The following is a 71317-nucleotide window of genomic DNA, read 5'->3' on the forward strand; positions in this document are numbered from 1 at the left end:
ATTCGAAAAGCCCTCGCAAATGGAGATTTGCACTTCAAATAGTTCTTTTGAGAAAACTGGATTATCTCTGAATAGACAATGCCATGCACATGGAAGCAGTATTTTGTAAGTACACAAATGTTTTATTATTAGTACTTTCTTGACCTTGAATTTTGACAGAAATATTGTTTCAAGAACCCCTAGAAAATATTTTTTCTGAAATGGGTTCAAATCAGAAACGGCATAATTGGGTTTTCATATATAACTAATAGGCAATTTTATGTCACTGATTATCACATAACTGCCCCTCTATAGCATAACACTCAATCCCTATCTTTATGTGGTTACAGGTCTTTTTGTGAATAAGGATGGGGTTTAGGTTGCATTATGTAGCAGTTTTGCAAAACTGATAAGGTTAAGTTTAATAGCTAGAATTTATAGGAATGTTTGTTGTTTTCAGTGCTTTCGTGTGGATACTTCTAGTGAAGACGCCTTGTTTACAAGGTACTTTTTAGCAATGAGAAATTGATTGTTTTGGAAAATCTTCAGACTGTAAAAGACAAGAGTTTCTTCATGTACTCATAAAGCATTATACATGACGAAGACACTGCCCACACATATCGAGTCTGAAGCGTACATAATCGTAGAAAATGTTGGGAGTACAGCACACTGGTTTTTCTGTACAGCTGATTACCTGATCAGACAGACGACTCTTCAGTCTCACAAACCGGTGTCTGTTTTACAGGTAGGCATCGAAGTGTATTCTGGAGTTTCTGACATGGTGAATCAGGCTTCCTTGAGAATTCAAAGAACATGATCTTGGACAGTGATGGCAGTGATGGGAGTTCGCCCTGTAGTGGGTGCCAGTTCGGATCCCCGCCTCGTCTGTCTTAGTTGTTGCATCCTTGGCCAAGACACTTCACCCGCCTGGCCTGGACTTGATAAAGCGCTATTCTAGTCCTGCCTGCTTTGCCCTTTCAAAAGTGAATTTGTTCAATCAAAAGCATGCAGTCCATGGTGATAAGTAATCTCGGGTGTCAGAACAACAGGTCTGTAGTTGGGACACATGGTAAAAGGTAGGTTAGATTTCATACCACTGGAACCTTCTCCAGTGGATCAGAACAGGGAGACAGAAGGAAGAAGGTGGAGATAATGGTTGTGTCCAACAGTGGATCATCACCAAGATACATAACTAAGATGAAAATAAGAAACCTGAAATGTGACAGGGATCGTTTTGGACTAATGGAGTGTGGAAGGCTTGTGTGGCTGGGCTGAGGAACAGAGGATGCAGATCTTGCACCTAAAATGAACCCACTGAAGAATGTGTTCAGTACATTGGCTCTGTCTGGACATCCATCTATCTGAATGTCCATTCACTTGAACCCTGTGAAATATTTTACCCTTGACCACAAAAGTCTAAAATTGTTTTGCTGAAGCTCGCTTTGGAGTTTTCTTATCTTGAGTTGAAGTTATTTTTGCACGCTCCTCATTAATTCCCTGTCTTCCTCCTCAATTGCTTGTTTTACTTGTTCACTAATACTTTCATTTTACTAATGATCCAAAGTTTGTATTGGGTGAAGTAAGTGTTCTGGTGAGGATTGGGCTGTCCACACAAAAGTTTAAATAGCTTGTCACGTACTCGGCTGTTGGCCTGTTATCTTCACATGCTTTCCAAGTACTCTCCAGTCTGTTGCCGCAAACCATCGTTGGAAAGCTTAGATTCTTTAAGCATCGCTTCTCGGCTTCCTGCATCTTCGTTCTCACAGTTCTTCTGGTCACGGTTAGTTGCAGATGGAAGGTTTACACACAGAACCGAGACAGGATCATGAGCTTCCCTGCCAAGCATAGGTTGACCATAAGGCCTGCATTGATCCCTAACATTTGTATAAAACAAATACGTTTAATTTTCTCTGATTGAGCAGTTGACAAACTCCTAAAATGCTAGAAGTGGAAAAAAATATGGTTGTAGATAAAAACTTTGGATATCACCACAATTGCATTGGGATGTTGTGTCTGTTGCTTAGCAACAGGTAAGTCAATTACATCACATGCAGAGGGGTACCAGCAAGCAATGGTGAAGTTATTTATTAGGTTACGTGGACGAAACCAAAAAAAGTTAACTGTTCAACAACTGGGCTGCAAAGACAATATTTCCCAATAGCATGTTCTGATTACACAATCTGTGGTTTCACTTTTACTACTCTTCTTGAAATCTTTGTCTGCGCTTACTGTCCGAACGTTGGGCAAAGAAAAAAATGTTCGAGTTGAATATATCGTTTGTAGACCCATACTAGTAAAATATGCAACAATACATTCCTAATCCTGTGGCTGGATCTTGTCACAGCCCCAAGCTCATCAGTATTTTTTATTTCCCATTGTCACTTTTATATCCAATAGCAGCCAGCTTTGGTTATCGTTTAAAATAGTTTCCTCGTAATAAGTCATTTGTCACCAACCAAACTAAATATAGACATTGATCCAAAGAGAATAATTTAAATAAGTGGTTCTCTGGAAGCTGTCGAGATGTGATTCATTCAATGTTTTGACTACTTAGGCAATGTGGAGCCATGACTCCGGTGACTTGATTTAAGAGATATACTTTTACAAATCAATTCATCACAAATCATTTGAACAACGCTCAACCTTTCAGTTAAAATCAAGGAGAACAATTATGAACAGGGCGGTCAATTACAAAGTTAGCATTTTACAGGGTCTTTTCTGATAGTTTTAACAAAAGAAAAGAATAGAATAGATCTAAATGCAAAGCTTACAGCAGACCAGGAGACTGAGCCAACAGCAGGGACCCATGGGATCTAAGCAGTGATGAGGGATGGCAACCAGAAACCCAGAGAGTCACATGGGTGTGCACAGCAACCCTCAGATACACAGCCACACAAATACACAAACTGGAAGGGTTGAAGCACACAAAGCAAGGCCTCACAAGTACCTGCGCTCGTCTGAAATCAGAGCGGACACCTGAAAAAATGTCTTCGTCTCACTGCGTATTGAGTGTATGCTCCTGCTAGTAATCATTAATCTTTTCTCATCTGTACGTCTCCTCTAATCTTTCTCTTTGGATTTCCTTCTACATCTGTGCCCCTCTTCTTCACCCCTCGCGTTTTATGTCTCAATCACAAGAGACATTGCCACAACCTACTGCTATCCAGAGGTCCACCGCTCTGACCAATTTACTGGTCTCACTCCGGAGTCCTGTCATGTGCCATAATTTAGCTCTCTCCAGAATGAGTTGCTTCCCATCTCACTGTCACATCTAATTTTTCACTATCATTCAACTCATTCAGGTCATTTGTCAGGAAAAAAAAAAAAACATTTCTGGCTAAGTGCGCAGAGGTGTCATCAGAATATTCTTTTAGTCTTCATTGTTTCATGACCCCACGCACATCAAATTTAACTCTAAATGACAGAAAGGGAAAGGCAGGTGGGATTACACAGGTTGAACTGAGAGAGAGCAGGACAAGCCAAAAAAGTTGGTATTTGTGAGGGGGGGAAAGATTGAAAAGAAAAGAGGAAGAATGAGCAAAAAAAAAGAAACAAAAGGCAAAGTGGGAGAGGAAAGAAGAGGCCAAAATCATCTGTACAGCTTTTTTTTTCTGTTGCTCCAATAGGACAAAAGGTTACAGCATGACGGGGTAGGTGCCAGGTGATGTGTGACAAGTCCAAATTAAAAATGACATAATGGTGGGGGCCTGGATGGGGTCCAAACTGGGGCTTGACTTAGAGCGAGGGTGGGGGGCAGGCCATGGCAACGAAGTCGAGATGGGCCACGCTAGGCTGGGCTGGGCTGCGACTGGGCAGCAGGGGGCTACCCTGCAGGCTCCTCCATATGGAACGTGTTAGCCTAGCAATTGCTAATGAAATGCAGGCTGACGTCAGGCAGGCACCCACCCATTGTTTTGCTGCTTAATTTGTTGTAATATTTGTCTTATAAATAAGGACTTTGCCAGAACAGACACAATAAGGAGTTGTGAGTGTACAGGGGCGGGTATAAGCAGAAGAAACCGTAAGTTAAGGCCATTGCAATCACTGTGTAAGTTAAGCAAAGCTAGGGGTTTGAGCATAATTGCCAACACGAGAAAAGCAAGAGGCCTAATAACTAAGTAGCATTTACAATGTACCTTTCTGTTGAATGTTTTTAGGATGAAGAAACAATTCTGTAATACTGCAACTCCATTAAAAAAATAAAGCCCGCAGTTGCTTGCTTGTTCATTGTGTTATTTATGCCTCTCCAATAGCTGTTATTTGCAGTACCTCTTGTTAATTATTTCTTTCCCCAACAGAGTAATCTACCAAAAATAGCCAAATAGCTGCACTTTTAAGAATGCTTTGGCTATTCCAAAGAGCTTTTCAGTAATTGATCACCACCTGGAAGTCTGGCAGAAGTTATTTAGCTCAAAAGGAAGGGAAATGAAGTGTAACAATGTAGGTGTAAAAGTAAAATAACAAGAGGAAAAACAAAATAAATGAACAAATCTGGACTGAAGAATTGCGGGGGGGAAAAAAAGATTAATAAAGAAAGGAGAAGAGCTATGGAAAAGTCCAAGCAGTGCTCTCGTTCATTCTCCTTTTTCTCTCTTTTTCACTGACATGTCAATTCTGTGGTGCTTTATTGGCATGAGTAATGATGGGAGGTGTTGCCAGGGTAATTACATAGCACATTAAAGGGTTTCATAAACATTACAGTTCCTCCTCTGCTCGGTGGCAAGGCTAAAGGGGCAGGAAGAGGGGGGAAAAAAAAGTGAATGGGAGAACCGGACACAGCGAGAGGGCGCAGAAGCAACACCAAGTGGAGCAGAAAGGAAGATGGAAGAGGAGAGGGCAGTCGGTAGGGAGGAGGAGGTGAAAAGGCAGGAGGAGTGTGGAAGAGATGAACAGAGGGGATGACAGTAGTGAAAGCTACCATGTGCAAGGATTCCATTGCGGAGCACTCGTACATGAAACGAGAAGAGAAAAAAAACAAGACAAACATGCCAGACCAGCGTCCAACACAAACCACAGCTGCAATTCACATCACAGCGCATTGAAAGTGACAGGATAACACTCTCACATACACACAAAACACAAAGCCCAACTGGGTAGACACCCCTGTTGACAAAAAAACCTGCATACGCCCAGGCAGCAACCATTCACGCTGGAGCCACAAATCCCACACTCAGCTGTACACAGTCTGTCACTGAGGGTCACGACACACACTCCCAACCAAACACACACAACCACAAGGACCATAATTAAACAAACATCCATCCACTTGCCGAACATTGCATATTTATGTACAACCTCATTGGTCAAAAGCAATTAACTTATACACACTCTCGGAGCTCCACAAATGGTTCCCACCAATCAGTGTCAAGCAGCATGCAGCGTCACGCCTGCTTTTAATCTACATCATGCAGGTTTAGCTGTGTTTACGCCGTAGTGTTGTTGCATCTGTCTTCAGTTTTGTACAGCTAAATGTCAGATGTATTACTCACTGTCCCTGTTGTTTATGAAATTCATGTCTGTGTCTGCTTTAACTCTGCAGGGATGTTCTTGAATAGTTGGCTCTGGTCGCACGGTCCTGTCATGAGTTCTTGAAGAGAATAATTTATGAACCAGGTGCACAAAGATGGTGCCTTCCAAGGTTGATGTCTTTATGATTTTAGCATACCGCTTCATCGATGCAAAATGTCCAAGCTTCCAACAAACAAGTCCTGCCAGATGGCCCAGAGGCAAAGATGAGACAGTGTTGCCGCTGGATTTTATGTATTATTGGATGTTTTCTGCGCATTGGTTTATATGAAAGGAGCAGATGTTTGGTATTATTGAGCATTTTATTAGACCTCGCCCACAACAGTGACAATAAGCGGCTTAAATCACAAAATAAATAACAGCTTCGAAACGTTTGCTACTAAAAAGGCAGGTGTAGACTGAAGGGGTTGACTGTAGGCATTATCTCCTCCAAATGACCAAAGTTTGGCACAAGTGAGATTGCCTGAATAATTACCCTGACTTGTTTCCAAAGCTGCATCAAATCCTCTAACCTAAAAGTGTCAAAGTAAAGTTATTCCAGTGCTTTAGTTGGGCTATGTATAGAGACAACAGCTGCAACGGATTCCAGGATGAAGCCGAGCAAACGTTCATATTCGCTGGATTAATCTTGCAAAGGGAGAGAGAAGGGAGCAGGCTGTGCACCACCAACATCGCCGCTAATAAAAACAATATTTTGCTTTTCTATTCATCTCAGCCGAGGCTCACTGTTGCTCTCTGCTAATTAATTCCTGGTCTCACTTGACTGCAGCTGTCGATTCTCTCATCTTGCAGACGCGAACAAGTGGCAAACAGGTTCTTATTTCAAAGCCAAGCACACTGTACACATTCCTTAACTTTGCATGGGCCCCTCTGTCATCAAAGGGCCTTTATTAAGTGTCTCATACATTTACACATTGGGGAACAGTTTAAACTTGGCCCATGATTAACGGAGCGGGGGATATCTATTCCAGATACCAATGTTAGGCTGACATCTCAACATCTGATGAGAAGTTTAGGGCCCATGTCTGCAGGTATTAATCAAAGCCACAAGATTCACTCACCCTCCACAGACCTTGCATATGCACAGGCCAACCCGCCCATCCAAGCATGCACGGCTCACGCCTCGTACACAAACCTAATTGGACACAATCAACTGCACTTGACACATCTGAAAGCTCCAAATCTGAACAGTGTGTTACCGACATGATGGATTGCATTCAGACTGTTTAAAGTTTTCAGCATTTCAAACACAGAGTTAACAGCAGGGGTGTAATTGTTGTCTGTTGGCCAGGTTGTGTACGAAAAAAAAAAATCCAAGCCAAGCCGTTTCTACACTTGACATCTTACGCACACCTCCACACTTGCGTGCACAACTGCATTAATGAATCAACAACTGGCCCCCGCAGTTCAGAAAACTCCGGGCTCTGCATTAGGTTGTACTCCAGTCACCCAGAACACAGAGTCATGCATGGTGACCTTTGGGTCAGGCCATAATGCCCTCGTTTAATGAGAGTGCCGTTTGGGGATTTGTTGAGCTCTAATAGAGAAAGAGTGCGCACACGCAGTGCACCCTGGGTCTTTGTCTGGGTGCTGACGATATTGACAAGAACTGATCGATGTTAATTGCTAAACAGAATGGTAATATTGACCCAGCTCCCAGGATGAAGAAGGCTGCAGGCTGAGTCAAACAGAAAGAAGTACGAAGAATGAGAAAAAGAGGACCCAGCCTAGACCTACGAGAGATGCTAACTGCTACAGACACACCCGGGTCTCTTTCACTTTAATGAGTCTAGCAAGAAACACAAAGGCACAATGTCCATCACTGCCAAGACTTGTCTACACACCAGGGGCATATGCTAAATAATCTACAGTATCCTGTCACTTTATGTGAGTTCACAAGGCAAGATAATTTATGAATCAATTGTGTGGCAAAGTTAAGAGTACCTGAAAGAAAGGCTGTGTTGGGAGAAATGGAAAAGGGGGAAATCATTGAATGCAAGGAGGTTTGTGCATGGCATGTGTGGGTGTGTGCCTCATTGCTGAGGATCAATAGGGAAGAGCTGCAGAGCAAAAGACATGAGCAATCGATATGCTCAATCTGAACGGGTGTGTGTGGGAGGGGGCAGATCTGGAAAGAGACAGATTAACAAGACAAAAGAACAGACAGAAAATAAATGAAAGAAAGGGAGATGTGTTGGCAAAACCAGAACGAGAGGCATTGATAGTTTTATATGGGTTAGATGCAAAATTTTTATTTAAAAAGGAAAGCATCTAGAACTACTTTAATGTAATTAGGTGATGTTCCATTCACCCACTCTGTTTTTTGCACCTTTCTAGTCTGTTATGTGGCTTCTGCTATAGTGTGCACCGGAAGCAGATCACATAGAGGTATGTTGATTCAGGGGTTAAAATCAGATTTCATAAAAGTAAATTGGGATTAGAACAACACTGATTGGCCGCTTTATTGGATACTTCTATTGCTCGTTAACATAAATAGCAAATCAGTCAATCACATGGCAGCAACTTAATGCATTTGATTATCTACAAGTGGTGAAGATAATTTCCTGAAGTTCAAACTGATGTGACATGGTCATTCGTGCCAGAATTCGGTTTACAGGACGTTTCACGCAACTGTTTCTTGGGCTCACATAGAATAAGCTGAAGGATAGAAAATATTCAATGAGCAGCAGCTGTGGCTACAACACCGTCTGGTCTGATGATTTCACCTTGCATTCAGATGGCAAGTTGAGAAGTTGATGTAAACACTATGAATAGCATGTATCCTTCCTTTTGTTAACTTTTCAGGCTGAGGGCGGTGTGATGGTGTGTAATGGCAGTTTTCTTGGGATAACCTTAGCACCAACTTAACACCACACAGTGCTGCTGCTGCTGCTGCTGACCATGTCAACTGCTTTGTGACTCTACAAGTAGCGACTTTCAACAGCATAATGTACCATGCCACAAGGAGCAAACCCTTTCAGACTGGCGTATGAACATTAGGAGTTCTCAGTACTCCAATGGCCTCCACAATCACCAAAAATCAATCCAAAAGGCCACCTTTGGGATGTGGTGGAACAGAAGATCTGCATTATGCATGGACACCCTGTACAAGCAGCATCAAATCTCATTCTGCAATGAGGGGGGGATGGGGAGTTGTCCAGTCCAATACTAGCAAGGTGTACATTCTAAGATGTCCAGTGATGCATAGAAAGTAGAAAATGGGGTGCACTGCAAAATATTGGGGGGGGGGGGGGGGTGCTCTTTCATTATGATGTTTACTGATGTGCAATTCCACCAGGTGTTTGGCAATTGCTGCTGCCACTAGTCTAATGGAGCTGAGTGGGAAAGGTGGAGACTGCTGCTCCACAGAGAAACTTTGTGGAAAAAGGCGCCGTTTTGTGAGAGCATGCATATAGGCACCCCCCGAATGGCTGCCACGGGGCAGTCAAGGTTTCTTCAACTATGCAAGAAAGAGTCAATGTAACATACAAAGTGGCAATGTGTGGGTATTAATAGGTGAAGGTGTGCGTGTGTAAATGTTCATCATCACTAAACACAGTTTGTTAGAAATGATTTTAAAAAAATCCACACATTTCTAGCAGTTTTGCAGCTACAGAGTCTCCAGTGAATATTGGTCAAACCAATGCCGTAAGTCAGTGGGATGAACCTTTCCGTCTTTAGAACACCAGACAGGCCCATACCTCATCACCAGAACGCAGTTCAAAACCCTCTCCACAACATTTACACTCATGTCCCTTTGCAGCATTGTGGTGAGCAGACGGAGAGAAAACAGCACTGGGACACAGGTGCAACGATGAAGGGAGCCAGTAGCATGAAGGGAGGCCAATGCCTTGTCTATAGTGCATGACTGGAAAGCTTTCAACCACAGCACCCCTACCCAGAGCCCTGCTCAACTTTGTCCAATTGCCGAAGTCTCTCTTTCTCTCTCTCTCTGTGCGTGTGTGTTATGGTTGTACATCTGACATTGTTGAAAAGCCTTCACTTAGTACTGATAATAGCTGTCGTTAATACGGGATGGGGGGGGGAGGGGGCAACATCCTCCCACCTCGATCATCCACACTCAGGCACTCACTCACAACGCAAATACATAGGGAAATAATAGAGAGCAACAGTGTGTGTGTGTGTGTGTGTGAATGAAAGGTATGGCAGGAGTGCTGTGTTGGCTTGGCTGACCGTCTGCGGTTGTGTGGCGGTGAGAGGGAGTTTTGGGAGCGCAGAGCGGGCGTTGCTGCCGAAATCTCTGAGAAATGTTCGTTTTGGATCGGTGTCCGTGCTTACATACCGCCCTCCCGACTGTCTTTCATTCCCCTTTTCATTTTATCCTCTTAAGGTTTAACTTAAAAGTTATGAAACGGGGAGTCAAAATACATCACTTGAAGGGTGGATGTGCGTGTGAGTGTGTGAGAGAGAGAAAGAGGGAGAGAGAAAGAAAGAAAGAAAGAGAGAGGAGAGAAAGGGGGCGCACTGCCTCTGCACTTTGAATTTTCATTCCTGATTCCGGGGCCAAACTTAGGGTGCGAGGGCGAGGTTATCTTTAGAGGAGATAACCAGGAACTTCGCTACGTTTCACTGCAAATGTTCACCTGACTGAACATCTTTACGTTTTTTTTTTTTCCAGGAAACATTTCCATCGTTTCTCTGTGGCTGAATTCACTTCAAAACCCATTAATGCCGAAACACAATTTGATTGGTTTTGTTGGGGTTTTTTTTGTTGTTGTTGTTTGTTTTGTTTTCTCTGGGACGTGAATAACTCTGAGAGCCATGACATCATCCTCATTGTTTCCAGCGCATTTTTGCTTGTTTGAAAAATGACCTCGAGCACACAAACACAGAAGTAAAGCAAACCCTTAAAGTTAGTTTTGCATCGAAATGGTGACTCTGTCTCTCCTTTATTAGCAGATGCGTTTCGTGCTGAGGCCAACTCTTCTTAAAACTGATATTTTTTTGCATTGGAAGTTTGGTCCGCATCGCGTAGCGACCAACTAATCCCATTTTGATCCAATAAGTGTGCGCTTGTGTGCATGTGAGTGAGAGAGAAGGAGAGATAGAGAGGGAGAAGGAGGGAGGAGAGGCGGGAAGGAGGGAGGATTGATCAGCGTCTGTTAAAATCTTGTTCTGGTTTTTCTTGGAGTGAGGTCTGTGCCTGCCGACGCGCCTCTCCTGTGCAGCCCCCCTTCAAGAGGAGCTATTTAAAAAAAAAAAAAAAAAAAAAAAAAAACAGAGAGGGAGAGAAAGGAAAGAAACCTTTTTTTTATTTTTGAAAAGAAGAAGGATCTGCATAATACCAGTGAAGTGGATAAAAGCGCACGGCTGGATTCTTTTTGCGTTCTCTCGCGTTTTTCCCCTCTGGTGTCTGAATGAAACGGGGAGGCAGAGACATGCGAGAGCAGCGGAGTGTAAGGTTTTGCTCTGTTCTGGGGGTGTCGGTCTGTCAGCATGACTGAGTAAACACCTTCTGCCTTTAACTTTTATTCTTCACAAGCTGGTGAGTTTCACTCCACCGCTTCTTTTTTTTGCAGCCCAGAGTTCCCTTTTCCCTTGGAACGCTGCAGAGACTTTGGTGTTTCACTACCCCCCACCCCCGGTCCTCCCCCCAACACACTGTCAGTGAAACTGCCCTAAACTTTTCTGCGTTTTTTTTTTTTTTTAAATAAATAAGAAGATCGTATTGCATTCCCCCCCTTCAAACATTTTGAAGGTGATGTCATCGTGCTGTGTTTTGGCAGGTATTGTGTTGAGAGGGCGCAGAGGGGACTGCTGCAGCCAAGTGGTAACCAGCGGCTGAGTAGAGCCGGGGGGTGGCGGGGGGAAAGAGTCCGGAAAAATCAGGTGCAAAGTGCGGCATGTCATTTCCTCGCCGTGTCGCGGGTGGCTGACTCTGCCACCCAGTCGCAGCTGCTCCCATCCTCTCCAGCCACCTCCTTCCTCCATCATCTTTCTTTCCCTTCTACTACCCCCCTATTTCAGGACTGCCCATATTCTTCCATCTGAGCTGGACCGCTCCGGGACCTTATCAACGTCTTCCTGGTACACCGTTAGAGGGGGTGTCACATGAGCTCCAGACCCGCAGCGTGGAGGCGCAGAGATGACCGCGATCGCATTGAATTACCCTGCGCCCTCAGAGCCCCATCATCCAGGTCGCAGTTTGCTCCAACCGCCAGCCCAGGAAACCCGCTTGCAAGAGCTCCAGAACCCGCACAGCTTGGATTAAACCTGCCTCTAACTCCCGTCTGTGGATCTCGGCGAGTTCGGCTTTTTTCCGCTTTTTTTCCCTTTTCTTTCCTCCTCCTAGCGCCGAAAACTTTTACGCACTGGATTACGCATCTGTTCCTGGGGGTCAGCTAGGTCGATCGGTGCAGGCAATTTGTAACACGTGAACGCGCTTTCACCTGTTTCGCTTTCTGTCGGGAACGCGCAGCCCATTTGCTGCCCCCGCCCATCTGTCCCACCACCGGTCAGGACGGCTGTTAAAGGTTGCCCGGCGGTCATCACTCACGCCGTCTCGTCTCCGCCATCCACACCGGGAGGACCGGAGCACGCCGCTGCCGCCGATGCCAACAGGAGTGACAACTGACTCTTTGACTCTGGACATCATCCATCAGGTTCACGGCGTGAAGGGAGAATCTCCGGACTGTCGGACTGGCTCAGACCGAGCGAGGAGACCGTCTCTGGGCCAAGTTCCATAGTGGAGGGGGGAAGCAATGTGGTCCCTTCTTTCCACGTTGACCGTCTTGTAAGTCACTTTTCATCTAATTTCTTTACTCGGATTCTATTGCTCTGGCTAAACGTCTTAGGAGGGTCAGGGCAGCAGATGAAGATGAGGGCTGTAATGTCTAAGGGTTACATTACTCCACAGAAGACATAGGAGTGCAAGGGTCTGTTTTGATTGGCTGACAGTTCAGGGCCATTGGGTCAGAGTCGGGGCCTTGTTGCTCATAAAACCTGCCATAAACATCTTCATCACCATCTGCACTCACTTTGGGGATGGCCAGGTTCGAAATGGATCAATTTTCCTTTTTGTTCAACAAGTGTGTTTTTTCTCCTGGTTTTGGAATATTTCAAATGTTCCATCAAAAAACACTGGCTTTATCTGTGGGACAGCTAAATTATAGAGCCAAGGAGCAAATATATGGAAGGAGGAGGATGCAGGACCAGGGAGGGTGTGTGGAGGGGTGCGCGTTTGAGATGTTCCTCCTCAAAAGTCAGGGGGTTTATTTTTCTTCCTTTGTGTCGGCTGTTCGTCTCCCAGATGGCAGTCATCTTTAGATACTTCTCATTCCTTACACAACCTGGACAGGGTGTGTGCTGCCGTTTGTGTCTCTGTGCCTTCCTCTCACCTAACTGGCTACATCTGTCTTCCTTTCTTGCCCATACCATTTCTGTTTTGTTTTTTTCCCCCACAGATACCTTCTTAGATTAAAAGAAGTATAAATTAATAACTGATGAATGACGGTGCCCCTGGCGGCATCCGAAGAGACACTTTCTGTGCTAATCTGCTGCTCTCCCAGTCATCTTTTTTTATTAATTTCCATCTCACTTACCGGTGTTACCACAGCCGCTTTTCATCCTCCAGATGCCGTTTAATCCTCTTGATCACAGGTTTTCAGTTTAGGGCTTTTGGTCTAAACAACCTGCTAATTTCTGTGACTTGTTCAGACTTCTGCTGCGTCATCAGCCTCGAATGCTGCTCATATCCCCCACAGGTCTAAGCAAAACTCTAAAGCGGGGTCTGCTTGCAGCACATTTAAAACTTTTGAACTTTGCTGAAGCCCACTGCTCCAACTTTGGCGTACCACGTAAACCACTGCTACACACAGTCTGAAACCGCCACTCTGTGCCGAGTCCCACAGGTCAACCACTCTTCTCCACGCTAGTGCCCAGTCTACAGCGCTGAGGCCTACTCTCCTAACCGCAGCCTCCATATGGTTGATCTGCTGGGATGTAGGTTTATGATGTCAGATGGCTGCTTATTTTGGCAGTGGGCCCGGGCACATTGGGCTTTCCCTCTTTCTCCCCTACCTCTTTCTGTCCTTATTCCTCTTGAATTTTTTACTCTGCACTCTCTTATTTTCTCGTTTTTCTCATCCCTCCCCCCACCGCCCGGCTGATCCCATCTCTCTCTTTCCTCTCCCCTTCTCCTTCTCTCTGTAGCTGGCATAATATGGAGTGTCTGTGGTTTTTGTGGGAGCGGGGGAATCCAGTGCAGAGGCACTTTTCCTACAGCGTCCTCGGCAGTGGTGCAGCCGTGGTGTTTTAACAGCTGAGAGTCCTCACAATGCACAGGCGCTCTGGTTTTTTCGGCTGCGCAGGCAAAAAAGTGAGGGCCAATGCTCCGCTGCATTTCCCAGGATGTCTGCATCTATTAGGACGACCTGGAGCAAGCCAACAACACCGGCTATGGAGTCTTATGAGACAGAAGAGGGAAAAATAGAGGGGAAACAAGATGGCCATGGGGGTGTATTTGTACGAGGCAGGGCACAGAGACATGTTACGCAACACTAAGCACATGTTGAACACCTTCCACTTCCACCGTTTGCCCTTTTGTCTTCTCGTCTCGCTTTGCACTTTGCGGTTTCGCCTCTGTCGTTAATTTGCTTTTTGTTTTCTCCCCTTTGCTTCGAGATGTGTAACCTCTGTGTTTTCTGACCCCATCTCCCCTGCCTCACGTTAGTACGTCTGCCTGTTCTTTCAGATGTTATCTCCACTCTCCCATCTCAGCCCTCTTCAGCTTCATCTCTCCTCTTTTTACTCTCACATTATCTTCCACAGCCCTTCTCCCGGCCTGGGCCGCTGCGTACCTCTCGGCCTACCTTTCCTCTTCTCTTTGCTATTTGCCTCTCTCAGCATGTCTTTGCTTAGGCCCAGCTGTCAGCTGTCTGCCCCTCCTGTATACACATATTCACCCTGCACACATCTGCACATCTGTGTGTGTACCCATGACAGTGTGGAGGAGTCACCCTTGCTAACCCTAAACATAAAGAAAGATTGGAGGCAGGGGGGATGATAGGAGAAAGGTAGAGCGGAGAGAAATGACGGGGAGGGAGAGATAAACTCGGCGAGCAACAGGGAGGACTGCGAGCCAGAGAGAAAAAGAGAGAGAGAGAGAGAAGAAGCATGCAGAGAGATAGCAAAAGATGAGGTGGGGAAAGACAAAATTCATAGAATTGCTTTTCAGCCCACACACTTGGTTTTGAACTCCATCAAGTGTTCAGCCACTAATTCAGAGCTGCTCAAGGACTGCCAAAGAAGATTTTGCAACACAATCACTCCCTTACAAAAGCTGTAAATAACGTGCGATGCATTCAAGGTCAAGGTCTACATGTCAATTAGGCAAGAAAGTGAGAAGAATTTTAATAAGCGCAACCAGCTGTTTCCCCTGTAATGATTAAAAACCTTTAGTTGGACAACTAATAGGCTTCATGTAGACAAAACAAAAAAATTTTGCACCGTGCCACCATAAATCATTTTTCCCCGTCTTAGCTCTTGTTCGCACATATTCCAAGCATCTCCAAATGTAACCACAATCCACCGCTCTCGAAAGCCACATCACAGCTGAATGAACACCTGTAGTCCAGCACAGCTGTCTACATACACAGGCGGCCAAATGAGCCAGCCCGTTTCCTTAGATGTGCGAACCAAAAACGTGTTCTACTCGTCTCGGCATGTTTGCCATGTCGGTGTTGGGTCCAGTCGGGTCATTTGCAGGCCAGATTTTTGGAAGGGCAAAAGTCACAGATGGGTCAGAAAGTGGGCTCGGACAGGAGGCTGGTAGCGTTACCGAAAACACTGCCCTGGGTGTTGTCTGTCTTTCGATTCCTGGACATCTGCCGGTCCGTATGTCAAGTCGTCGAGCCAGTCTCACGCCCAGGAGTGTGAGTAATCACCCGAGAAGGAAATGAGATGTCGGACGGAGAGAACAGAGGAAGAAAGAAATGGAAATGATGGTGTAATGCCCTAATCTTCCAAAATTTTATATTTCTTAACTCACTGTTTCTGCTTTTTCCAGATGTATCCAGATGTTACTGGTGATGTGCAATCCATTGCAGGTGAGAGACGGCATGCATGACAAAGGAGCGATTGTGTAGCGTGAAAGACGTCTTGTGTATTGATTTTATGCACGTTCCTTCAAGCATCTTCCCAATCCTCTGCCAAACTGCGGATGTGCTTGTGGGTGTTCCAGCAGGTACTTGGCGTGGATGGAGTCAACTTCAGTGTGCATGTGGAGAACCAGACGCAGGTGCGAGACACCATGAGTCGGAGACACCACCGAGTCTACCAGCTCTACAGCCGTACCAGCGGCAAGCACGTCCAGGTGTTGGGACGCAGGATCAGTGCCAAGGGAGAAGATGGAGACAAATATGGTAAGACACAAACACAAACGTACAGTGAAAAGCAGAGTAGTAGCACTTGACTACTAAATGTGCTCATGTCCTATTTGCACATGCGGACGGCCTTGCAAAGTATTCACACCTTTTGAATATTTTGCCATGTTGAAACCTAATTTATTTATTTTTTTTCTTTTACACATTTTTACTGACAGAACAACACCAAGTAGAAATCGGTTTTGATGTAAAACACTAGTGGACGTTCAGTTTTCTTTCCTCTTCCCTGAGGTCCGTAGTAAACAATGAACGCGCAGCATCATAAAGACTAAGGAGCGCTGCAGACAGGCTACAGATCGTTTTAAAGCGGAGTTAGGAATATAAAACAATATCGTCACATTTAAGCGTCTCACAGAACACTGCTGAGTCCATCATTCAAAACCGGAAGCTAAACACAAGACAACCTTGGAACAAATAAACTTGTTGGAGGCTGTAGGAGACTTTAGATAGATAGGGCTAGAGATTGAATCTCCCATGTTAGCCTGAGTTGATTCAGATCAAATCGTATCCATATGTCAGATTAGCCCAGTCATAATAAAGGCTTGGGAATTGCTGTTTGCAATTTGGCAGAGACATTCCCCAAAATATTTGATATTAAATAAAAGGTGATTTTACAAAGTACAGACTTAAGAAAGATGCTGAATACACATGCATGCCGCACATTATGCTGATTTATATCGGCAAATTTTAATTTTCCTTATACTTTGCGAAGATGCACCACTTTGTGTTAGTCTACCACATAAAATCTCATGAAAAAATACATTGAAGGTTTTGTTTGTAATGTGACAAAACGTGGAAAAAGTTCAAGGGCTGTGCATACTTTAGTGAGTCACTGTAAGAAGAACAAAGACTTGAAAGTTGACCAGATCCATGCATCATTGGAGATGCACATAAAAGCACACATACAGGCCTTCCGTTCTGTGGCTTTGACAAAGGGGCAGCGAAGCTTGTCTTGGGAGCACAAAGACCACATTGACTGGCTGCAGACTCAGTGATTCACAAGAGAGAAGACACAGAGAGAAAAGGTGTCACGAAAGAAAAAAAAAAGTGTGAGATAAAGGAAGGAGCCTAGCATCGATGCTCGGATAGAGCATCGGACCGAGTGTTAGAAACTCATCTCTTTCATTGATCCAACCATTGATTTTTCATCCTTCCTGTTGTCTCCTCTGGATTTTAAACAGCAGGCTTCCTTTCCCTCCCTCCATCTATCGTCTGACACTTTCTCCGTCCATCCCCCAACATCCTTCATCCCTCCTGCTAGATGTGTAATGATGGCTAAGCCATTCTTAAACAGCACAGAATCAATTAAGCCTTCCCATAGAGCTTCATAATTCTGTATGTTGGCACATCCTTTCTATTCATTTCAGGTCACATGTCTGTCCGTTTAGCCCCGGGTACAACACATGCAGAGATGCACCTGTTTTTATATGAGCATTTAAAATATGACTTGACTCAAAAAAAAAAACAACAACAAAAAAAACAACCAACAATTAGACCGGTGGTTTCTGCGTCCGAACTACAGGCACAGAGAATAAATCTGGAAAAAAAAAACGTGTATGACAGTACAAAGATGAAGAGTAAGAGCAGAAGGGAGATGAGAAGACAGTTGGGGGAAGAGACATGAAGGGGACAAGAGGGAGGGAGGCATTGATTTCTGCTGACCCCTTTGTTGACTAAGGTCATGTAGGAACCATTTTAGGATTTATTTTTAAACAGGCACAAACACTCTCTAAAGGTGTGTAGTTAGTGAAGCAGCAGCCCTGCTGCCTGGAAGGTTGAACACACATTGTGCGCCTACACGCAAAAACACAAAAGGGCACAGGAGCACACGCACACGCCTTAAAACAACAGGATCACAGGCACTCAGACTGAGTGTTCTTCGGCTCCCCTCGGCTGCCTTTTTTTTTTTCTCGGCTGTTATCTTTTTATTTTTCCTCAAGGCCCGTGTGCAGTCAGAGTTCTCACATCCATGTGTGTGATCAACCTGCTCTAATAGCCATCTGTCCTGCCAGAGACATTCACATCTGCCTGTGATTTATTACTCAGGTAATAGGGGCTATATGAATCACCATACTGCGACCCAGACAAAATGCTTCGACTGGTTTAAATTTAATGTCAGCTGATTAAAACCCATCTTTTTGTCCAAGCTGTTGACACCATGTGAGATGTTGAACAAATTATTTATTTTCATTATCTTTTTTTATTGTTCTTAATTCTTTCCCTCACGTGGCTGCTTTATGTATTTTCGATCATCGTTTGTATTTTACTCTATTTTTTGTTTTTCTGTGCAGCACTTTGGTGCGCTGTGGTTTTCAAAGTGCTTTATGGATGAAGTTGGAGTGGATCATTTGAATGTCTTTCACGTGAAGACAACATTTCTGATATTTCAGTGAGATTTTATGAGGTAGACCAGTGCAAAGCAGCACCTATTTGTAAATGAAAGCATACAGGATTTTCAAAATTTTGCAAATCGGTATTTATAAATGGATGTGCATAAGTATTCAACTCACCGCTAAATAAAATCCGGTGTAAGCATTTTGCTTCAGAAGTCACCTAATCCATTTACACCGTTCACCTGAATGCATGTAAAAATCACACTCCAGATAATGAGAGCATTAATCAGAAAAGCCCAGGAGGTCCATAGTGACTCTTGAGAATCGGCAGAGATCCACAGCTCAGGTGAGAAAATCTGTTGTTAGGGCAACTACAAGTTGTGAACTCCCCCAATCTAGTCCTTACGGGTGAGTTGCAAGACATAGCGATTGTTGAAAAGCCGTTAGAAGTCCAAATGAATGTTTTTCATCTTAAGAGGATACAGCAAACACACTGAAGGGGGCACTCTGGCCAGATGTACCCATAATAAAGATTTGACCTTTGTGGAAAACCTCATCTGTGGCGGAAAATTAACAATGCGTGTCACCCTTAACACACCATTCCAGTCTGTGGTTGTAATGAGACAAATGTTCCAGTTTACATGGAGACACTCAAGACTTTGTTTTTGGGTGTGAACCTTTTTTACTTTGGATGTCAGTTAAGTTCAGATTTTTTTGCCATTGTAATAGATCACAGGAAGCCCTGAACAAAAGGAGATCAAAAGTTTTGGGGTTTCTCATATCTGTCGGATTAATAAATCAACAAACAGACACACATTCATCTCTAATGTCTGTCTGTTTCTCTGTCTGTCCCTTAATAAGCCCAGCTTGTAGTGGAGGCAGACACCTTTGGTAGCCAGGTGAGAATCCGAGGCAAAGAAACCAACTTCTACCTGTGCATGAATCGCCGCGGGAAGCTGGTGGGAAAGGTGAGCCGCTTTCTTATTCGGACGTGTTCATAAAACAATGTCTCCGAACTTCCTCACAGGCCTCACTTTAAGCCATTGTGTATATACCTGTGGTTTTTTTTTTTCCTGCTCTTTCTCAGAAGGCCAGCAACCGAAGCGCTGACTGCGTCTTTGTGGAAATGGTCCTGGAAAACCATTACACAGCTCTGATGTCTGCGCGCTACACGGGCTGGTATGTCGGCTTCACAAAAAGGGGGCGTCCTCGCCGGGGACCCCACACGCTCCCCAACCAGCAGGACGTACACTTTATGAAACGCTTTCCGCCCGGGGAACAGCCTGACCTCACCACACCCTTCCGCTTCACGACCATCAGCAAGCGGGTCAAAAGGGTCCGCACCACTGGGACACGCTAGCAGTGGCTGACGCTAGCACCCACAGTCTTGAGGAGCACAAGCCTCACCCTGAGCCTCCAAATGGCTAACCCAGTCATCTCTTCTGTTGCACTCGACTGATCGTCCATCCCTTTGATGGGACAAATATTGACCAGAAACCCGATGAATCATTAATGGGGTTCAGCTTTAAGAATCCTAATTCAACACTCATAGCACCTGGTTAGTCACAATTTCGCTAACCTTTTGTTCCCTTGGACCAACTGGACTGTATCTCCAGTAACGCTGGAAACTCGGAAAGAGTGACAGAGAGCCTTAAGGTCAGTCGGAGTCCAAGGCATAACAAAGGCCTGGAATCCAGAACCACATAAACCACATCCCAACCATAATCCTGTCTGGAGTCCAGGTGGACTGTGTCAAGCGTGGGATTGTAACTGGACCATACAGAGAAAGCATAGCTGGGGAAAGACTAGCTGAACAAGACAATGAGTGCTTAGGCTACAACAAAGGGAAAATTGGGACATGAAAATGTTCGAAAGGATACAGAGATGGTGATCCGCACGGACCCAGAGGACATATAATGAACTGTTGACATGTGACGCACTTACCTGTCTCACTACTAAACCGGTGGGAACCTGTGGGACTGTTGGGCGAAAGGCAGGAAAATTAAGGATGAATGAAGAAATATTAGAGTGAATGACACTGAATATATGCATGTTCTTGAGAGGCTGACAAGGAAATGTGTATTGCATGAGTGCTTGGAGATAATAATAAAAAAAAATAAAAAATCACAAGAGGTTCTGGAAATGGACCGTGCTGTCCCAGGACATGTCGATGCAGGGACCGAAGCTTTAAGAACTGGAATGTACTTAATAAACCAAGCTGCACCAAATTCTGCCAACAACTCACTGCAAACCAAACCAACTGCAACCAAAGACAACTGGAGACTTTCTTTACGATTCCTCCTCTTTCTTTGCTCCCCCCCCCCTCGAGGACGCTACATCCACAGCTTTAAGGTGCAGAAGGTGATGAGTGCTTGGCTAAGCCCAGTGGGGAGTGTGCCTTCTCTTATAGCATCGCTATAGAAACGACCCAGGGGGATGATGCTCCTGTGAGATACCGTGGATACAGAGTGCTGCTACCAGGACATTCAGTGGGATAGCCAAAGTCTCATGCATACACACAAGGGAAGAAAAATTAAAGGGAACAATTTATTGAAAGTATAAATATATATATATTATATATTAAAGAAAGACAGAAACGTAAATAAGCAATCTTACTATGATGGTTACTATAATTATTACGATAAAATTATTTCATTTATTTATTTCAGCTCTGTGTGCAGCAGTCTTTCTTGACTCAGTAAACCTTTCAGAAACATTTCAAACGTCTCCCAGTTTCTTTTAAGCAGCTTCATCACTTTCTTATTTCATGAATAATTTGAAGGTATCTTTTTTCAGCCAAGTTGCCACCCATTGTCTAGCTTCATTTATTAATTTATTGTTGGTGTGGTCGCTTTTCTAGGTGTTTTTTTAAGGAACGGGGGGGCGTGGTGACGTTGATCCAAACAATTCTTCCTCTTCTAGCCTTCCAGTCATAACTTTCAAAATTAAACATATAAAATGACAGTATAATAAACAAACTGGTTGTGTGATGCAAAACATCATTACTTTTTACCATTCTTGTCGGATCAAGTATGACCCAATCTAAAAATGTCTCATGTGCTCTGTGTAGCCTCAACTTTGGCTGACTGACTGTCATCGTATGGTTGAGGGAAGGCCCATTCAAGAAGCTTAAGGTTTTCCTATTGTATCCATTCCAAAACCAGTTATGAAGTGTTTGTGATCATCGTCTGGACAGCTGTGTCCATTTTTCCAAGGAGTTGAACTCGAATATTACCCCTAGTTTAAATGAAGTTGCTTAGGCCATTCGAAACAACCCAGGAACCACCAGGGCCATAATGAAATTTAATATCCTGAAGCTCGAGTTGACTGTCCACAGTGAGTTCTACATCATCATAGACTTTGAACGGGTCTGCCAAGAAAGAAACACCTGCTCCAAAATCAAAACCCTCAAATATGACTGAAATCAACAGCTGCTCACTTAGTGACAGTGAATCGTCTTCTGGAGAAAAGTTCAAAATTGAGCTGTTTGGTCATGATGATAAAAATGTATGTTTTAGAGAAATCGATGTAAGGCTTCCAAACCCAACAACAACGTATCCACCGTCGAGCATGGTGGTGGTAGCATCATGGAAATCATATGTTTCCCGTCCATGGGTACTTGTGCATGGCATGAAGTAGGTTGAATAACTAACAACGACCGCCACCAAATTCACCAACATCGCTTCCGATCAACTTTTAAATAGCTGAAAATTAGACACAACTCTGTGTTCCAGTAGGACAATACCAAACGTCACAAGTTGTCCCAGAACGGATTATGCATGTTTGCATTAATCTTCTGGAATTGCCCCCACTTCAGCACATTTATGGACTATTTTTAAAATCCGCGTCATCTGCCATTTCCTGTAAGATGGTCAAATATTTGGCCAGAATCATGCCAAGACCTTTGCCAAGGGACCCAAATGTTATTGGGGTAAATGTATATATTTGAGCTTGTGAGAAAGAGAAAATTCAGTATAAATGTTACTTAATATATATATATATATCTCGGGCATTAATGTCGATGAGAGCATGTAAACATCTGACTACAAGTTTATACATTTCCTACAGTCCACCCAATAATGTATTGATCTTGATTTTCTCCTTTTCGTTTAGATCTATGAGCAGAACCGCCTTATGACTGTGATGGCAGTGCTTGCATAAGACCTTTATGCCCTGATTTTTCTACTTCATTCCTGCTAATGAGAATCACTGCACAATAGATTCATGAAAGTTTTTAATGCCAGCAGTAGATAAAACCCAAGCAGTAGTAATATTCTTTTTTGCATGGAAAGGAGCAGTTTTGAGAAATTTGACAGGGATCTTGTCCTTAAAGCTGCTTTTAAATTGAAATCAAGATAAGTTTGAACAATTGAAAGCTAGTGTAAGATATGGTTTCTGCCAAGAAGCACACCAGCTAAGACTTTAAATGCTGTTGAAAATATTATGCCAACATCTACAAAAACTCTCAGAGCAACCAGTTTGCAAAAATGCACCTTGATTTGATTTATTTTTCAAATTATCAAAAAAGAAGAGCATGAAGAGTCCTCATAGTAGCGGAAGTTTTCTAGCCGTTTCTTCCCTCTCATCTCTCCTGCTCTTATCCTCCATCCCTTCCTTCCCAATCTTAGCAGGAGGTCACAGAAGAGATGTCACTGCCAAATGACCCAATCACTTCGGCAGACACAAACAGCTGACTCAGGGGGGAAAAAAAAGGTTGCACCAGAGGATTCCTATTGCAAGGCAACAGGAATCTGCACCGAGGGGGAGGTGGGGTTGGTATAAGGAGGAGACAGTGAGGTGGAAGAGAAAATGGGTGTGGGATAAAGAAGAGCGAGTAAGGGAGTAAAGAGGTGTGGGGGGGGGGGGAGAGAGAGGGGTTTGCTGGTGTAAGTTGTTCATTTCTGGAACGTTGCTTCAGTTCCACTCGGGAATGATGGAAATATTCCGCGTAGCCAAACCCAGAGTGGAAGGTGTATGGTAATCATGTCGGGGAAGGAATGCCAAATATGTGCGTGAGAACGGAGCTGTGACCTGAGAGCTGCAGGAATTATGGGCCAAAATCCCACAGACCCAGAGGAAGCACACACACCCATATCCAACACATACACACATCATATATTAACAGTGCTCCACCAAGTGCAAATGTATCCCACATAACTTATACTCTGAATCTTAAACATTCAGTTACACTGGCTGAAGCGGAGCAGTAGAGACAGTCCCCTCACAGCAGGCCRCCCCCTTGCACTGGAGGAGATGCGTTGAACGAGTGGGCTCACGTGTTGTGAAAGAAGAAAAGCTGAAGTGCATGCAGACGGCCGTAAAATGTACCGCATTTCAAATCTCTCTCTCAAACTGACAGCATTTACAAGATGTGGTATGTGATCCTCTGTAACAGGTTGTTTAGACTCCAAACTTGGCCACCCAACTGTCAGAGCTAAAGCCTTAAAAACAGGTTGTGCTCTAGCAGGAAAATGAGTAAATACTCCCATCTGGTGGTAAAGGTCAGAAAAATATTCTTTTACGTGGAAAAAAAAATAAATAAATGTTGCCCTGGGATTTGCAAAAGCACACAAACGTTTCCCATTCATTCGTGAGTCTAACCGGCCTGTAGGTTAGGTTTTGTTTCAGTTGGGACCAAACTGACGCAACCAGATTTCCCCACTTGGTAAAATGCCTGAAACAGAACAAAGTAATTATAAATGCACGATCGTTTGGGGTTTTTCCAAGCAAAACTTCCATCTGTCCATCCGTTTTCTTCTGCCTTTCAGAGATCTGCTTGTGCTGGTGTTACTAATCCAAGTAGGGAAAAGCAAACATCCCTCTGCCCAGTGGCCCTGCCCAGCTCATACTGGAAGATTTCAAAGCTCCCAGTGGAACTTGGCTGGAAGACCTTTAGAGGGAAGCATCCAGGACCAATCCTGATCAGATACAGATTTACCTCAACAGACTGCCATTCCTTTGATGTGTAGGACTTCACACAGGCTCGTTCAAAGGTCAAGTCCCGCCTCCTTTAGAATGCGGCTCCTTTCAGTCACTTGTATCTGGGATTTTAGCCTTCCAGTCATAATCCATGTGTTCATAGGTGAGGTTTGGAACGTCGACAGACTGGTAGTTTTGCTTTTTGCTGTAGCTCTTTCTTGACCACAACAGACTGGCACAGTGCTCATATTGCTGTTGAGACCACGATTAGTCTTTGGATTCCTCCATTGAGACAAAGACCAACCAACAACCTGGGAAGGGAATCCACTTTTTTTCTGGTTGAGAACCTTAGACACCGATTTGTAGGGGCTAAAGCTCAAAATAGCTGTTGTACACTGTAATGCACATTAAAGGTTATGGCTTGAAGACATACAGAACATTGTAATCCGCAAAAAGCAAAGTCCAAGAGGTTCCCAAACAAGACGTACTCCCCTTTACGCTTAAACCTTGAAATCTAGTCGATGAAAACCACCAGCAGGTTAAGGACTGTGAAGAAGTCCTCAGCATGTCAACACTTGAGCTAAGGTTAAGTCTTTCCCGATGCCTACTCCTGACTGGGGACATTTCCGAGTACGTCACATGAAGAGGAAGGATGACTGAAATCCACTCATAACACAAACACACACACTCTCACACAGGTGAGAACAGACAGACATTCGGACTTACAGTTGGCTCAACACTCCACCACTGTCAAGTACTTTATTCACAATAAGGTCATTTTCTTCTTTAAAAAATCATTTTAATATACAACACAATTTTTGACAAGACAACTCCGTTTACAGCTAAATTTTGAGCTCTTGAATTCCAGCTTCTCTCATTACCAAAGCAAGCACTTAGGATGATGGGAGAGAGAAAGATGGCGTGAGAAGGACAGAAAAACACAGTGGGGAGGGGGAGTAGGTAGAAAGAATGAGGAGAAGGGCCGGGAAAGAGTGGCAGGAGAAAGGACTATGCTTAGTATGATTTTCTTTGTACTAAGAACCAAAATACTCAAATAAAGTTAGAAAATAACAGTAATAAAAAACAGTAAGAAAGTAAGAATTAAAGAGGAAAAAAAGCAGAGGTGTACCAGGATGCTGTATCCAAGGCAACCTCACATGCATGTCTGACGCTTCTGCTCTGTTCTGCCATTTTCACAAGTCCAAATACACAAAAACACACGCGTTCAGAGGGTGTGTGTGTGTCTAGGTGTGTGTGTGTGTGTGTGTGTGCCCCCTTATTCCAAACGAATGTGCACCTTGTGGGAGGGGCTGTGAAAGGGAGGCTAAGTGGTGGGGTACAGGGAGAGTGGGGTGCAGAGAGAAAGAGAGAGACAAGGAGGAGCATAATTCTGGGAGAAGGCGCAGGGAAGCCTTCTCCAACATTTCTCCCTCTTTCAGTCGCTCGATCTCCCATCCTTCCCTTCTTGCTTAAGAGCCGAGTAAAGAGTCTCTGTCTCCCGTATCACAGCTCCAGTCATCTTCTGTCCAACTGTGCCACTTGTGTCTGCATTTGTCTGTGTAATATATAAATATATATCTATAAGCAATTCCATATCTGTGGAAACCTGTTTTTGGCAGGGGTTAAAATCTGAGGAGCGGAAGCTGCTTTAAGTTTGCTTCAAGGGGACCAAAAAACAAAACAAAAAAACTAAACAAAAAAAAAAAAAAAAAAAGAGCTTGTGGGTTTTTGCCAGGTTGACGTTAATACTGTCATTAGTGTACTTTACAAAATATAAATTAGTAGCAGAAGATGAACTTCTTGGGAGAGTTGCGTTGGTTCTGCAGTAGGGAATCCTCATTGGTGTTGGCCTGTATGTACGTTGCTGAACTGGCAGGCAATGAGCACAAGCTTAAGAGTCTGTCAGAACGGGCAGGAGGGGGGCTGAGTGGGAGATGGACAGAGAGATGACAAAGGGGAAAAAAAAAAAAAAAAGCGCTCCTTTTCGCAACAGATGCACCCATCAGCCAATCAGCCCTGGATTTCCTCCTATAAAGGGTGAGATGCATTGCGCCACCTAGGGGAGAGAGCACAAATAAAGGGATGCTTGTGAACACAGAAGTGCATCAGGAGAAATGAGAATACCATCGAAACGTTCAGTAAATTAACTATAAAACAACATATTTCGCAACTTAATTTAAACGTTAACAATGGGGCATTAAGTTTTTTTAGCAAACGAAAACCCAAAAGATGCAGTTTTTTGAAAATTTAACAGGAATCGGTTGACTTCTACAGGGGCAAACTGCCTTCTCGGGTCAATGGACGGATGTAGTGATGATGTATGATTTGTACAACCAGCCAAAAGCAGAATTTACAACCATGAACAAGATGCAGAAATCCTTTCTGACAAGAAGAGTAAGGAGGTTTGAATTCGGAGCGCCGGTCAGCCAACAACAGGATTACTACACCGAGTTCATCCCCCCCCACCCTCCTCCCAAGGTGGAGAGACTCTCGACGCAGATTTTATGCTCAGTGTTGACTTCAATGCTGGACAACCATCCCGTCATGCTGGCTTGTATTTTAAAAATAACAGATGTGCGGGATAACAACGTATCCACTTGTGATTAATGAATGGGCCAGAGGGAGCTCAGAGATGGCTCGTTTTCATGGGTTTATGACGGAAATGTGTTGTGAAAAAGGTTACAGCATCAATGCTGTGTGAAACCCAGGTTGCTTTAAAAGTGGCTGTAACTTCATTTCCACTTCTGGATCTGGTGTTCCATCTACCTCTTAAAGTCACGAGCGTTTAAACCGGCGCTCTGGCCAACCACAGTGACACCACTGCGAACGGACCAGATGGGCCTATCGCAAGGCTTGTACGAGTTCTGGACACATCTGGGTGTAGTGGGAGTCTTTTTGAATGGACTTTGCTTCACAGTCCTCTAACGGTTGCTTCCATTCCTTCTGTTTGTGGACAGTTTTTAATTTCTATCAAATTCCCATCGCTTTTTTTTACAATACATTGCTCTGAATAGTCAATTTCTTTAGCAATTACCATTTCTGGCTTATCCTGCTTCTGGAAGGTGAGAGATTTTTTTTGTTTTCATTTACTGTAAGGCAAAAATATCAAAGCTGACTAATTTAAGTTAGTAATTTATCACTTTGTGTGTAATAAAGATATAGGAAAAACATTAGATTTTTCTTAACACTGAAAAAGATATTGAAGATGACCTAATTTTTTGACACAGTAAGCCAATGACCTGAACAGTGATGCTTTTAGGATACCTGCTATCTAGAAATGTACGTGTAGGTACGGGACGGAGATCGTCCCTCTGACTGGCCATTAGGTGAGACGTTCAGGAAATCCCAGATCAGAATGGTGTCGTCGTGAGAACTGCTGATGATCTGAAACTCATCGAACTGCAGGCGGAAAACGCGGCCAGAGTGCTCCTGCAGAAAAACAAGGCGCGAGAACCGTTAGCTGAAATTTCCTCCTCGTTAGCTGTCAATATTTTTTCCATCTTCTTCTGCAAGTTTTATATAAACAAGTTTTACATTAGACCATGATATAATTTTTCTGGGTAACCATAATAAATGAAATCATTTTAAACAAGACCTTAAAAGTGGGATATTACAACTTAGCTTGGTGGCATGTGCAAACTAGCACTTAGAAAGCAATGCCAAATAAATCATCTTTTTTTTTTTTTAAACTTAACTTATGTTAACGATGCATTTAAAGACTTGCCTTTTGGCTCCATTTAGCAGGTTATTAGTTTAAAAAGTAACTTGAAAAAAACTGATTGGAACAGCTCACCACTAGAGTGCGCAGACATAATGTGCTAGCAGGGGCTCGTGGGTCAAGTGCTGCCTGCAGGTCCCACACTTTTATTTTGCTGCAGAAACAATGTGTCAGAAATGTCAGCAAACAATTCTCGTTTTAGCTAAAAAAAAAAAGAAAAAAAAAAGTGTCTTAATAAAACCTCACCCATCGTAGGCTCCGCTGACGATCCTTTTGTTGTCGAAGCGAATGCAGCGCACTAACTCCTCGTGACCTTCCAGCACTCGCAAACACGCCCCGCACTCGATGTCCCATAACCTGCAGAAAGAGAAGCCAATATTAACTTCAACAGCTTCCATTAAAAAGGCTCAGATATGAAAGAATGACACATAAAAGCATTTTTATATTGGTTCGGCTCTGTCCTCTGTAACAATGTAAATTTCCCCACTGCGGGATTAATAAAGGAATATCTTATCTCATCATTTAAATAATAAATAATAGCTTTAAGTTGCTCTTCTGATGTTATCTGTGTTCAGGTTGGAATGCTCAGGTAACCTGCTAGTACTAATACAAAGCTTATTAAAACGATGCCCAAACTGTAGAAGTATAAATCTGATATTAAATTACTTCAGTTGTCATTGTATTTAAAATGTTAGGACTTTCTAAAGAGACGTTTTCTGATTTAGATCATCTGTCCTCTTTATCGCTCCCTACATATGCTTGGATGACCTTAACAGGATTCCCCTAAATTTGCTTCAAACTTCATACTTTTCCAGAATCAAATTTCCCTCAAATTCTACACATTTGAGAAACATGATAACGCCAAAGTTGGCCTCCGGTTCAGCGTTGTGGTAAACGGCTACTGGATCAACAAAGGACAGCTACATTTCAATTTGATGAATTTTGACTCGAAACTGGACCAGTTTTTCTACACAAACTGAAAAGCTATGTTCCTTTGAATCAGCGATTTAAAATACAGACTAAACAAGGTCTAGAGGGTGAAGAAAAAAAAGCTGTGAAATGGCCCTTTTCTAATTGATGAACGAGTGTGCATTTGTGATATTATTTATTGTTTATTTTAAATTATTATGATCAAGTATGTCACAGTCTTATAAAAGGGATAATTCTGAGGATTTTTTTAATATATTGCAAATCAGACCAAAAGGATTTCTCACATTAGCATATTTGACAACTACTGAAAACAAAATAAGTACATTTCAGACAGCGGTGCTGGAACGCCAGACATACCGGATTGTGTTGTCAGATGAGCCGCTGACTACCAGACGATCTCTATACTGTAAACAGGCAATCCCCCGCTTGTGACCATTTAGAGTGCGCACAAACTCACAGGTGCTGGTGCTCCACACCTACGTTGGACAAAAAAAAAAAGCATCTTGAATTTATGAGCAGTAATGAAAGCGCGGAAGCACTGAAACGGAACAAAAGTATCAACAAAGCTTAGATTTTAAGACGACGAAATAACTCATTTTATTAGCCCACCTTGATGGTGCGGTCCCCTGAGGCGGACACAATATATTTGTCATCGAAGTCAACGACATTGACAGCAGCACGATGTCCCACAAGGACGCGCCGCAGGCTGATGTCAGTGGGCGAGGCCATGTCCCACACTGCAATCGAGCGGTCCTTGGAGCAGGTGACCATGAGACCGTTTGCGAATCGCAGGTGAAGAACGGCCTCGTTGTGATGGATCAGCGTGTTCAGTACCTCACCCGTCGTGACTTCCCAAACCCTGCAGAGACGTACAGAGAGAGAGGCAGACGGTGGTAAATGGACAGAGAAACACACACAAAAAAAATCTGAATATCCTTCCTTGGACAGTTATGTTTTTTTTGTTGTTTTTTTTTACTGATGATGTCCAAATTCTCATCAGGACCAAGACTGAAGCTTATTACATTAAGGCCTGCAACTAAAACCAAACTAAAGCATATGGTGATGATAGCTTCACCATTTCATTTCATTCCTTTTTGGTTGTTTTGCATTTCATTTCATGTGGAAACTTGTACCTGGCAGGTTGACAGGAGATGGTTTAAAAAAAAAAAAAAAGGTTTCTATATTTTAGTCCAATTTTACAGCAAGAATCTTTTTTCATGCCTGAAATAAACAACATGCACCAGCAGGAGGTTTCCTAGAGTATCCAAAAACTAGAAACGTTTTTGTTATATCTGATGATATACAGCTTTCATGAGAGGCAGAGCTGGATGGAATCAGAAAAAAAACAATGCAGTGTCTGTAGATTAGAATTAACCCACATTTTTCCCCATCTGCATCTTTCTAACAGTATGGCAAACCCACCACTCTCCCTGAGCTGGAGAAATTTAAAAAGTAAGATCAATATCTGGCCATATCATTGGTCCATCTAAGTGGTCCATTATTACTGAATGTAAAGCTTTATTGCACAGTACATTAAATAAAACCTGAAAAACAAGAGAAAAGAGGACCAAATAGAGATCAGAAGCTAATAAAAGGTAAATAAGATGCAGTGGTACAGTCTTCAAAAAATATTTGCAAAGATAAAATAAATGTATAAAATTAAAATGCAATTAATTAGGAAAGCATGCATTCCTTGTTTATCAAGTCTTGCAGCATTTATTTTTCATAAATAGGAGGCAAAATGAGGACAAAAACAAAAAAGTCAAGAAGTTCTTCCCAGTGTGGTTTTCCAGATATAAAAAACCCAACACAAATATTCAATAAGAGACCAGAGATGGTTTATTGAAAACTGCTGTCTTCTGATTACCATGTTTCTCTTCTTAGGAATAGTTTGTGAAGGAAGACGGCTAGTCTTCTTCTGAAAGACAAGCTAACGACATTACCGCCCCCTAATGTTAGCAGCAATACATTACAACCAAATACTTTTTAAAGACAATTTTATTTGAAAATCTGAAAATCAGTGGCCACCTATAAATGACAGGATAAAATGGAATAGGATAAGACAGAAAGCAAGAAGATGAGTGTGAAAAGATGTGAAAAAATTTAAAAGGGAAGAAATGAGAATGATGGGAGCAGGATTGAGAAGGAAAGAAAAATAAGATGAGACAGCAGGAAAGATGGTTGGGAGGAAAAAAATAAGAAACATGCAACAGGAAGACAAGAAACAGAAAAACAAGAATGTGTGTGAAAGAAACCTGTTTACCATTTCTACCAAGCAGAGAAGTGCTGATACCAAACAACTGTAAAGAATTTGCATGTGTGAACTCACAGCTGCTTGTTGCTAAACTGCACCGCTGGGCACCGAGAATCAAATGCAAAACACATTGGAAAACCTGACAACTAAACCTCCAAACAAAGTGCCTGTCAAGCTGTTGCTAAGGAAGTGAGGTCATATTTTCCCTGGATATCAGCCAGCAGGCACGGCTGAAGTGTGAAGTAACAAGAATTAAAATTGAGCTTCTGTGTGCAGCAGCCAAGCATATGTCAACATAAAAACCCACAAATAGCCTTTGAGTACCTGCAGTGAAACGTATACAAAAATCTTTAGCAACGGCTTTGAATTGGTGATGGATATATTCATATCCTGTTTCTCCTAATGCGGTTATTGCCAAGCTGTGTGTTAACAATTAGGAGTAAACGAAGAGTTTCGTAATGCGTCCAATTTTCGGGGAAAATTATATCATCATAAAAAAAAGCTATACGTTATTGCTTTTTTTTTTGTAATTTAACTACACTTTCCATTTGACTCTGTAGAAAGACTTCAGTGAATAATTTTCATGCAAATTTGTCGTGCAACACACCTCTGCTAGCACAGCAGAAAAGTTTCCCATTTGTGGCTTTTCAACAGCATTTGCTCTTTAAATGTAGTCATGTTGTCATACTCGCAGCAACCACAAGCATCCTGTCATCTAAACAGCTAGCAGCTTACCATTCAGCACACTGTGGACTTTCAGTTTGTTTAATCATTTTCCTGGAAGATAGGTTTGGATTGTATCCAGATGTGCAAAGAAATGTACATCTATACAATTGTTAAAGGTTGTCGTAAAAATGGGCGAGAAACAAGTGAAATGCAAAAATGCAGGTTCGGAACTTTGACTTTACTTTACCTGATTAATATATTGAGCTTTGCGACAAGAACAGGCATCACAAGTGGGCACGAAAAACATTTGAGTATTCACTGAGGTATTGCATATTTGACAGAATGGGTGGCTTAGTGATCATGGTCCTATGATTTTTTTTTTTTCCCTTGATTCAGAAGATGGGAGCAAATCAGTACATTTAAAAGGAATTCAATGCATAAGATGCAATAATGTTGAATAGGGTCTAACCGCGATGGGGTTTAAAAATATATATATTTTGCAGCTTTGCATTAATGCAGTGAAAGTCTGACCCCATCAGCCACTGGGGGCTCCCTGATGTCTGATGTGACGCTCTACATTCAGCCATGTGGGAGAGTCCTGGGCTCGGCGATGCGCGCTGCTGTAGCATTAGTCATCAACTATTACGTCGTTTAAAGCAGCACAACAAGTTTACGACGCAGGAAACAAGAAGCATTTAAAGTAAATAGGTTTGCAAATAAATAACTGGAACTGCCAAAAAATAAACATTCTAAAGCGGATTTTGTCAACTAAATGATCTCCTTACGAAATTACAAAAATAAATCAATTTAGAACAAAACTGGCAGGTAAAGTTTAAATACCTAAATAAAACCAAATGCCTATTAAACATGATTGATCCCAAATATATATATATGTTTTTTTACCTTCAGCTGTTAAAAGACTACCGGTAATTAAAAATAATTTTGGGGAAAACCGTATAAAGCTTTCCTTGGTGAGTGTGTCAGACACCGTCTCATCCTATTAGGATGTTGCCTTTAGGGAGTTTGGAAGCAAAGTGAACACCAAACAGGCTTCTGTTACTCCCAAGCACCAGTGACAATTTTTTTTTTGCAGATGGGGATCAGATCAGTGACAAATGTCTAATCTTAGTGGCAACACCAGATTAATCAATTGTCCTAATATTATGATGGATCAGTGTATAGACAAGTGATAGGGTGTGTCTATGAATTTAATAGAGTTGCTCAAAAGAGAAAAAATAATAATCGTTTTCAGGCTTATGAGTTATGGTGACTGATGGGAACTATACAATCAAACTGCCTTTGTTTTTGTATCACTGAGGTTATTATGAGTTTTAATACAAATTTGTAAAACAAAGAAATGTAGAAAGATAAAAATCTAAATTACCATGAATACATAGTTCTTACAGACCTTCCGCTACATACGAATAACCAGCAGACAAAGTCTTTGTTTTCGGTATTAAAAGCATTTCATAAAAATTTTATAAAGTATCAAGAAAATCTATGCAATTGATGCAGCTTGAAGTTCCTTCAATAAGATGCCAAAAATTAAAATTAAAATGTCGAGAAAAGAGAATTTTTTCCAGCTTTATGGAGCAAAGTTGCTGAATTTCCCCTCCTCACACATTTCTGCTTACTCCCAATTATTCTTACCCTTTCTCATTTATTTGTCTTTCCAAATGGACAAGTTCTGTTGTTTGAAAGCTTGTGGCATTCAAACTAAACAAGTGTCAGACACTTTTCTATTATGACAATATTCTTTTGAAACTAAACGTGTGAAAAGTGGAGTTTTTGGAAAGCAGCAGAATGTAGGCTAGCTACCCGAGCTGTTGTCCTGACCAATCATCTCACACAAGAACATATCAACAAAGGGCGATAATATTCTGTGCAATAAGGACATTTTGTTGCAATTTTTATGAACTACAACAAAATTTTCCTGGTATTTGTGGAAAAAATAAAATATTTTAAAGACTCCCACTGATTGATCTTAAATTCCCTGGTTGTGGTTGCAGTGGAGTTTAACCCTTGATTCTTAAAACTACCTGTATTTGAAAGAAACTTATCGAAATGATTGTCACCAGCAACTGTCAACACACTCACCTGTGTTTCCTCACTTACCATAAGCAAGTGTGTATCTGTGTACCAATATATAAATGATACTGTTCTTAAGTTACATTATCCACTCATGTTACAATTTTTAGTTCGAAGTCTTTGTGTGTTAGTGCGACAATCCCATTCAGTCCAATGCTTGCTTCTCTAATCAGAATCAAAAATACATGTTGTTCTTGGTGCAGCAGTAAGTTTGTCATACCTGACAGTCGAGTCAGAAGACCCAGTGACGATGACCCTCTCATCATACTGGAGACACAATACTGAGCCTGTGTGGCCGGTCAGTACCTTCAGACATTCCAGTGTTTGTTTATCCCAGATCTGTGGAGGGAAAGGAAGAGAATGAAGAAGATGAGTGTGTGAAGGGGAGATTCTGGCAGGGAAGGATGCTGTGAAAGAGAAAGAATATGTGGTTTTGCAAACGGTGCAGATTTGGGTCACGCCAAGAATGGCCTGTTCTTACAGCCATGTCCTTTCACCGTTTATGCTCCATTTCTCTACTGCCCTGCATGCAAATCAGAGCCATCGGGGTCTTCAACGGCCATGTGTCAGCCTCCTCTATAAAATTTAAGAGTCACTTCTCACCTCCTGCCATTAACCCCTTGCCGTCTCTTGGCTCAGGACAACGCCGGAGCAGAGTCTTTTTATCCCATAATTCACTGGTGCCTGGTCTAAGTACCTGGTGTTTCAGCTAGGCACCACAGAGAAGGAGGTGGTAAGCTGCTCCGCGCCAGAACGACATTTCATTTCTAAATACATAAACAATGGTTTGACTAAATCAACTGTGCTGAGAATGCTGAACTGCTTTGGGCAACACATTTGGCTCCCCTTTGCTGGTGGTACCAAACAAAGCCATCGGGATCAATGTTAATTACTTCAATGTGTCCATGCGGACCAGTGAGGCAGACAGAAACATGTCAACAATGTGTTTAATGGTCTCAGTTCAAGAAAACAGGTTGGGAAGCCTACAATTACTCTGTGAAACTATACAAGTTAAGTGTAGTGCTGAGCTTTAGCTGCTGATGCACTTTAATTTCCCTAGTGAGGGACAAACATTTACTCTATTTCTGACCAGCTGGTCTTATATTGGAAAGACGAATGAAATTAGAGATTGGGGACCACAACTGCCTGTGAATGGTTAAAATCTGTGAATACTTGAGACCCTCTCTAAAAGCAGTTATAGCTGCTTATTTTAACAGTTCAAACATAAAATGTACCTTAACATGCATCGATACGCACAGTGAGGACTGCCTTAGCACTGCCGCAGAAGCTAACATATACGGTCTTCCTTAACTCTGCTCTTGGGGGTTCAGCCAATGAGTATCAAGGAAAATGAATGGCACTCCTGGTTTGGCTGCTTTGCAAACACCAACCAGGAACATGTCAAGTAGTGTTGCACCTCTCATCTTCCTGAATTAGATTTTCTTTGAAATGTTCTAGATGTGTGCTATGAAAAGAATCCTAGGCAGATTTCACACAAATAATATAAAGTTGCATTCCATAGAAAAATCTGCAAATTGGAGTATAAAAAAAAACTGTGTTATACATTTTGGCTGCATGAATATTAGTCAAAGTATTAAACTTAATTGTGTTTTTAAAAAGCATATGCTGACAATCTTTTTTTTTTCCCCTCAAGCAACTTGAATGTGGTTCCATTTGTGATCTTTAAAAAAGTAGAATTATGTGGCATTCATATCAGTATGTGGGGGGAAAACAGGAAGGTTGGTGGGGATGGTGGGGGGATAGTTTTGCAAACTGACATACCTTGATGGAGTTGTCCCTAAGGCCACTGATGATCTTCTCATCATCATACTGGAGACAATAAACACCTTTACTGTTTTCTGAGCGACACTGAATCCTTTGCAAGTTGTGTCTGCCACATCGCCAATTAGCCTCAATTGTCTGCAAAGAGGAAGGAAACACAACAAAATAAACAAACATTCACAAAACAAAAACAAACAAACAAAAAAAACTGATACCATCACTAAAATATCACAAAAGTTAATTCCTGGAATGTCAAAGTTGTCGTTACTTTTAACAACACCACCTGCGCAAAATTCAGTATTTTGTTAATCCATCATAGCAACAGAGTTCATTTTAGTTTAGCATCAATATTAAAACATGTTCTTAAGTCACACAGAATAAGCAATCACAAAAAAGACATGATAACAACTAGAACCACTTTTTGCTAACTGATGAGAGCAAAAAATATTTATGGTCAATAATAAGCAGTTTATGACACTAGTAACTTATTCTGATGTACGCAACTTTTGATCCTCTGATTTATGCTGTACTTAACTTGGAACATTAGGTCTTTCTTGGCTGTGAGCTCTGCCAGCAAAGTGAAAAGAGCAAGAAACATGAATTGCTCTTAATATGTCGCACACCAGCCAAGATGAAGTCTTACTAGACAAAATTTACTTCTTGTAGATAACAGTTGCACAAGCTCCACAAAAAATATTTGTAGGAAGCCTCTATTACTCAACTGAGCAGCGAGTACAGATCAGGAGCCAGAGAGATCTTACTACAGAGTCTCATAGATGGTTACAATAAAGGGTTATATCTAAATACCCTAAATCAAAAATATGGGGTTATTACAAAAAATAACTCCAATAAACTCCTCAAACAGAAATATAAAAAAAATGAATGCAAGTAAATTACATACATTTCAAACTAACAATTAAATGTGTAGGTTTTTTTTTTTTTGGGTTAGGGTTAGGGGTTAGGGTTAGGGTTAGGGTTAGGGTTGGGGTTGGGGTTGGGGTTGGGGTAGGGGTGGGGGTAGGGGTAGGGGTTGGGGTGGGGGTGGGGGTGGGGGGGGGGGTGGGGGGTTTTTGGGGGGGGGGTGGGGGGGGTGCGCTCTGGACACTATTTATATAAAACTGTCATTTTTTTAATGACAGTGGATAAAATGTCATAAGCACAAAAAGAAACAGCATTTTACCATTTTAAATTAAAACAGAATAAATAGAATAAATTATTTTAAAATAATAATTTAAATTGCGCCTTACCTCTATGTCTTGAATGATCTTAGGATAAAGAGAGTGATAGTAGGAGTTGGGCGGGATTTCTGATGTGCGGTTCTTGAACAAATATTTCTCCCTGGGGTATGAAAAAATATATACAATGTAAGAAAGGCAAATACTGTTTTTAGTGGAATTTATTTTACCTTTCACAAACTAAAGACAAGAATAAATAATATATTACAGTAGTCTCGATGTTTCTTTTTCCTTACTCCATTGAAGACACAAGACTAACGACTAACATCCTTTTTTGCTATAAACAAAAAAGCTTTTGCTTTTATCCTCACCACTGGTGTCTTTCAGACAGGCCTTTCCAAAGCGGGTCGGTCCGGACCATTCGCTCAATGAGCTTCTTCCACAGCATGCCCTCAGAGATTACCCTCTGCCACTCTTTACATACCAGCTCTGCAGCGCAAAGCGAGCGTGCATCCAGAAAAGACAGGATGTTCTCTGCAATGTGATCCAAGCCTTGGGCTGGAGAGAGGGAACCGAGGTGAGTGTGAACAAGCCAAGGCAGCAAATTAATACAATTTTGTCAAGTCAATTTTTGGTCGCCAACGGCTGTTTTTGCTTTTTTTTTTTTTCAGCAGTTCTGCAAACGTATCGTTTAATTTTGCAGCACAAACTTACAATGTTCTTGTTATTTCCTGTTAAACAGCTTTCAGAATGTTTTCAATTCGCATGATTTAAAACTGAATTTACAGCGTAACGAACACCATGCTTATTAAAAGTTGTAACCGCGTTGGCATTATTGTACATTCGTACCTGGCAATGCAGTGATGAAATCCCTCTGCAGCATGGGTTTGAGGTAGGAGTTGATGTGGCCGTGCTGGTAGTGGCACATACGGGATATCAGCCGTTCTACAAACTCCACTTGGTCGGCCTCTGACCACTGGTCGAACAAGGCGATGCAGTGTTCCTTCTCCTTCTCATAGTTCCCTTCTGATGGACGCTTGCGAGACCCTATTACAGGACCGTTAGTAAGCTGAAAAACAATGGGAAAAGCTGATTAGTGAAATGTTCCCTCCTTATTCTGCTTAGCTTTATGGCATTTTCATAAGAGTTCAAGTACATACAATTTATGTAAACAGAGATAAATCTGGTACATGTGAAAACTTGGCATTTGGGTTTTAGTTTCAGTGTCGTGTCATCAGTGGAACAGAGTAAATCCTGTCCGTCTAATGATACTAAGATCCTGAGGCCAAATGAGCTCGTTTGAACTGATCTCTGTTTTCATTGCATCTGTTGACACAAGGTTTCTTCAAGTCTCAATAAATTATGTTTAGGAAGTGTAGTGGCTTTTTAAAATTATAATTTTATTTCAACACCTACAAGAATTACAAAAATTAACCTAAGGAAAGTTTCCATTAAAAGAACTNCCCCCCCAAGTCATTTCCTGTAGCCAACTTTTGAGGTCAAACGGCGTGTGCCAGCGTTAAAACACATTAATGGGGTCCAATGTTAGGCCCAGGAAGGAAAATAGCACTTTTCTATTACCCCGAGCTTTCGAGATGTACTTGTGCAGAACATTATGAGCATTATATTTTAGCAATTTTGTTTGAAGCTCCTGAACAGTACAAAATTTCTGTTAACTTTAACTGAAATCTCACAAAGGTTTTGACACCAATGCTGGCGTTTTCCTTAAATTCAAAAGCAATTTCCACAGAAGCTCCATTTTCTTTTCCTGACAGTATTACCACACTATAAAAAAAATTATATGCCACATAATAATTTTTATATTGGGGTTTTGCAAAAATTGTATGTTTTATCCAAAATTGAGATTTCTTATTAGCTTATTTCCAGACACACCTTCACCATTGTAGTCTTCTTTGGCGACAGGTCGTCCACTAAGGTCTGTGATTCCATCCCTGACGTGGTCTGTAGAAAAAAAAAGAGAGACAAAAAACACAAAGAAGACAAAGCTTAGTGAATCCCTTTATTACAGCCTGTAAAAGCAACTTTAGGCATTTAGGAAGGCAGCAGAGTGGACAGAGCTTTGAAAAAGAAGTGTCACAAATGCAGCGAAGGACAGACAGGTTACCTTTGAGATTTCAGATAAGTGAACACAACAAATAGCCGTGCCTACACGCACACGCGCGCACACACACACACACACACACACACACACACACACACACACGAAGTGAAACAAATGAAGAGTCTAAAACAAAAGGAATCTGTTTGCTCGTCTGTGACGTGGGCTAAGTAGTCTGGACAGGAAATTAAATCGCAAAATTATGGGTATGTCACTGGCACCAACTCAGGCATGGCAGCAGAGAAAGAAGAAAGTAGGACAAAGAAAAGATCCTAATGATTTCTAGCAAGGATTCTGACTAAAATGTGCCATTGTTATTATTCAGTTATATCATTTACAATGGGAAACGGTTTAATTACCAAATCATTACCGACAGAAGAGAGAGAAGCTCCTTCAAGACATACATTTATTACATAAGACTGTTTTCGTTCACGTGGACTTCACGGATTGTTATGCAACAATCACAAATTTATAAAATTACTTTCATCATAACATGTATGATGACAAAGTCCAGCTGCATTCTGAGCAAGGATGGGCGTTATAGGCACTTCAAATTTTACTACAATAATTAGTATTTATTGCAATGACGTTAAAGTGGCAATATAAAAAGTACTGACAAATTCATCCTAGCCTTTATGGCATAAATTTGATTGTGCGTACTGTCAACGCAAAAACAGACAGCTTTAAACTGCAACCATTACTAAAATGGGTAATGCATATAAAGAGTTACATTTAGTAGTGTGACTTCAAATAATGGCATTGAATCATATTTTTGAAAGATGGCTATATGGATTATGATGGAACTAGTAGCAGGGAGGAAAAAAAACTTTTAAAAGTCTAACTTTTGTGATATTAAGACATACTTTTAAACAATACTGATCAACTTTGTGTTTGCAACATATCACAGATTGCTGCTTACAGGTTTGGGCGTGTCCAAAGCTTCCAACTCTTGATGTTAGGTTATGCTTTTAAAACGGTCAAAATTGCATCTGCAGTAGTAAAATGTTCAACAAACCCTGGCGTGATTGTGCTGGTTCTTTGAAATTAGCAGAACGTCGAACAGAACAGAGTGACCCGAAAACTAAACGACATACAGCTCGACAGTCACATTCTTATTGGAAAAAAAAAAAAAAAAAGACACACACAAATGCTTTACCTTGAAATGAATCATTACTATTCTTTGTGTTTAGCGCGAGTCAGAGTCACAACACAAAAATGGCTTTGATTGGAGAAAACAAAAAGTAAGCAAAAAAAAAAAGCAATGAGGTGGTAATAAAATGACAGTTAGTGCTGCTGTGGCAAAACAAAAGTTATCATCAATATTCTGGTTCGTAAGTGCTGAAACAGTTAAATAATGTGCCCCCTCTGTTGAGATGCACCGAAAAGAACAGTTGTTACACAAAATTGGGCAATTTTGGCTTCATTGGTCCTGTCCAGTGACCAGCAGATAAGAAACTGAAAATGATTAATAAAATCACCCTACTGGGTCATGCTGATACAAACACTCTACGTCTACTGATGCAGAGCATGACGTACTGAGGGAAGAGTGAAGTGTTAAAGAATGAAGTGAGAGGAAAGAGACAAAGTGCAAGAAGCTATTTAAAAGGAAACTGTGCTTTGATGTCATCAAGATGCTTGTGGTTCATTCAAGACGCAGGAAAGCGAAACTTAAAGCAGGACGAAACAACGTTTTTAAGCTTTTTGTGCTCTTTTTTTTTAATAAATTCTAAAGTATGGTAAATATTTAGTTAGCTTATAATACAAGATTTTAAAACTCAAAAGTTGCGACATTCCCAATATGAATAACGCTCACAGCAGGAAGCAAAGAAAAATAAAGTAGTGAAAGCAGTTTTTAATATCTTCTTATGGAGAAACTAAAATATTGACAAATATTTGCAAAACCAAATATTGGAAATTCTGTTCGGTGCATCTTTACAACTTGTTTTTACTAATCTTGGTGTTAAAAAAAAAAAAAAAAAAAAAAAAAAGAAGTAGTTTAAAACCTGAACTGTTTTTTTTTTTTTTTTTTGTAAAACCTGCAACCCTTCAACATTTACCAAAGCAGACAGGAGACACAGCTGGGATGGTCTTGTTGGTGTTCATGATCATGCAGAGCAGAAGAAGATAAGGAAGAACAAATCAAAAACTGACCAGGCAGGCAGGCAAGCATGTAGCCTGTCAGAGCTTTAAGGAGCCCCCCCCCACCTCGACCCTCACACCTCCAGGTCGGAGAGAAAATATTACTCCTCAATGCAAGGTTATTCTCTGGTAGCCATGGGAGTACTTTCTCAGTTTCCTTTGAAGTACTTCAATTTTTAGAGAATATTCAACTTGCCTAACATCTAGTTTTATAACAAGCAGCTTTGTTTCTTGGCAAAATTGGGCTACTAGCAGGAGCGAGAGAAAGGAACCAGAGAAGAACCCAAAAGCTGAGCAGGGGAAAAGGAGAAGAGAAGGTTGGATGGTAATGTGGGCGGTGAGTGGGTGCTGTCTGTCTGGACCAGGGTGGCATGAGCAGTCATGTGGAGAGGTCAAAGTAAAAACTGAAAGAATGAAGAGATGGCGAGGGAGGAAGGGAGAAAGGGGGGGAGTAGCAGAATTAAGAGGAGAGAGGCAGAACCTGGTTGTGAGCCCGGGTGGAGGGGATGCTCTGCAGGCACCTGAGTGCACACAAACTCTCAGCCACCGAGGAGCAGCCCAGCCAGAGAGAGCGAGGCACAGAGCACTGTGTGAAAGAGAGAGAGGAAGGGAGGAAGGGAAGAGGAGAACGAAGTGTACAGGGTGAGGGAGGAAGAGAAAAGGAAGAGCAGGAAACCAGAGATGGGTCGTAAAGAAAAAAGAAGAGGAAGGATGACGAGGAGAGTTGAATTGAAGGAAGCCAAATAATTTTAGTGAATGGATAAGTCAATGGATGAACAGATGGGTGAAGTGGTGGAGTTGGTGAACAACGGGACAAGTGAATTATGGTTTCAGTGCAAGAATATAAAATTAATGGGTAAATAAACAGGGTTTGGTTTGAAATTGAGAGAGGGCGAGTGTTTAACCATCAAAGGTGAGGAGAGGAAAAAGGGGAAGAGGTGGGGGGATAGTGAAGGGAAAAACCAGTATTAGAGCTACACACACATTTGGCACAGTGAGCGTAGGAACACACACTCATTCACACAAAAGATACAGACTGGTAAACACACATACACACCCCAAAGCATTAATAGACATGAATAAGGTGGAGATAGGTAGAGGAGAGGGAGGGGCAACGGGATTAATTGTAGAATATTTTCATTTTTATGTTGACAGAAACCCCACCCACTGTTCTGCCATCCCCACTCTCATGAGTGGTTAGTGGATAACACTGGGACAAATAAATAAATGAATAAATAAATATAATCAAATAAATCACAAAGACACAAAATAGACAGGATTCAAAATTGCTGAAAGGCCTTAAAATCTTCTGTCCGCTTAACCTAAAGAGTTTTTCAGTTCCATGTGTAAATTTCTTGATACCTAATTTAAGAGAATAAGGAAGTGGAAAACCAAAGTCTATAAACAACAGATGTGAATAAGAATTTAAACAAACAATTCGTTCTACATCTGAAAGTTTAGAACATTTGTTTCTGAAGCCATTTGTAGTTTTATGCATTAGACTTTGTCACAGGGTTCTTGAAATGTCACAATTACGTGTAAAGAGCACAGAAACTACTTTATGACTCAATACTTCTATTAATCAAGTTCACACGTAATTTGCTAAATAACATTTCTCTGAATTCGGGAAAGCTTCTACGTTTTGGTATAAGGCAACAAAACAGCTCTCGAATACTTACCAAGCAACGCATTATTATTTWAAAAAATTATATAATCTGACATATTTGGCTATGTGCGGTAGATTTGGATTTTATTACAAGAGAAACCGAGAGTCGTTCCGTATTTCTAATGTGTAATATATATCCAAAGAACTGTTTATTAGTCATTTGCTGTTTACGTTTAATGAAAACAAAAGCGTGTTTTTTAATTATAAAAAAGTTGATGCATTTTTCTCCAATTACGGCGCCTGTAAAGTTAATCTTAGCTAACATTTGTTAAGCTAATATAGGCTAACTACCTAGCTCACAGAGAAGGCTAATAAAAAAAATGCGTTAACGGTTACCTAAATATATTTTTCAAATAAAACGGATATTAAGGCAATAGCCTAAATAAATATTTGCCAGAGGTACACATATTCGCCTTTTAGTATGAAGATGTCTGTGAAGAACGCGAGGTATATTTAGCACGCTAGCTCCGAAGCTAGGTGCTAATGTTCGCTGACAGTGGGATAGCTATGTGAATGAAAAGGCAGTACACTTCCTTCTACGCACTTCAGAAATATAAACAGACGATGAGCATTTTGTTACGATAGTCGCTACCTGTTGTTGTGCTTCTTGTATATCTGGTTGATCGCCAAACATGCTGTAATATGTGAAGTCTGACCTTAAACAACATAGAATAAAAACGTTAGGCGTATATTGACGTGGTTCGTCGCCTCTTAGCCAGTGTTAGCCGGGTAGCTAGATAAGTATCAGACAGGGCCCTGTTAAAGTGGCGCAGCGTCACCGCAGTGAACACTACACCAAGAATTCTCACCAGTCTTCCGCCGACGACCAGTCATAAGCCCTACTACTTCGTCATTAGTTATAACCTCGTCTCAAAACAATACACATTTTATACGTTTTAAATGACCGCCCGAAGCTCTTGTTTGACCATCGGTGTGTTAAACATTCGTAGAGAAATGTACCGATATGTTCAGGCCCTCCCTCTCTGATTTCTGGTCCCCCTCCTTTCTCCTCAACCTCTCTCAACAAGCCGCTTCGGTTCACTCATACCGTCGAATCGAGCCTCGGCGCCTTCACCAAACAAAAGCCTGACAGCTACCTTGTCGGATGTGTGGTGTGCTAACACTGGATTTGATCTTACCATCAGTTCCACCGTTTTGTCTTCCATCTCCGGCTCCATGTTGATGAACCCCCCCGAAAGTCGCTATGAAAATGGAAACCCAGCCCTGCGTCGGCGGCCCGCAAATTCAGAGACGTCATTCACTTCGCGCAACCACACAGCTTCGGTAGGGCAGCGTTAAAAGGGTGGGTGGGGGGATGGGAACGCCCATCTAATAAAGAAGCACGCTGACTGGATGGATTTTGACTAAGGAGGTTTGGCCTATCTGCTTAGGCTTTTATTGATTGGCTTACTGCGCTACTAAGGCTTTCCCCGGTGACTCCCCCAAACAAAAAGGCAAATGGATGAAGATGCTGTTGCTATCCTGAAGAGGGATACACCAAGGCAAAATCAATCATCCGCATAGCGTTGCTATGAAATGATGCAGAATGTTGGCCATTGAAGCTAGTTGTGACTATAGGGCTGTGTCAGAATTTACATAATATACAGTGTTCAGTATTGTTTGCAAGAGAGTCATAAATGCTTGGAAAGGCTTTGTTTCTATGCGTTTTCATTGACATTTCAATGAAACCATTTAGTTACATCATGCTGTAACTTAAGACAGCATGGAGCATTTTCTTAAATTCAGTCATCACTAAATACAATAAAATGGGAGTAAAAATGCACCAAGTTTGAAAATGTACCAGTTTCTTTTAAAACTTAATTATTTAATAATACTCTTGGATAGAATGCAGTCACTAAAACAATGTAACAAAGTGTTAAACGCACTTAAAACTTTTTTTAGGGATACTGGCTCAGAATTTTGAATGCAAGACATGTTATTTCAACCAATGGAAAAAATGCACAGGGATGAAAATATCAAATCAATAATTTTTTTTCCCCCAAAGGGCAAAATGCACCGAGTATTATAAAACTTAGGCTTGTATATGTATTAAAAATCAACAATAGCCTCTCCATGTATTCACAACTAATTATTGATAGCCACTTATTTAGCAAATAAAAGGAGCTTACAATATTTTCACAAAACTTAGCTCTATTTAAACATTTTATCTGTATTACATCGATATATTTAGATTGTCAATTTAGTCAAGAACAGTACATATTTTCATAATGCATGGAACCTGATAAGGACACTTGTGAAGTAAATTTGCATCTCAACAGATTATACCAAATGGACATTGAAACATGTATTGAAGAGATTTGAGGTTACTTTTTTAGGCAAGTTTGAATGTATAAAGCCAACTTGCAACTGATCAAAATGTGCTCTCAGCAAGCATCTTTTAAATTTCACTGACACAGAACTGTCATGTATATTTCATTTCAATCAGACCACAGGGGAAATAAAATGGGGGTTGTGGCGTCTTCAAAAACAATTAATACACGGCACAGGATCAAGACCAGAGCACAAGGAGGTCGAAGTGGTTTTCAGCAGTTCAAATTTAATACTTTGTCCCCCTTTCTCTACAGAAACCCAGGTAAAAAAAATCCCCCACTCTCATAAAATACAACAGCAGCAGTTACCAGTAAAAAAATGAAATGCAAAAAAAGAGAGAGAAAGCAAAGAGGGGAGGGAGAAATAGAGCAGGAGGATGAGGAGGCAAAAAAGGAAAATATATATTTTCTATATCTGAGGAGCGAGTCCAAAGTCCATCATCAGACCATGTAAGGGGGCAAGAAGGAATCTGGGAACTTGCTGTTGTGTTTGTTCAAAACTGAGGGCAGATGGGGCCAAAAAAAAAAAAAAAAAAAAGAATCAAAGTGAGTCAAGTCCAATCCAACTAGGGGAAGGAACCAGCACTCTAAGGCAGGGATTTATTTCAGGAAGGGCTTTCTCCCTCTCTGGATGAAAGAAACTCTCACTCCTCTTCACCCTCTATGATGCATTTTGTCGTGTACAGATGTATTTTGCAAGTTTGTGTATGCAACAGGTAAATCGGAAGGTGTGTCTGTCATATATATGGTCAACACAGTTGCCCCTCTCACTTGCTGCAAGAGAGGTGGCATTTTTCTTTCCTTATTTCTTCATTCATTCCTTTTTTTTTTTCTCCCAATATCAGTCCAAGACTACCTAGTAGTCATCCAAATCAAAGAACTCGTCGTCCTCTCCTTGGTACTCCATGCCCTGGAAATCCACCCTGTACCGCAAGATACCTATATGACACAAGAGTGAATGAGTGACTTTCAGAAAACTTTATATTACTTTTGGCAGAATAACTGCACCATAAAGAAAGATTTTCACAACTCAACAAATTAGCATCTAACGCTGTTATTCATAACAAACCACATATTATCCTATAATTTGTAGCATACCTAGTTGTCTAACTGGCTTTTGTATTTGCACACAGGACTGAAGCATTGCTCTTCTAAATACCAAAAAAACATCCATCTTATTTGATCATATATGGAAAAGTTTACAGCTGCAAAGAGCAAAGATGCTTTGTGTATTTCTCAAACACTTGACCTTTCTAGTGAAGTTTATTTGCAACAAGTGTACTATTGCAGTCTCTTTAGTTTTACTATAAACATCAGCATACTGACCCCCGATGCCTCCAAAGCCCTTGACAAATTGGGACCCTTCCTGACTTTTGTCTGTTACGATTTCCAGCGTTGCTCCAAACTTCTTGTAGTTGTTTGCGAACCACTCCAGCAGTGGCATGCTCTCAATCAGCTCGTGTTCCTGCCCCGTCTATAAAAAAAAAAGGAGTTGGGGAAACAGTTCATCATGTGTAATAGCTTTTACTTAATGCAGATGTATGCAGTGCTTACCTCCTTGTCTGTAAAGTGTGACTTGTCTTTCTCTTGCTCAGGCGTCAAGTACAAAATCTTCTCATCTAATGAATGACAATAATAAATATCAGAATTATATTGAAATAATAATCCCATGGCTAGACTGGGGTTAAAGGTACATTAAAGGATAACATTTGATGTACCATTCTCTGCCCCGTTGCTCTCTGCCCCATGCACACGTAGAACATAACGCATAGTGTCCAAGTTCTCATACACTATAAGAATCTCCACTGCTCCCATTTCCAGGGCTTTCAGCGTGTCCTCCACTCCAAAGCAGTACTTCCCCGTATCCTGACTGATCTCATCAAAGTACCGCCCTGCAGAAAGAAGAAGAAAAAAAAAACATCAAACAACTGGTGAATACTTATTTTTCTAAATAAGAACAAAAACAATAAAGAAGAAATCCTACCTATGAGTTTCTTCTCCTGGATGAACTTAACATTAGACAGGACTTCTGCCGACAGCTCAATAGCTTGGTTGAAACCGTTTTCTCCTCCATAGGAGATGTCAACCAGCTTCAAAACCTTAGCCTGTAACCTCTGTGGTAAAAATACATAGAAATGTGTTAAATATCTAAATTATTTTCTGGACTGAATTAAAATCTGATTGTTTTTAACTACTAAAAAAGTATGGCTTTTTAGTTTTTAATGTAATAAGTTGTACAAGTTTTGTGTTTGTAAAGAAAAACACACTTACAGGGTCAAACATGTCAGACTGACTTAGTTCAGTCTTAAAATCAGCAGAGCCAGCCAAGACCATTCCCGCCACATTAACTTTGTCGTTGGACACAAAGAGCTGGACAGCGGTCTCAGCGACTTTCCTCACGTAGTTATGTCTCTTTTCCATTCTTAAACGAGCAAAACGCAGAGCAGACTGCCCTCCTCTACCTGAAAGAGGGTGATAAAAATATATATATTTTGAAACTCTGTAAAGTAACAACATTAAACCAGAACAGAATATTATTTAATAATCTGCCCTGCCTTAAAAAAAAAAAAGAAAGAGAGAGAGAGAGAGAGAGAGAGAAAAGAACATGTTATCATTGAGGTGCCACACCGTGTTTCTTGGGTAGGTCCACAGTAAACTTGTGCAGCACCTCCCGGGTGTTGCCCTGCAGCGTGCCAAACAGTGCCCCGCTACCGTCGATCACAATAAAACCAAATTTGCTATCATCAGAGAGCAGGGCTGTCAATGCCTGAAAACAGCAATGGAACAAATGTGTAACAATGTTCAACAAGTGAAAGATAAACACGTTCGCACATGAAAAATGATCTCCAGAAGGAATATGAAAGAAAGAATTTGAGTAAAATCTCTCACCTCGGTGTGGAATTTGTTATCACAGAGGTACAAAGAGGTGTTGATTGGTTTAAAAGGCTCAAAGTCGATATTGACTTTCTTCTCCTTGCCTTCTTCTGTCACAATTGTGCCACAATACACAACTAAACCATTTGGTGGCACTGACGAAAGAAGGCAGACACACAGGTTAGATACATGTTAGGCTTCAATACTGATACACAGTTTCTTTTTGGGGGTGGAGGAAGTTAGAAATTGACCATTGTGTAATACAGTATTTAGAGAGAATATACGACTAAAATAAAAAGTTTTCAGTGAGACAATGACTTCAGTTAGATATTTTTTCCACAACTAGCAAAAATATAGTTCCGATCTAATATTTTTTGTAATGTACAGCATGCAAGCATGTTTTGTAATATAATTTGAAAATCACTTTTCTTAATTTGTCCTTGTGTATTGGTTAGCATAAACTAATGATGTTTGTAATTCTCAAAGACTGAGTATGACTGGGCTTGTTACTTTTGGCATGTGAACTATTTCCACTACTGGTTTCATGAGCTCATCAATAATGCCATTTTAACACTGTAAAATAGGATTAAATGTAATAAAAGTGTACTATTTAGCAGTTTACTAAAACGTTGGTAGCTTAGTAGTTTTTGTTAGTAAGTAGTTTATTTTTAAAGCAGTATTTATTTTTGAGAGACTCTTACTCCATACAGTGATAGATTTACAGAAGAGTAGACTGCCGAGTTACTTTAAATTACTTTTTATTGTCACTTATATTTGTCACACTACTATGGCTGTACAATATTTGAAAATCTTATGACTCTTAAAACAATACATATTTTAATCATTATATTAGGTATGACATGGACCCATTTCTTCTTCCCTTTCTTTCCCCATTTGCCTTTGCATCTCTCTGTGATCTTTAGCAATTCAGGCAATGTACTCCGTATGTGATATGAGCATTTGCTGCCATGAGACTCTGCCCAAGCAGCTAAATATTACAGTAAGGTGTATACTGCCAGTTAATAGCATTTAGAATACAATTGTTAGGTAACAATTATTGCACTCCAAACAGTCCTTTGCTATATTAATATAAAACACACAGATACACCTATTTATTTTAACACGTACCCTTGTTGTAGAGTTTTAGTCTTTGCTGTACAGAGGTGATGGCCCCGAGTACGGAGAGTCTGTTAACTCGACTCTTGATGTTGGAAGCAGTGCCAAACTCATCCGCCAACATCTTGGCTACTCTGGAAATCTGGTCCTTTGGGGGAATGATCAGTGAGATCATGCTGGTGCCATTGCTATGTAAGAGATGAAGATGTACAGTTAGTGCCTGAAAAAAGTCAGAGAACATATAATATACAACTAAATATCTATTGGTCAACTACTGGTGACACTGATATAATGAATATAGTAAATTAATACCAGGTTTCATTTAATTAACTTCCATATGACCTTCTGTTACTCCAATAACTCCATTTTTATTTCTTTATTAGTGTGTAAACACACAGTGTTCCTTACATAACGTCACAGATTAAAAGGTTTTAATGTGATGGGTCAACAAAGATGGTCTTTCATCTACACACAGCTAAATCACTGCCCTTGAAAGCAAAGACTGCACATGGCATGTGTATCCTTTCACGACCTGTTGTGAAGACAAAGCACACTGGTACAGCCTGACACTGGACACAAACACTCAGCGGCAGGTAGCAAGGGCGGGATGAATGTAGGGCAAATAGTCAACTGTGTGTGATATGGTGGGCCTCAGAGCATAGCACTAAATGACAAGCTGTCACAGAACAGACAGTGTAACAGGACACACGTTTCAGATGTGAATCCTGATCAGTACAGACCCTTAAAACGGTCATGTCACTTAATACAAGTACTGAGCATATTTTTTTTTTTCCACCTTTCTGTCCTAAGCAGGTCACTCTTCAGCGAAACACTCGGCTGATCGCTGGCCATGAGGTGACCAACATAATGAACCTTTAGGGGATTTGTTTTCTGTTTTAATTCTGTCATATGAGCCATATCTACAGCAACGTAGCAAACCTGATCTCAAGCTGTAAAATGCATCTTGGGGAACACTTAGAAGCCAAACTGTAAGGTACGCATTCTTCCTTTCCATTAAACTGCGTTTTTTTATTTAAAGCCACTCATAGCGGCCTCTTTCCAGAGATGACGTCTGTTAGCGGACTGTGCTAGCAAAAGAAAAAAGGCTAGTACCGCTGCTTCCACCTTACCACACTGTAATTTCAGGAAACATTTTAAAAAATTCATAATAGTCTGACAAAATACAACTTAAGCTAAAACATCCTCGCGTCGTAACACAAAGTTTAAAACTCTTTGACACATTGATAGCGACTGTAGTTAGCGCTTAGCAACCAGCTAACAAAATAGCAGCTAACGTAGCAATGCTAACCACTCCCAAATTCGGCCTCATTTACTCGATGTCCAGCTGTTGCGGCAGTACACATTCACACCGTTACTCGTTGCCATAAAACTGAGGCGCAATGACCGCATGCATCACATTGACACATAGCCTAAATTAATCGCTTACCCGCGGGCAGCTTCCAAACTTTTGATCAGCTTCTTGATTTTCCATATCTCCACGTTTCTGTCCGCCGCGCTGGGGTCGTCCGCCATCTTTCTGCTGTAATAGCTTCAGCACCTGAAAAGACGTTGAAATAACAGGAACACACATGCAGTGAGTCATCCGGGAAGCTAGCTGTCTAGTACACAAGACCTTGTTAGGCGGACACGTCTGCTGTAACTAACTGCACCGGGTGCCGCACCAAACTGCTAATGCGTTCACCGTTATAGCACATGACCACTATTGGCAGTTGAGCTGACCGTGAGGGAAGGGCTCCGCTTGGTCTGCCGCTGTTAGCACAGAGCGCGGAGAATACCAGGCCTAAAGTTAACCAGGCCCTAGCGTTCTTATCTAATACGACCTACTTTCTTCGCGTTCCCCTGGAAACCATCTGGAGACCATATGGTCACTTTTAATATACCGATACTATGAATAGAAAAAATGCCGGTATATTACCTGCCTCGGACAACGCCGCTCCACTCCGCTCTCGTTCTGCTGCGTTACGTCGAGTCGGTGGTGCGAAGAATGACGTTGCGTTCCTAACCGGTTTCTCTGCGCGTGGTGCTTTCGACAGGAGCTCACATGTGGGAGGTGTTTAGAATCATGGCGTTCACTTCCTGGAAACAGCATAGAAACCAATGAGATATCTTAAATGATCTGTCAGTTTAAACCAAACTGAAATATGATTGGATACAATTTAAGGACGTCCCCCTAAATTGGTGGGGACCTTCAATTGTAATTCATGGGACTTGTAGTACTTCAGATAATATTCGAGCGGGTGTGCAACATGTTAAATAAATAAAAACGATTTAAAGGACCCCCCTGGGCTTATGTAAATCATTTATTTACATACGTATGAAGGGATATCAATAACTTAGCTGCAAATAACATAACATAATTTTTCACGTTAACACACAAGAAAGATATAGTAAATTCGACTACCTATTCAAGGCCAAGAAAATATATAGCAGCAATTTATTGCTGCTATATATTTGGTTCATTTCTCAACTGCCTTTAAGCTACTTGTCAAAGTTCACAGTAAATAGTTTTACAAATAGTTTCAGACCATCAAATAAATTTTATTATCTGACCAAGACTGAGTGAGAGCAAATAAATATGTCACACAATGAAAATAAATAAATAAATAAATAAATAAATAAATAAATAAATAAATAAATAAATGAATAAATAAATAAAATGAAATAAAATAAATGCTAATTGAATATATTTTGTGATGTGGATTTTCCTTGAAAGTATGCAGAAATCCAGATCCTCTAGCCACCCACAGTACAGGCTCTACATTTACTATACCAAATTTCATCCCAAAAAATGATAAATATGGTGCCAAAATTTTGACATTTTGGCACTATGCGTGCATTACAAAATTTTCTCTTTCTTTTAAATTATTTATTTATTTCTTCCCCAACTTACATCTTGCTATAAATCTCCATTGAGATTAATAACAGTGGTTTTTGAAACAATATAACAGTACTGTTAAAAAGTACTCTCCTGTGTACTCTGGTCATAAAAGTATTCAACATTAGTACATGAAAATCAAACACTGCAGGACAGTTTATCTATAACCCGTCAGCTGTTTTGGATGATTGACACATTCAATAGCCAATAGAATCAGGGGGAGTGTACAAAATCACATGACAACATTATTCACCAACCCCAGCGAGGGAATAGACATTTATATTAATGAGGAAAAGGCTCACCTGCGCTAAAGTGAAGGAAAGTCCGTTTGAGTTTTCTCCACAGTATCAAGGGGACAGAAAAGTTTAAAATAGTGAGCAATCACATTGGTGTGACAAAAGGACAATGGATTACAAGATCTGAGTGGAAATATTCATTAAAAAATGGATTATGACAATGAAACAACAAAGGTAGGACTCAAATGATGTTTTTGGCTTTGTGAAATGAGTCTTGTTTTTCGTCTTCTTTGGCTGCTGGTTCAGTGAGTTTTGCACATATGGTTAACTAGTGGAAAGAGCGTAGCTTTGGTTTTAATCTGATAGGTAGTTTGTTAGGACAGTGTTCCACTATTGCTTCTGTATGTTTTACCAGATATGCCTCTTTAGCATATTTGGTACTTTCTTTATTTAGCTGCTTAGTATTGAAGCTGGGTGTTGTTAAGGTAGAAAATATCGTTTATATCATTTAGATGAGCTTTTGCCCATTATGTGGATTGGATTGATCTTGTTGGCAGAAGTGCTGCAGGACCCATTGGGCCGCTAGCGATGTAGGTTAAAGCAGTACAGCAGCCACAGACCATTACACCGGCTATGTTTCTCTAAATGAATGGGCCTATTGAGTTCTTTTTATTCAGCAGTGGTTTTTGCATTACGTATCTCCCATAGAGTTCATTTTAGGTAACAATTATTGAGGCCTAGTGTTATTTTTGGGTTCTTTTGTGACTTCTTAAATTATTTCTTGATTCAATTTTGGAGGGTTTTTTTTTGGTGGCTCTCTTCTGGGACAATTAACCAGTTATCCACATTTTCTTTTCTTTGTGAAACCTACATGACAATGTAGTTTTACAGGAGTCTACTCTGAAATGGCTTTATAGCCCTTTCAAGACAGATAGATGGCTCATCATTTCACAAATTTCTTTAGATTGGGATAAGATGCTACTTTAATTTTTAACCCTTCTTGTTATTAGATATATCATTTTAAATGTGTGTCATGATGTCAGTTTTCAGTAGCTAGTGAAAATTCCAGCTTTTCTCTAATATATAAGATGTAGGGCTGTCAACAGGAACCAAATTGCAACGTTTTACCTAATCACATATTCTACCACACCACAATCATCAGGACTATTAAAGTTATTCCCTTTTCCATGTATGCAGGTTTTGTGCCTGACGAGGAAAAACTGTCCATCTGTAAGTGGTAAGTGTCACATTGCACTGAATCTTGGAAAGCAAATCCACCGATCCAAGTGGCCTCATCCGTTTGAAACTGATTCATCCTCCATTGCACCTGCAGGACAAATACCTGTTTCATGTCAAATTCTGAATCTGATGTTTTGGTTGATGATGCAAGATTACGACTGTCTAATGGGTACTTTAAGAATAACTCTTTTATTATAGTACAAGCCTCGTGTGGTTGGTTGCATCACAGTACTGACATGCTAACCTGGTAATTTTCAAACATGACCATAAAAAACTGCTCTATTAATAAATGGCACAAGGAATAAAATAAATTGGAGGCAAATATTAACAGTTCACATTACAACCATTTATTTGATAAAGAATACATGGTAAAAGCTAATGATGTATTTTTCAAAGTACTATAGGTTACCATATAATAATGAATTGTTTCCAAAGCTAAAAAAAAACCCTGAAAACTTAATATTTTATTGATGTTGACTGTCCTTGCTTCCACTAATAGCAGAAATATTATCTAGCAAATAGAGCAGAAAATGGTTTTAAATATTTAGCTATTCATTTACAATTGTTTATTTAAATACAATTTAGTCTGGTTTGCTAAACACAAAACAGTGTTTAATCTGAGAGGAGTTATGTGTTCATTTTGTTTTCATCAGCACTGAGGCAGCCTGCAGTTTTTGTTTTAAATCTTTTTTTTTTTTTTTTTTACAGTGATCGAAAATTAAGGCCCTTGCAGATGTACACCACTAGATGACAGCATTGGTTAGTGGGGAAACGAATGGCTAAGACTGAGTGTCATTAAATAAACATTCTTGATGCTTCTGTCTCTTTGCGACACTCAATAAAACATTTAGAGCTGGGGCTTTTTTTGTTTCCACGTCTACGTTAGGCACACTGTTTGTTAGGCATTGTTAGGTTGCCATATGTTGGATATTAGTCAATGTCTTTAGTGTACTGGAACTGTTTCCATCAGAACAAACATCTGTTTGAGCATGGGACAACAGGCTCAAAGAAGATCCCTGCAGTATTATGAATCCCTGGTGAATAGAAAGGTTAGAGGGAGGTGGAGCAGAGCTGGGGGGATTTCTCTGGCACTGTCAGGAAAACTACATCATAGGAAAAATGTGATGAAGCAGTTTGTGAAACTCGCCCCCTCTGAAAATCTCTAGCACTTTTATCAGTGCCAATTCATCACCATCTGTCGACCATCAGTGCTAGAGCGATCTGTCGGCTGGAAATGGATGGTGCTCACTGTGCTGTGAATGGGACCTGCCCTGAGCAGCGTGGCTATTCCTCACACTTCATCTGATTGTCCGCATGAGCATAGGTATGCAGAGAAAGTTGACATGGAGTTAATTCTTTTTTTTTTTTTTTTTTTGCTTGACAATTCTCTCTCGTTCTGTCTTGCTTTCTCTTTCTTTCTTTCATAATTGTGAAGTTTTCACTTCACAATTATGCAATATATTTTTGTCTCTCTCTCTCTGGGGGAAATATCTTTAGAAATTGTGTAACAACCCAGTCATGTTTTAAGTGTCTCCACAACTTTTTCACTGAATATTACTGACTATTAAAAAAGTTTTCACTTCACAATTATGCAATATATTTTTGTCTCTCTCTCTCTGGGGGAAATATCTTCACCTTGGCAAAAATAGCTAAAACTCCATCAGACTGGGTAAATGGTGTTTGTGAAAAACCATTTTTAACACGCCATTTATTGTCAGTTGGATTGAAGGCTGGACTGGGCTTGACTATGCCATTCCAGCATATGATTATGCTTTCATAAACCATTTCATCATCAAACTGGCTATGTTTAAGGTTTCTGTAATGCTGAGGAGAATTTCTGCTCGAGTCTTTTAAACTTTTGCGGCCTGCGACCTGCTTTCCTTGTGGATTGCCCTCTATTAATTTGATCCAATCAGCTCAGACCAGCTTCTCTATCCATTTAAGAGACAAGCATTCCACAGCATGATGCTGCCACTACTGTGTTTTAGCTTGGTGTGTTCAAGATTATGAACTGCGTTAACTTGTCTTTTCTTCGATAGCATTTTACAAGTAGGTCACTTGAGTTTCAGTCTCGTCTGATATGTTCTATGTTTTCTATGTCTTCTCCCTCATTTGTGGAGTTCATAACTACCAGCTGCTCTATCAATAGACTTTAAGCTGTGGATCTCTCCATGAGGGTTGCACATAGGCCTCTTGCATGTTTCTCTAATTAATGTTACCCTTGTCCTATCAAACTGATTAGTTGAATTACTGTTTTTTTGGTGATGAACCAAAAGTTTTCAACTTTAGAAATTGTGTAACAACCCAGTCATGTTTTAAGTGTCTCCACAACTTTTTCACTGAATATTACTGACTATTAAAAAAGTTTTCACTTCACAATTATGCAATATATTTACATTGGTCTAAAAGTTTTAGGTGTGAGTATTTCTGCAAGGCACTTGGATTTGTTGAAGAGATCTGTAAGAAAATTTGTGTCCGTAAAAGTTAAATTATCTTATTTAGAATAAATATGTTCAGAATACAACAGAGTGGCATTATTTAAAAAACTGAAATAAATACCAGAAAACCAGAAAAATAGATGACTGCTTATTTTTCTCTGATAGGCAATTTTATTAACTAAAATTAACACCTAATATAACTGTTGTAATTTTTGGTGCTGGGCTTCAGTTTATAGATAAGGTGGAGGTCCATCACTCTGTGCTTTGAGCCAGGAGACCTTTTATTCCCCAGCTTGTAACAAGAGCGCATAGCAGTCAGTGTCACATCTGTGTGTATCATGACAGCCAATCCATAACGAAGAAGAGAGCCTCATGCGAGTGTGTGAGGTGTCTATATGCTTGAGAGTGAGAGAATCACTGTGTCTGCAGAGTGACCCAGAACAGATGCAACCAGGTTCATCGAGGCCCCATTTCCATTTTGTGGCCATCTGCTTAAGCTGAGTAGAGCGAAGAAAGAAATACGTTTTAGATGGGAGGAGGTATTCGCAGGAGTATTCAAGGACACCGTCTTGCACGTCATCGTCAGAAGTCGATGCGCCACAAATACTTGAAGTAGTGACACAATTCTATCGGATGTTTAATGAAAAAGAAGAGAAACTTCTTGAAACACCTGTTTCTAGGACTTCAGTGACTTTTGTTCCACTACAAAAAAAGATCTCCCACTTTGTATGTTCAGGGGCTGCTAGTAACATATAGACCAAAGACAACTCTTCAGAGGGATGAAGTATCTTTGACTCTCTGCTGACTAGCTAATCTGTGACACAGCCTGTGCTTGTCTCTCAAGCTTTTTTCTTGGTCTTTCCAACAAAAACAGAGGATCAGAGTCATCAGCATTTCAATGGCATGCTGATGACTTAATCCAATCTTCTTAGGTTGTTTTGCATGGAAGCAAGGGTGTGCAAATGTTGACATCTGGCTGCTATCCATATTTCCTTTGTCAATTTTTACTTTGGAGACAACAGCAGAGGAAGCAGAAAGGATGTATTTTTGTGTATTTGCAAATCTCAGAGTTGACATTCTTGTCACATCCCGGGCTCCCTTACTGCTCCCCACACAGGGAGAAGGAGATTTAAGGATCTGCACTGTAATATTAAGTGGATTAATCAGGAATTGAGAGCCGAGGTTGTCATAAATATAAATGAGTTCTTTTAAGGCATAGGGTGAAGCATGCATCAAGTTCGCACAGTGTAGGCTATTACTAGTTTATTGGAGGAGTGGATTAAGACCAATAACCTCAATTTAGAGGCCAGGACATGATGTCAATCTTAATGATGCATTGGAAAGGGGTTAAGCCCAAAGGTAATATTTACCAGCTGGCTCACATACACCACTGACTGACCCGGGGCATAAACCAATTGTCTTTCATGCCTCAGGGAGCAGAGGGTTTAATGTGTTTTGCAGTTTGATTTGAACTTTAAAAGTCTTAATGTCTTTTTTTTTCTGCTTGTGTAAAGTAGGCACATATATATTTTAGGATAAGCTGAACAGCTCGAGCAAACAATGTGGTACAAGTCTCTGTCAAGTATTGAGATTATGAAAAACGAATCGCATGACGATTTAATCCCAGGGTTTGCCCCAAAGCAATCCATATTGGAGAAATGCATAAATATATGAACATAAAACCCCTACATTAATGTGCGTCAGCATAAGTACTAACCAGCTAAATGCATCTTGTCTTCTTGCACTGCTGGCATGGATTATAGAAGTATGGATTCCACAAGATACAAGAACCCAAGACATGAGAAGCAGCTCTGTGCATTTGTCTATGTCATGGAATGAATGGTTCTTACAAGGCAGTTACATAAGTCTTTATCTGATTTGAGACAAATCAAGATAAGAAAAAAAAAAGACAGCTTTTTTTTTTTTTTTCAAATTCCTCCAGTCTTGCCAGAACAACTTTGAAATAAGTTTATTTGCTATTAAAGAAGGATTTTCAAAAATGGCAAAAGTCTCCAAGTTCAAAGTAACATGAGCACGATTGACGGGGCCCAAAATTAATCAGCAGAACCAAAGCGTCCCTGCTTCCCTTCCTCCTTCTGCAATCCAGATAAATGAGGGGGCTCCACACATTGTTGAAGAAAACATGATTTATAAGACCAAGTCACTTTATTTTATTGCTCCAAGATCTCTTGACCATCTATTTCCTCTTCTCACAAGAGACAAAGGTCAACACAACCATTCCGACTGCTCTGTGGCAATGCTGCCTGTGTGACCTAACATCTTTATAACATAAGGTGGAGCTAAAAACAGTTTCGTGAAAATTTTTCTATCTGGGTCTAATCTGGTTTAAAGCTGTACAACTCTACTTTCTTACGAATTTAGGTCACCGTCAAACTTTTGCAAATCTTTGAATTAATGTTGGGAAAGTTCAGACCATACATTCAAAGGAAGATATTAACCATGATGGATTGTTTTTTTTAGATACTCAGACCTAAATGTCAAATTATAAAATTCTTTGTTTATTGGAGGTTGGTAAACAATTTAATGGTTCATTACCATAGTGGTAACTGGTAGGAAATGTGAATCAGCATTTTAATATCTAAAAAAAATATTTCTGACCAAGAGCTGACTGACTGGAAGATATTTATACTGGAGAGTCGACTGCTGAACAAGAGCAAGTTGTTGATTAGAGAACTGGGTGCAACTATGAGGGAATCATCTAGAGTTGAACAGAGCAAATGGGAGTAATGGCCGTAGATTACATAAGGAATGTGGGAAACTAGTAAGCAATCTAAATACACACATATATCCTAAACCCAGGCACCTCAGAATCGTGGCACTGTCATCGTTCAGATTGTCTGTGTTGACCGTTCTGAACTGAACCAGAGGTCGCTACGATTGGTTTCCGCCCTTCTGGATCCCGAACAAGCTAAAGAACTGAATGTCTGTATGGTACTCTAAAAATATTTGGGACTCATTTACAATCATAGAAAGCCTGATGACTGTATGCATGGTCAGACAGTAGTAGAGCCGCTTATGCAAGTTTATGCGTTGGTTTGCATGTTGATGTGTTTTTCCAATTTTACAAGTCAAGTTTATTTGCATAGCACACTTCAGCAACAAGGCAGTTCAATATTTAGATGATTTATATTCTTGTATATTGTTGCAGATTTCAGCATTTAAATTTTTGAATTATTGTTATAACAAAATGAATTAAATTTTCCTTGTTCTTAGTAGATATCTTATGTACAGCTCCTCCATTTGCATTGAAATGGTCTGGTAATCTTGTTTTGCCGTTTTATTTTCCCAAGCAATTGTGGCTAAAACATGCCCTATCTTTCCATTAATTCCTGTGCCTCCTCCTGGCTTTCAGCTCAATCCATCATGGAAACGAAGATCTTAGTTTGTTCTCCCCAAGAAAATCAAGTTTTTCTCAACCTTATCGGTTGATGTAGTAATCCATGCCATCACTCAGGCAGTGCAACTTTAAATCAGTCTGAAATCATTTTATTGAAGCCACTACCATGACAACCTGACAGACTGATATGGGAGGGAAGACTGGAGGAGGGGATGAAACAGAGGAGAAAGATGGTGGAAAATTGATTTTCTTTGAGCTGCATTAATCAAATTGACAACAGAGAGGGCATTATCTGTTCAATAGATTTAATATGGTGAATAAAATGAAGACAAAGGCGTGCCTAGTGAGGCAAAGTTGCTTTGAAGGATGAGGATAAGGGCAATGATCACTAGGCAGTGCCATGTGGAAACACAAATGCATCTGTTCCATTATTTGCTTAAAATACCCATAATATCATTACGACTTTTACCAACTGACAAAAAAAAAATATAAATGATTTTTGTAAGCTCTTTTTAACTGCAGATAATTTTCTGTTATGACATAAAGACATCAGAAAAATCCGCAACAATTTTCTTGTAACTTGTAGCTTCCAACAATGGAACTACATATTGGTCAACAAAATAAGGATATGAACACAGGTAAGAACAGAATTATTAGAAGCTGTTGCTATTGTAGCATTTGCTTTGTTTTCTAATTGACTTAATTGCATCTCAGGGATAATTCTGCAAATGAGTTGACGAGGTCATGAATTTGATACATGACCTTGTTTCTAAATTATATAACCCTATCGTATCAAATGGTTGTCTAAAATTAGTTGTGAAGTTAAAAAAATCTTTTTTTTTTAAATGAATGTCTTCTACGGGAAAGCTATTAGCAAAGTATGTTTTTCTTATTTCTGCTTTCTGAAACGGCGACATAGTAATGGGGAGATCCTTTAGATCTTTGTGCTTTGTTTTTGCTACTATTACTCAGCCAAGAAAGCCAAATGGCAAGAGTTCAGTACAAGAACAAAAAAGGAAGTCAAAAATCTAAAGGTAAAGAGTTCCTGACTGCAGCCGCTGTAAGCATTCATTACTATTGACAGAATGCCAGTTTGCTGCTGTGTAGGAAAGTGTTGAGCTCATTCTTATTTTCACCATTATTTGAACTCTTTGCTTTTCATAATTTACTGAGTATTATACATTATTATGACAATATATTGGTTAGCATGAATATTAACCAAAAATCAAATACTGAAAATGTTTTTATCACTTTGCATTAAGATCAAAACAATAAAATTGTTTATGCAGAAAAGTGCAAAATGTTTTTTTGTATTTTTTTTATCACAGTTAAAGACTCACCCAGGCAACACGATACAGTGTGCAGCAAGGTTTTACCACCAAACTCTAATGAGCAGATCAAGCACACTGGCAATGCATGTTTCAGTATCTAATCCAAGGACACATCAACATATTAATAGGGAAAGAAAAATGTATAGGCAAGAAAATGAACAGATTACCCTGACTTTCCAATGACTGGTTTTTATCTCAAGGCATAAATTTCTCTATAAAAATGTAATTACCTTTTGTGGACAGCCCAACGTCGTGACACTGTTAAACTCTGACTGCACATTTCTTTTATTTGGCTTCATAACTCAGTAAACTCGAATGCAGGCAATACCTGATAATGTATGTCACCACATCTATGTTTAAAAACGGCAAGTATTTTCAGCAGCTTCCTTTTAATGAGCACATTCAATCTCTAAATCTAACCTCAGGAATTAGATTTTCTATCAAGACATTTTTTAGCTGTCAATCAAGCTTGTGTTTGCACTGCTCACAACCTTCCTCTCCTTGTTCTCTGCTGCACTGCAAATTCTTCCTGAGAATTCTTCGGGAAACATTTCAGTAACGGCAACAGAGACAACCCTGATATGAAATAATGCGAATGGACAAAGACCAATTGTAGTGATGGATCGTGCTCTTCTGTCAACTCTGGTTTGTAATTGTGATAGCGAAATGATCAAATATTTCATCTCCTCTCTGCCTCTGAATGCCACAGTTTGCAGCAACTCGCCAACATAATTTGAAACAAACTCTACAGCAGTGCATTCTGCGCATGCGTTCTCAAAGTTTCTCTCTGAGACCTGGTTTCAAAAGGTGCCGAGGGTCTGCAATCACTGGTAAGATTTACTGGTACACAAGTAAAAGAGCAGCTGGATCGCAACAATTACGGTTTCACTGAAAACCAGATTTGCGTAAACGGGGCCTGAAGGGCCCAGCGTGGTCAGGTCAAAGTCAAACAGTGGACGTCCAATAACGTAGTTGTGAGACACGAGGGAATGACATTACAACATCATATAAAGTTCAAAAAGTCGATTTTGCGTAATGGCAGAACAACTTCAAGCCTTGCAGTAAATTGTTCTTTTGATGACTCACAAACTTAAAAGCAGAAAGGTGCCCTTTTCTTGGGTTGGAAAAGCAATTTTCTGATGATAAATTAATAAAAATGTCCCTCTTTATAAAATCAGAACAACAACAAAAAAAAAAATAGATGCTCTCGTATAAAGACACGCTTCTGTGTGGTTTCCATGGAGACCACCTAGTTATCAAATTAATACCGTTCTCCTAAAAGAACATTTTTGCCCATGTAGAGACAACAATTTTATTAAAAGAACAGGAATAACTGTTTCAGAGTCACAATGGCTTGACTGTAATCCAGTTGCTTCTAATATTATAAAGAAATATGAACATGTAATTTCCAAAAATGTACATGTAGCTTTTTTGTTTTGTTTTTGAGTGAAGCAGAGATCTTTTCTGCCCACTGCATCACCATCCACAATGACTCTTTGTGAGGTCTAACAGAGAGGAGGAGGATTTTGAACTAATCTTTGTTTTAAAGAATATATCAGGATTTTGTAATGTTCAGCCTAAATGTGATGTTCTTTTAGTAAGCTATCAGGAAAAAAAGCAACACAAAGACAGCCGTTTCAACATTCTTCAGTGGAGAGTTGTCAACAGGATGTTAATAAATATAATTATGAAGCCTTGCATTAGTATACCAAGGAAAGAACCAACATTTTAAAGCTCACCTGAAGCCATTTGTCTGAAAATGAAGATTACATTCAGCTTGCGGTCTTTAATTCTTATACCATGTTGTTTTGTCTTTTTTTTGTTTGATTACTGCAATTAGTTCACATTGTCCCTCATCCTCTAACTCTTCATCCAGTTCCTCTTTCAGTCTTTGCCCTAATCTGTTCTTTAGGCTTTCCAGTCTGATCCAAAATTGGTCTCTATATAACCCTTTTCCCAGTTTCACATGGTGTGACCCAAATTGCTTTGGACAGGCACAGCAGTGCAGCATGTGATGGAAGTCCTTTTGTTGTCAGAAAGCTGAAGCAGAAAAAAACACTTGCACCCATTGAGGCACACAATAGAGCAAGATCTGTTGAAACAAAATGTTCTATTAGGTGTCTTTCAACAGCACAACGGCATCAGGTCAGCTCAAATCTGTCAGAGCCACGGCAAAGTCAAAACGGCTCAACGGAAAGTATAGAAGAGCATTTCTACTTCTGCAACATGATGTTTAGTACTTCAATGGTGACAGAAGTAGGAAAGAAACATTTTACTCTGCTGAGCTTATTGTTAATAAATAGATTTCATCCCAAATTTAGGGCTGCACAGTGGCGCAGTTGGTAGAGCTGTTGCCTTGCAGCAAGAAGGTTCTGGGTTCAATTCCCGGCCCAGGTCTTTCTGCATGGAGTTTGCATRTTCTCCCTGTGCATGCGTGGGTTTTCTCTGGGTACTCTGGTTTCCTCCCACAGTCCAAAAACATGACTGTCAGGTTAATCGGTCTGTCTAAATTGCCCCTAGGTGTGAGTGTGTGTGTGTGTGTGTGCATGGTTGTTTGTCCTGTGTGTCTCTGTGTTGCCCTGTGACAGACTGGCGTCTGTCCAGGGTGTACCCCACCTCTCACCCGGAACGTTAGCTGGAGATAGGCACCAACAACCCTACCGACCCCACTGAGGGACAAGGGTGTAAGAAGATGGATGGATCCCAAATTTAACACCAGGAGAATGTACACTGAGAAGGAGGAAAGAGTGGGACTGGGTCACATTAGTGTTCTACCACTTTGTTGCAACAGAGCAGCCATTGAAGATGACAATGAAAATCAGTAAGATAGCCTAGCAATAACACAATTGCAGTCCAGGTTACGTGAGAGGTTTAGTGTGAGCATCTGTGGAAAGTTGCAAAGCAATGGAGGAGGACAAGAATAACAAAGTTAAGTTCAAGTCCGATACATCGTTAAAAGTCAATTCGTTGTGCAGTATATTATGAAACACATGACACAGACGAGGAGCTGCAGCAGCTAGTTCAGTCTCTCATCAATCAATCAATCAATCAATCAATCAATCAATCAATCAATCAATCAATCAATCAATCAATCAATCAATCAAATTGTTTTTGTATAGCACATTTCAGCAGCAAGGCATTTCAAAGTGCTTTTACATAATTAAAATAAAAACAGCATGTGACGGTGAATAATCAGTTAGAAAGACAGAGAATTTTTATTTTTAAAGAAAAAGAAAAAAGGTTAAAAAAGATAAAAACATTAAAACCCGCACACCTTGTAGGACTTCACTTAAACGTCTCACACCTCAGTTTTAGTTGAAACGCCATTTAACAAGGATTCTCACACCCCTAGATATTGATTCGTTTATGGTGACTGACTGAGAGAAGGGTATTGAAATACCCTTCACACCCTTTATTGAAAAGGATATAAAACTAATTGGTTGTTAACTATAACCCAACATCATAAAATCAGAACAGTGTTGAGTTCACTTAGAATCTCTGATTATGTTAAAAAGAAAATGGTAATAAACTGGGACCTATGCCTACAGAATGGTAGCCCTGCTAAGGGACAGCAAAATCAAAATGTAGGCATGTACTATACATGAATTATATACCAAGAGTTAAAAGCAAAAATTTGAGAAGTTCTGGCATGTAAGGACAAAAGTGATGCCAGCGGTGATCAAAGCTCCCTGCGGACTGTGACCTCTGAGTGACTAGCTTCTGCAGTGTCCCTGGAATAATCCCTGACATCTGTGAAACTTCAGATGAGAGCATATTCTCTTCATTATGTCTTGATACTGAACATTAGAGTGTGGGTGAGTCTTTGTCTTCCTTTTTAAGAATGTCTGGTTCTATATTTAGACTTTAACTTTTTGGATAACACAGAAAGGCCAGAATAGGATGTTTTCTATGCAAAAGAGCTTTCAGGAGTTTAATGAAAAGAATTGAAATTCATCTGCTAATTTTTAATGTTTTTGCATCCACCTGAATAATGTGTAGTTGCGCCACTGAAAGTATTTACATGTTTTTACAGTTTTTGAATTTGTACTGCTGAATGTAGGTTTAATATAGGCAAAAGGCAGATAAGAGTTAGACAAATAAAATAGCGGACAGATAAGGGAAAGAGAAATTGGGATGCAAACTAAAACGGCAACAAGAAAACATTTATTTTTGCAAAAATATTTACAAATCCTTTATTTGCATGGTCATAAAAATTTGAGCTTTAGTTTAAAATTTGAATGAATATTGATAAAGGTAAATTTCAACATAACGCTACATTAGGATGTTAAAATACGCCATCCGAAAGTGTTTTAAATGTCTAAAAACTCTGAAAATGCTGTATCTGTACAAACTGCAGGGAGATTTTGCTCACTGTTTCGACATATGTAGCTACACTTACAAGTAACTACAGAAGAAGAATTAGATGTGAGCCTCATCTCACGAATTTCAGTTCAAGTTTCACTATCACCTATTTGATTATTGAGAGCCAAAGACACACTGGGATAAGAGAGGGTGAAAAATACTTTGTCGATATATAGACTGAGCCGAGAGGATGTCTGAAGATCTCTCTTTGTGTGTGTCTGGGCTTTAGCTGTACCCAGTAGGAAGCTGTAGTAAATGGTCAAGGAGGAAGCCAGTGTTATTCTCATCAAACACGCTTTATTGATCTCGGCTACAATTCAGATTAAATAAACTGCTCATAGTTAGGAATAACCTTCTACTCTCTCTCTCTATCTCTCTCTCTCTCTGTCCATTTTCCTTTTCTCCATCTCCATCCCACTTCTATTTATGCAGCATTTATTTGATGAGATCAATAGGTAGTGACAACAAACAAAGAAAAGAAATACAAAATATCTCTTACTCAAACGGACTGACTGAAAGGATTTGAATCACCTTAGACTTAGAGAGCACAGTGTTGACTTAAAGGATAGAGGATGAACCCTAACTCCCGTACAGACCAAGAAGATGAAAAATATTTGTTGTTTTAGCAAACACAAATAAAGGAAATGTCAAAATTTATGGTGATGTAGCATGTAAAAGAAGAATGCAATGGTTCAATCCACATAAAAGTAGCTATAGATAGTAGCTATCTTTAAGTAAACATTTAAAGATTCCAACAAGAGGTATATGGGTGTTTACTGTTTTCTTGCTACATCAAATCACTTGATTTTGACCACAGTCCTTGGCGTTCCATCGAGGACCTCCCAGATACATTTCTTCAAACTAAACATCTGTTACCGTTGTTATTCTAAATATGCAGATTTTTGTATTTACATGGCATTAACTCCTTCATAGAGGCACAGGAATGGCAGAAAAAGGTACGTACACGTTTCCCATTTGAATCTGCACAAGCAAGAGAAGTGGGAAATGTCGAGATAATCATTTATCCTCAGCCAACAGATGCATCCATTAGGCAGCTGTATAGACACCCCATTAGACACGGAGATCTTCAACGACATGCTATTATTCAGCACAGGAAAAAGCCAATGCGCAACAGACAGCAAAACGAGCTGTTTCACAATGTCTTTTAACCGAACAAATCTCATTTAATAGAAAACAGATTACTTAAAAATTACAATTACACATTCCCTCTGAGAGGACTAGGGACAAAAACTGCTCAAGAGAATCCCACAAACAAGATGATGACATGTCAATGTTATTGTAGATGACGCGACATAAATACAGTGGCATTAAAAAAAAAAATCATTCAAGAAAACATTCTCCAAAGATATTTGGTATTAAATCTTAAACAGAATTTTTTTTTCTACACTTTGCCTTCTTCATTGCCCAAAACCTGCTTAATTCTACATAGTTTGGCATACAACACACAGCTAAAGCCTTGAAATAGAGATTTTGCTTAAAAATTATAATTTTTTTTCAATAAGGGTGATTTGAAATATTCGCTTTCCCAGTCATTTTCAACAGACCTTATTTATTTCAAAGAAAGACAACATAGCAATCAAATTATCTAATTGAGTTTATTTTAAAAATTTTGGCAGTATGAGCCAAAAATGTACAATAAAGTTGTGAGCAGATTCTTTAATCTTTGCTTATGGCTGAAGATGGCGCTTTTTTTTGGCATCACTGTGACAATGAAATAGTGAAGAACAGTGATAAAGCAACAATCACCTCCTCACTACAAATAACCACCAGGGGGCAGAAATATGCCAAGAATTGGGCTGTTTGGAGCAGAATTGAAAAAAGATCTATTGTTACAAAATACACGATAAAAGCATTAATTGGCAGCACCACCACAACCAAAAACTTACAGCTGGTTTGAGGCTTGTCTGTTTGAAACAATATTTTTGTTTTAAACAGAAGGAGCCTGTTTTTAATGGATTATTTGAAATTTAGTTTCATAGCTACTCATTAGTTAACATAATTCATATAAACCGTTTTTTTTCTAATAACGGCAAAGCTGAATTTCTAAAACACAAAAGAGTAACACTGCTTTTATAATTCTGAATGTGTTTTTCTCTTTTATGAAAATTATGCTTCATTATTTTCTCTTGATTGCTTCTGAAATGTTTACTTTTTAGAAAGCTTTGCCCTTCATTACACGACTGATTATTTTCTCTTTTACATACAATGCAATGGAAATAAAAAAAATAAATAGTGGTACAGACCAGGTGAGATTCTGTTTTTAATCATCTTCATGGACAAACAGGCAGGACAGCTGTGTTCGTTAACTTGAAGGTGGGCCAAGCTATCACAATACTCCATGTGGCAAATCCTTGTGAAATGCTCATTAAAGGACTAACAGAATCATTACCAGTTTTCTCCACTTCAGCCTCCATGGAGACGATGCTCTTCTGATAAAGTGACGCACCTGGCTGAAGGTGAAGGTGACTGAGGTCAAAGCAGCTCTCTGTAAGAATTATCTCATTTCACACAAGACTAACAACAGATTATTTGTAGGTGACAGGCTGTAGAACATGGGGAGACAGAGAGCTGGGGGTAGAATCTCTTAGAGGCAGAAAGAAGTGAGAAAATAACGACAGGAGTCTGGAGGAAACAACTATTTCAAAATGTTCATAATATTTCTATTACATAATTGGATGTTTTGGGGAGTCTGTTTGTAAAGACAAAAGGTCACCACGTTAACTACTTAAAGTCATTAGTAATAATGAAAGGCATAACAATTATTGGCTGCTCAACTAAAATGATATTAAATGCACTGCAATGAATGCCAGAACCAGAAAGAGATTTGGAGGCAGAGAGGAGATTTAATGGATTGGGCAAACACATGATGGCCGACTCGGCCAATCATTGATCAGAGGAGGTGTACTGTTACCTTTGAGTAAGGCCCAAGACACCTATGAGAAGACAAGTTGCTGAAAATAAGCTTTTTAACAAAGCTCCTTGATCAAGCTTTTTAACAAAGCTCCTTGCTAAAATGATCATTAATAGGTTGACAAATAACCTATTATCTCCATTTGTGGTTAACAATAGTCACCTCACTGTTTCCAACTCAGCGACTTTCATGCCATATTTAGCAATGTATAGTCAAGTTGGTAATCGTACAGAAAATCGTCCAGGAAACTGCAGTTGGTGCAACCCTACTTTTTATTATTTAGGTTTGAATTGTCACTAAACATCTGAACTTCAGATATTTTTTCTGGATTTTATCTCTTTATAACCTCAGACAACATTTTGGACAAAATGTGGGCGTCTTCAAAATACTTTTGTATCAACATGACAAACAGAAACAATAAAAACACAAAGTAAAAAGAAAATCTAAATTTTTTTGAGGTACATTTGAGAAACTACAATACAAAAATGAAATAACATTTCAAGAGAAAATTTGAAACCAAAGTATCAATCTTACCTCACTTGTATCAATCCAATATCGATACTGACTTGGTATCAATATTACCTATATATTTTGCATCAATTTGCCCTCATTTGCTTATCTTGCAGATATATCAAAACTAAGACTGAAAGCTGTTTGGTCTTTATTTCCTAATAGGTGATTATTATTTTGCTGCTAATTTCCTTTGGCATTCATTAGTAGCTATTCATAACCAAACCAAGCTTATTTGTGCACAACACTTCATGACACCTTGCAGTCAAACTAAAGCTGCGCCCTTCTACCATAGCATATAGCTGCTAATGGACCTGGAAGAAAATGATCTAACAAAATGAATGCAGATGTATCCAGCAAAAACGCTAAGGTTCAGCCAAATGCATCAAAATGACAAGGAAGACATTTTATCAGTCATCTAGTGGCTCTTATTCAGAGAAAGCCTATGAATATGTGAGGAGCTGTAACTTTGAATAGCAGCCGATCTTTTGGTCTAAGTGTAACATGCATTTATTCCTCTGAAGAAATGGCAAAAGGAAGGGAATCGTCATTTTCTTTAAAGATGTGGGGGTGATGCACATATCTAGTGTTCATCAGGTAACAGTCATGTTTTTGGACTGACGGATGAAAACATACTATCCAGACATAACCCACTCATGTACGGGAAGATCATGCTACCTTCATGCAATAAGGTCAATAAATTGCACCACTCGTTATGTAAACTTTAACCATGTGACCACCTGGCGACGTTGTTGACTTTCGTCTTTTAAACTAAAGACACTTGGAGAGATGATTTTGTTTTTCCTATTTTCTTTCAACCTTGTATCTTCATATGGCATAGAAATGCAGGTCATAAATACAGTTGGCTAAAAGCTTCAGGTGAACTTGACTTGCACTGAGAGAGGGTAAATAATTCACATATGTGTTCAAAATCATTACAGTGGGTTTAAAGATCAAGGTCAAAATTCTTGTACATGTTTTATTTTCCATTCACACAAATTTATCTGGGGCAATGCATATTCTATACCAAAGCAAAACATTGAGAAAAATATTTCAAAGGTTTTTTTTTATACATGTATAGAAACTAAGCCTCCTTTACGGTAGATCTGATTCCCAATAATTAATAGTTATATAGCCAAACACTGTTGTTACTCTTTGGTGAACAGCAGTGATAAACGAGCCTCATATTCTAATCTATTGAACATGACTGTATGTGAATCATTGTCATGTTTGCTTGCTCTGATGGATCTGTGATCCATCAAAATGGTACAGAGCCTCTCTTGAAATGACTGTTGAAGATGAGAATAAGAATGAAAAGATTGTCAATTTGATAGGTGTTCTATTGAACCAATCACAAGGCAATTGAATGTGGTGGTTGAAGCAGCAGCTGACAAAGAAATAATGAAAGCTGACAGAACAACTAAAGGAAATGGCTGGATTTTGGCACTCTGCACCTCTTTGTAAACATTCAGGCTGCCAGCACTTACATGCAGGTCATCATTTGACCCTCTCTTTCACAGGTCAAGGCATTTTTGGAAAACCAAAGAATCATACAAGCCCCTGTCCTAACTGTAGCTAGACTTTTATAGAGGCTGAGGAATTTTTTTTTGGTCTTTATTGTAAAAACGTTTAATTTTTTTTGTTTTTTTCACATAAATGTTTGTGCTGGTTTATCCGTTTGTGTAACTAGCCTATTGTGCAATATGTGAAAACCAAACTCCTATGCATCTAAATGCAGGTGGCATTGTTGGTGCAATATGTTCCTCCCTATGGAATATTTCTCCAAAAAACAGACAGGAACAACCATATTTGACATATATGTGCTTTAAATAGGAAGCTGTTCTGTGTTGATAGTGGACGTCTTATTGTTTCCCTTTGTTCAAACAACAGGGACTAACGGTAATCTAGGAGATTTCAATTGGAAGGTGGTAGAGGCAAATTCAATTAAATTCATTACTGTCATGTTTATAAGAAAAAAAAAGTACTGAAGCATTGGAAAGGAATATAATAAAAAGTCTTACAATAAGCAAAAATACATGGCAGCAGAAAAGGGAAATCCATTAAATGCACTTTTCTTGGTGCAGCTCCACAAAATGCCAGTGTAAGCAAAAAGATCAGGAATGCAGTAACTGTTATTTTTCATGTTTTTATTACTTTCTGTGTATTTCTTCTGACATTAAAAAGCTCACAGAAGACCTTTTGCATTCTGCTGTGATTGAATCTACCAGACTTGAAATTTCTATACATGGTAGCACATTCCATGAAAAATATGAAGCTTTCCATGCTTTAGCTAAAATCCACCTGATTTACCATACATTTTCAGTAGTTGAAACCACAACCTCACTTTAAGTTTCCGATTGACCTTATTTTGTCGCGTCAGTTTTAATAATGCATCAAAAGAGGCTTTTATGAGAAAAGGAAAACATCACACTCCTGACGTTTTTCTAGTCAAGTCAAGTTTATTTGTTTTGCTCAATTAAACAACGAGGCAGTTCAAAGTGCTTTACGTCATTAAAAAAAATACGTATGAAACTAGAGAGTTGGGGTGTGACAGTGATGAAAGTGGCCTACAATTTCTTCACAAGGCATTAAGTCGAAAGATTTTTATTTCTCACGTTATGTGTATTTCAGCCAGTATCTACTTTTTAATTTTCAGGCTATCATTTGGTGAAGATCTTTTTTTTTTGTTTTTTAGCTTCTCCATTCATCCAACTTCTAATAGTGAATAAAACCCCTGGAGACTAGATTAGATTTATCCGCAGAGGGTTTTTGCCATCTATGTTGTGCATCCACACCACAGGTTGAGCTAAACTTTTCCGTTATCTGACGTTTTGACTGACGGTGTCAAAAAACTCCAGTCATAATCTACTTTTCCCTGTTAAATGTGAAATGATAATAATGACATAATTGTTTATTTAATTTCCATTTGGCAAAATGAATATTCAGTCCAAACAAGCTGAGCAAAGAATCCATATTGTCCTATCAGATGTTTGCATGT

The 71317-nt window shown here is 40.1% G+C and overlaps 3 protein-coding genes and 1 long non-coding RNA gene across 8 annotated transcripts; 2 read left to right on the plus strand and 2 right to left on the minus strand.

The window, feature by feature from the left end:
* Positions 1–10608: 10608 nt before the first annotated feature.
* On the plus strand, positions 10609–25847 carry fgf18a (fibroblast growth factor 18a). 3 transcript variants are annotated; one of them, XM_008420239.2, is made up of 5 exons: positions 10609–12259; positions 15533–15572; positions 15707–15887; positions 19103–19209; positions 19332–25847. In XM_008420239.2, the coding sequence occupies exons 1-5, from the start codon at positions 12228–12230 to the stop codon at positions 19599–19601; spliced, it is 630 nt and encodes a 209-aa protein (XP_008418461.1). In that variant the 5' UTR covers positions 10609–12227; the 3' UTR covers positions 19602–25847. The 3 variants fall into 3 exon arrangements, with proteins under 3 accessions (XP_008418461.1, XP_008418462.1, XP_008418460.1); XM_008420240.2 differs by having other exon boundaries at positions 10610–12259; positions 15710–15887; positions 19329–25847; XM_008420238.2 differs by having other exon boundaries at positions 10614–12259; positions 19329–25847.
* On the minus strand, positions 24906–43987 carry fbxw11a (F-box and WD repeat domain containing 11a). 2 transcript variants are annotated; one of them, XM_008420234.2, is made up of 14 exons: positions 43837–43987; positions 41513–41617; positions 38667–38735; positions 37623–37842; positions 37145–37331; positions 36846–36936; positions 35599–35736; positions 34037–34155; positions 29418–29667; positions 29166–29284; positions 28125–28235; positions 27954–28032; positions 27425–27589; positions 24906–26216 (listed from the first exon to the last, which is right to left on the minus strand). In XM_008420234.2, the coding sequence occupies exons 1-13, from the start codon at positions 43873–43875 to the stop codon at positions 27428–27430; spliced, it is 1689 nt and encodes a 562-aa protein (XP_008418456.1). In that variant the 5' UTR covers positions 43876–43987; the 3' UTR covers positions 24906–26216; positions 27425–27427. The 2 variants fall into 2 exon arrangements, with proteins under 2 accessions (XP_008418456.1, XP_008418458.1); XM_008420236.2 differs by lacking the exon at positions 41513–41617 and having other exon boundaries at positions 43837–43986.
* A 1247-nt stretch (positions 43988–45234) lies between these two features.
* Positions 45235–51093, minus strand: etf1a (eukaryotic translation termination factor 1a). Of its 2 annotated transcripts, none has more exons than XM_008420233.2 (11): positions 50958–51093; positions 50465–50575; positions 49030–49205; positions 47917–48056; positions 47656–47794; positions 47299–47489; positions 47012–47141; positions 46746–46919; positions 46582–46646; positions 46354–46501; positions 45235–45966 (listed from the first exon to the last, which is right to left on the minus strand). In XM_008420233.2, exons 2-11 carry the CDS (start codon positions 50548–50550, stop codon positions 45884–45886), a joined length of 1332 nt encoding a protein of 443 aa, XP_008418455.1. In that variant the 5' UTR covers positions 50551–50575; positions 50958–51093; the 3' UTR covers positions 45235–45883. The 2 variants fall into 2 exon arrangements, with proteins under 2 accessions (XP_008418455.1, XP_008418454.1); XM_008420232.2 differs by having other exon boundaries at positions 50954–51093.
* A 1117-nt stretch (positions 51094–52210) lies between these two features.
* LOC103471321 (uncharacterized) lies at positions 52211–54211 on the plus strand. Its single transcript, XR_534623.1, has 3 exons — positions 52211–52383; positions 53347–53386; positions 54097–54211. It is a non-coding gene; the product is annotated as an uncharacterized LOC103471321 (long non-coding RNA).
* Positions 54212–71317: the final 17106 nt, after the last annotated feature.

This window comes from Poecilia reticulata, linkage group LG10, assembly GCF_000633615.1.
Source record: "Poecilia reticulata strain Guanapo linkage group LG10, Guppy_female_1.0+MT, whole genome shotgun sequence".
NCBI lineage: Eukaryota > Metazoa > Chordata > Actinopteri > Cyprinodontiformes > Poeciliidae > Poecilia > Poecilia reticulata.

What these genes read in the sequence shown, in the direction of transcription:
- fgf18a (XM_008420238.2), top strand. Translation starts at nt 12,228, where the DNA reads ATGTGGTCCCTTCTTTCCACGTTGACCGTCTT. An exon ending in CTTTCCACGTTGACCGTCTT is followed by an intron (nt 12,260 to 15,532) that starts GTAAGTCACTTT and finishes TGCTTTTTCCAG; the next exon opens with ATGTATCCAGATGTTACTGG. An exon ending in GCGGGAAGCTGGTGGGAAAG is followed by an intron (nt 19,210 to 19,328) that starts GTGAGCCGCTTT and finishes GCTCTTTCTCAG; the next exon opens with AAGGCCAGCAACCGAAGCGC.
- fbxw11a (XM_008420234.2), bottom strand. Translation starts at nt 43,875, where the DNA reads ATGGAGCCGGAGATGGAAGACAAAACGGTGGAACTGATG. An exon ending in TCTTCTGACTCGACTGTCAG is followed by an intron (nt 29,668 to 34,036) that starts GTATGACAAACT and finishes ACGTCTCTGCAG; the next exon opens with GGTTTGGGAAGTCACGACGG. An exon ending in TATGTCTGCGCACTCTAGTG is followed by an intron (nt 27,590 to 27,953) that starts GTGAGCTGTTCC and finishes GTTTTTCTGCAG; the next exon opens with GAGCACTCTGGCCGCGTTTT.
- etf1a (XM_008420233.2), bottom strand. Translation starts at nt 50,550, where the DNA reads ATGGCGGACGACCCCAGCGCGGCGGACAGAAACGTGGAGATATGGAAA. An exon ending in ACTAAAACTCTACAACAAGG is followed by an intron (nt 48,057 to 49,029) that starts GTACGTGTTAAA and finishes TTCTTTCGTCAG; the next exon opens with TGCCACCAAATGGTTTAGTT. An exon ending in GGGCTTTGGAGGCATCGGGG is followed by an intron (nt 45,967 to 46,353) that starts GTCAGTATGCTG and finishes TGTGTCATATAG; the next exon opens with GTATCTTGCGGTACAGGGTG.